General features: G+C 45.8%; 1 gene segment (V, D, J or C); it reads right to left on the reverse strand.

Annotated features, from left to right (window-relative positions):
- Positions 1–465: 465 nt before the first annotated feature.
- Positions 466–37,681, reverse strand: LOC137525403 (Ig gamma chain C region-like). The segment is given in 8 exon segments: positions 466–2,126; positions 3,061–3,399; positions 5,033–5,347; positions 23,222–23,566; positions 23,657–23,950; positions 26,116–26,172; positions 29,387–29,804; positions 37,579–37,681. Coding segments are annotated over 7 exon segments (1,647 nt in total).
- Between the last annotated feature and the right edge of the window lie 34,408 nt (positions 37,682–72,089).

Genomic DNA, 72,089 nt, shown 5'->3' on the forward strand with positions numbered 1-72,089 from the left:
ACTTTAACCACCCACCCCCATGTCTAAATTTAACCACCTCCCCCCACACTTAAACTTTTGCTGCTGTTGGGTGCCCCAATTTCCTGTTATAGTTGAATGCTCCCTGGAAGTTTTCAGCCATGCTCCTGTCCTTGACTTCACGTGGCCACACTACACATGGGCAGCACACCTCGGAGGAAAGAGCCAACTACTGCACAGGTGCAAGCTACCCTGCCACTGCACAATGCAGCCACACTTGTTCATGGGAGGGAGCACAACTGCACTCACCACTCAACAAACCCACAAATGTGAGCAGTAATGTGATCAGCACAGGGTTGGAGCACCGAGGTTATCAACACATGGGGTGTTTATCCCAAGGGGTACAGTAATTGAGCTCAGGGGGTACCTAAACTTGTCACAATCAATCAATTATAATAACTTTTGAGATGGAAAAAAAAATACATTATATAAAAATAATCCTCAAAAAAGTATTTATTTTTTAAAAGTATCAATGAGTGTTTTAATAGCATGTATACATAATTAATGTCCATATACCCATGAAAAAATCTACAGTATGCATCAAGAGGTAGCTGAGATGGTGTTCCTCACAATAGGGGGTACTTGGCATATGCAATCCTATACTATAAAACCCCTGTGTCTCTGAGTCCTGACCCTGTGTGTGTGTGTGTGTCTCTGCGTCCTGTCCCTGTTTGCTGTCTGAGAACCTCATTGCATTGTGGGAAATATCAGCTTTTTCCAACTGCCAAGCAAGCAGCATCTCTCTGTGTGCATATACTGCAGACAGCGGTGGAGGACGGGCGAGCGGGACGCATCTGTGCTCGCGTTGTTGGGGAGCCCGTAGCCTAACACCCATTTTTTAATGGGTGAGCTTTTTTACTAGTCTTTAATGAAGGGCTCTGTGCAATCCCAATTTAGAGAAACACTGGTGTAGTGGGTATCTTAGCACTGGAGTCCCAAGTTTTAATCTTAAAGAGAAACTCTGACCAGGAATTGAACTTTCTCCCAATCAGTAGCTGATACCCCCTTTTACATGAGAAATGTATTCCTTTTCACAAACAGACCACCAGGGGGTGCTGTATGACTGATATTGTGATGAAACCCCTCCCACAAGAAGCTCTGAGTACCGAGGTACTCCTGGCAATTTCCTGTCTGTGAACCTTGTTGTAAGTAGTTTCTTCACAGAGTTCCTTCCTGTCTTTGCGTCGCTTTCCTTCTGGCTCTCTGTTTTTCTCCCACATCCAAAAAACCCAAACTGATAAGTTAATTGGTATCAAATTGGCATCCCAATAAAATGTTCTAGACGATAACAGTATAGTCAAAAGAGACTTATACAAGATCTCCTAGTATTGGGTAAAGCAGGGCTCTCCAACTCCAGTCCTCCAGGGCCGAAGTCCTGACTCCTCACACATTTTGGCACAGCTCAAAATCCCTCATGGGACTGAATCAGGAAAGGTGTGGGCTCATCAAGTAGAACCCTTTTCTCCATTTCTCTGTCCATCCTAAACACTGGCCTGGATATGGCCCTCGAGGTCTCGAGTTTGACACCTGTGCTTCAAGGCTCATACACATGTGCAACTTAATGCACGACAAACCACACAACCATGATCAGCTGCTCGGCTCGTTGTTTACACGATAACTATGTACACACACACTGATGAACTAAACAACCAACTCATTTAAATACTGCATGCTCACAAAAATGTCCGCACTCAAAAACAAGTAGTTCAAAAGGACTTGTACAAACGTGGCCAACATGCATGATAGTTGGGCAGATTCGCAAGATAGTTGGGGGCAGGTTGATCAGCCGGTTGAATTGGGCAAATGGCCTGTTATCAGTTGGAAGTCTTGTTGTTTGCCAGCCGTACACACCCCCAGTTATTGCCCAACATACTATGTTTAGACGATAGTTGGGCGGAATAGTTTCACATGTGTATGAGCCTTAGACGATGACTATGATGGGATTAGACTATGGAAGATGTCACTATAATAATGCATAATGATAATAATAGTGATGTCATGTGCATCAGGAAACAGAAGAAATCCATTCTGAAGTCCATGGAGTGGAGGGAACGATTTATATGCGTCCATGTTCCCAGAATCCATCAGTCATGAGCTCTCTGAAGGCACTGAAAGGAGAAGACATAAACATACCGTACTATTAATTCATTGAATGATTTGATTTCAATAAAGCCTCACTAAACCTAAAATGTACCATTACAAAATTATCAAAGCAATCATCCTGATTAGCATAAATTAAAAGCAATAATTTTAAAAGTGAACTTTTCATATTAAAAAAAAATCATTGTGTGTTTGTCCTTATTTGCAGGTGCGTCCCTACCCATAAAGATGTAAGGCTACTAGCACTTGAGTTTTTGGCTTCCTGTGAGCCACCTACTTCATATAACCACCTACTTCCTATAAACCTACTTCTTATAAACTTACAATCTGCATCCTCATGTAGAGAACACATTTTGTCTTGTAATGAAGTTATTCTGGGAAATGTAGTCTTGCTTTTATAGTTCTTTGGCTTTTGGTGTAGTATTGGTGACACATGATTGGTCCATCCACTGGAGCCAGTATTTTGTCCACCACTTAGATACTTGGCCCTAGTGTATTCACTTATTAACCTGAATGCTACTAAATCTGTATCTCAGCCTCGGCATTTTTGATGTGGCTGCATAGCTTCCATTATCACAATTCTAAAACCAGGTCACATGACCAGGAGTGGTATGACAATAGCCTTATGCTCAAGCCAGATGACGAGTGCTCTTCACTTATAGTGGGCCTACATGTGGCCGTTATCACTGCACTTAGGTAAAAACCTTGGCAGCCTCCTTGTTCTGCTTGGTCCAGTTTACCTTAGCGACAAGTTATTCGATGGTGAAAGCGCTGGAATCGTGAGAGGAACGTGAAGGCCATATAGGACCCACAGCCGCCTCTCCCCATAGGTGAGTATCTGATTTTTAATTTTATTTTCTCTTCAGTATTGCTTTAACTTTGTGTGTCCTATAAAGTGGTGACAATTACAACAAATACTTGGAATATTAATTGGCAACTCACAGATTTCCAGAGGTTTTGTACTAATTTCTACTGGATGCTCCAAGCTAGGATGCTCCACTCTACAGATGAACTCTGATCCTTGGTCTTCAGGTATGGTCGGAATGAAATGTAAAATCGCCGTACAGCCAAACGTGTGCTTTGTGTCCTTGTGTGGTGCAATCTCAGAAAACACATTATCGGAGACTGGAACCGCAGACACCTCGCCTCGAACTTTCTTCAACCAAACCACAGATAGAACGTTAGGGAAGTAACCAGTAATACTGCATCTTAGCTTGGACTTCTGGTTATCTTCCAGTTTCAGAACGACTATATTTGCTAACCTTGGATGCCAAGGAAGGTCTGCAAGGAAAAACAATTAATCGTCATTTTTTTATGATTATGAGTTTAAGGAGAACCTGTAAGAAAAAAAAAGAGCCCTGGGGGATACTTACCTAGGGAGGGGGAAGCCTTTGGACCCTAATGAGCCTTCCTCCTTCCTCCTGTGCAGCACGGATCCAGCACTGGGACCCTCGGACAGCAGCAGACCTTTGCGATCCAATGCAGGCGCAGTACCATCTTCCCCCTTTGGCTCCAGCGGAAATAGCCGAGCCCGATTGGGTCCGCTCTACTGCGCAGGCGTCTCACGTCCGTGCAGTAGAATGGACTGAGGGGGAAGATGGCAAAGTAGGTGGTTTTGGGCACGTGAGGGTAATTTGAGGCTCTGGTGGCTCTCCCTCCAAGTTGCGAGAACTCCGAGGGGAAATAGTATTTAACAGTAACACCGCTGGGGATTTTGGCTCTCCCGGCGCCCAACTCACCAGCGACTTGTACACACCTATATGAAGATGATACTGCGCCTGGATCCCTAAGGTAAATATTGGCGCGTGATAAGTAGTATAGTTGCCCCCAGTATAAGAAGTATAGTTGCCCCCAGTGAATGTAGTATAGTTGCCTCAGTGAAGCTAGTATAGTTGCATCCAGTGAAGGTAGTATAGTTGCCCCCAGTGAAGGTAGGATAGTTGCCCCCAGTGAAGGTAGGCTAGTTGCCCCCAGTGTAGCTAGTACAGTTGCCCCCAGTGTAGCTAGTACAGTTGCCCCCAGTGTAGCTGCCTCCAGTGTAGTTAGTATAGTTGCCCCCAGTATAGCTAGTATAGTTGCTCCAGGAGTGGGTAGCAGCACTAGAAAGAGGGGTAGTGGAGACAGTGGCGGGGAAGGGGCCAAAACCCCCCTCCCTCAACTGGGTCCCCTCCTTCTCCTCTCTCCCCCTCCATATATTAATGGCAAGCAGGCGCGGAGGGCAGCAGGCAGACAATTACTCACCTGACTTCCACCGCATTCCAAGCACTGGAGCGCAACGTCGTCACAACTCTCCACCTTCAATGCTGCCCACTGCGATTCCGCTAATTAGGAAACACAATGGGCAGCATTGAAGGCGGAGAGTTGTGACGATGTGATGCTGTGCTCCAGTGCTTGGAACGCGGAAGTCCCACAGCCCGCGTGCCTGCTTGCCATTAATATATGGAGGGGGAGAGAGCAGAAGGAGGGGACCCAGGTGGAGGGTTCTGGCCCCTCTCCCCGCCACTGTCCCCGCTGCCCCTTCTTCTATCACTACTTCCCCTCCTGTTTTGCCACTGTGGGGGGGTCATGGCGACACCCCCCTCACTTTCAGTCACCCGGTGCACTACGCCCCCTGTGACCTATGGTAGGAACACCCCTGGCTCATGCACAGTATGAATGGGCCCATCTTTGGAAGCCCTCAGGGGTGCGTTAGTGCTTCCAAAGCTTGCCGAGGAGTCCGGAAGGTGGCATTCTTGTATGGGGGACAGCTGTGGAACGAGAGTTTAGAGAGATGACTGGGAAGGTCCTGCGATCTAGAGCCTTGCTTCTTCGTAGTTAAGTATCTTAGTCTTTTTTATAGGTCGCTTCAGATTTTCTTGAAGCCTTTATTCATGCAGTTTCTGAGAGAGATTTAGTACTTTTAGAACAGTCTTACCTTTTACAGAGAAGATTCTGGTTTCAGGTCCATCCATAGCTTCATGTTCCCAAGTCACATAGAATTTATACTCGGGGTCTGCAAAGTCACAGGCCAAAATTGCACATTGACTGGTGACACAGAATGTGGAATCATCTTGTTCTCTGATTGTTTCAGTGTGTTTTGTCACCCGACGTACTCCTTTTCTGGGCTCCTTCTCCCCCCAGTGCCATTTAAATTTAACGTCTTTAGGATAAAACATCTTCAGAGACAATAAAAACTGAATCATCATCTTATCCACAAGATCCATCTTTATAGTATCCATCTGAGGTTTTGCTGGGAAATGCAAATGAAAAGTAAGTCAAACAGCAATGGCATACATTATTACACACATGCTCTGATTCCCTTTAAAACCGTTTGTGAATGATCCCGATGGCCACTCCTGGTTGACACGCATGACATTCACGTTAAGGATAAGGCAACCGGAAGGGGCTGGCTGGTGCATGGGATCATTCACAAGCAAGTTTAATCAGGGAATCAAAGCATACGAGCGACATTCATAGAGGGGCTCACACTTATAACCGTTATCTGAAAGGTAAGAACACTAATGGACTACAAACAGTTTTTATGATATATGCCAAACACTATTAAAGAGACTCCGTAACAAAAATTGCATCCTGTTTTTTATCATCCTACAAGTTCCAAAAGCTATTCTAATGTGTTCTGGTTTACTGCGGCACTTTGTACTATCACAGTCTCTGTAATAAATCAATGTATCTTTCCCTTGTCAGACTTGTCAGCCTGTGTCTGGAAGGCTGCCAAGTTCTTCAGTGTTGTGGTTCTGCTATGAATTCCCCCCTCAGGGGGGAAAGAAACACACAAATGATCTCTTGAGATTCAAAAGGAAGTCTGTATACAGCCTGCTTGTGTATGGATGTATTTTCTATGTGTGGACATACTGTACATCAACCTACTTCCTGTTTTGGTGGCCATTTTGTTTGTTTATAAACAAACTTTTTAAAACTGTTTTTAACCACTTTTAATGCGGCGGGGAGCGGCGAAATTGTGACAGAGGGGAATAGGAGATGTCCCCTAACGCACTGGTATGTTTACTTTTGTGCGATTTTAACAATACAGATTCTCTTTAAGCATTTTGTGTATGGATGCAGCATTTGAAAGAGCAGTTTGTGGTAATAACCTTGAGCACTTAAATAGGCACCCAGCACTTCCAATAGCAGTTATGCACCTTCTGCATGCGCAGAAGATCACAACTGAGCCTGTTACCGGGGCTGATCGCAGCTGCACGGCAGACAGCGGGAGGATGGTGTTGGACTCAGACGGGTTTATGCTGCTGGAGGAAGCCCCGGATAAGTATCAAGACTTGCATTTATTACACCTCTGGTTTCCTTTAAGGGTAAGAATGTAATTAATGTGTTGGCTATAGTAATGCTCAGATACCCCTTTTTATTATTCGAGTTTGGTCGAATTCGAATAGTAAATTATTCGAATTCAGTCGAATATTCGAGTCGAATATTTTTTACTATTCGATTCGACCTCGGACTTCGAGCTCACTATTCGAGTCGGTATTCGAGCTCATTATTCGAGCTGACTATTCGAATTGGCCTTAAATAGCTTCCAACACTTGTTTTGAGGGTGAATGATGCAAGAAACATCTTTTTTTCCAAGTAACAACAGCAAGTGATTATGTGGGGATGTTCCTTTAAAAAAAAAAGGTGGAAAGAGAAGTTGTGTCCAAAATTCTGTTCAGTAGTGTATATACTTCTTCTTCTTCTTCTTCTTCTTCTTCTTCTTCTTCTTTATCTTCTATATCTTCTTCTTCTATATCTTCTTCTATATCTTCTTCTTCTTCTATATTGTCTTCTTCTTCTTCTTCTTCTTCCTTATCTTCTTCTTCTTCATCTTCTTCTTCTTCATCATCTTCTTCTTCTTCATCTTCTTCATCTTCTTCATCATCTTCTTCTTCATCATCTTCTTCTTCTTCATCTTCATCTTCTTCATCATCTTCTTCTTCATCATCTTCTTCTTCATCTTCTTCATCTTCTTCATCTTCATCTTCTTCATCTTCTTTTTCATTGTAACGATTGTGGGATATCTCCGTGTTCAGCGCACAAAGATGTGCGCTGACACTGCGGAGGTCCTCCACAAGCGTGTCAAGATACTAGAACCCAGCTTTTGGTGCAAGCACCAGTAGAGGGAAAATTCCTGTCGGCAGATGGCGCTGGGGAGTGCAGAGGAACCAATCCTCTGTACCTCCACAAACGCCAGATAGGAATTTGTACGAAGCGCAGAACGCAATCGCAAGAGAGGCGATTGCGAATGAGATTGAGCAAAGGGATAGGTTGTATGTGTGTGCGCCAATCTAGTCGCCACCCTGCGACCGCGCACACACAACAGCAGATACGAAATAGGAACGCGATCGCGAGAGGTGCGATCGCCAGACGAGACACAAGGCAGAACAGAACAGAATACGAGGTTAGCAAAGGCACAGCAAATAATACAATGAGGAGATACGGAAAATAATAAACGCTAGCTAACCGCGAACACCGCACTCATTCGCAACAGTGCACGCGGTTTATGCGCGGTCTCCACGTGATAAGCACAACAGAGACAAGCACGCCTAACTAACCATAGACAGACAAACATGAAACAGAGGACGCGACGCTTGCTTAACGGTTACCTCACCGAGCCTTCAGCAAGCGGTCGCAACAGACAAGACAGACACACGAAAACAGAAACTAGGCAGAGAGGATCCACCGCTCTTCCGCCAGAGCAAGTGTGATCCGAGCAGGAACACAGATCAGAAGGATCCACAGCCGCTACCGCTAGAGGCCAGTGCGATCCAAACAAGACAGAACGATTCGCTATCAACCGCCGCTGGTGACAGCGCAATCGCGACAGACAAGACAGAACAGAAGGATCCCCGGCGCTAGCAAAAAGTAGCTAGCGCGATCCCAGGAGACAGAACAGAAGGATCCCCGGCACTAGCAAAAAGTAGCTAGCGCGATCCCAGGAGACAGAACAGAAGAGATAGCTGATAGCAACCGCTGCACCAGCTATACTCCAAGAACGGAGATCAGAACCATTTCCTGTCCACCACCATAGGGACAGGACAATGGCAAACAAGCAAGACAAGACAGAACAGGCAATACAGATGATACAACCTGACTGAGCTAGAAGGGGAGCCTAAAGCAACCCCCAGGAATTAACTATACTAAGATAGCAGTGGCTGACACTCCAGGTGAGTCCAGCAGGAACAAACCTCTATGAGCAGCGAAGCATTGTGGGACACACATAGTACTTATAGTACACGCCTCCAATGAATGTGGCCAGGCAATTTGCATGACAACGTATGCAAATTCCTCAGCAAGCACAAGCTGCAAAACTGACAGAAGGACTTCTTTCCAGAGTCCTGCAGCATGCAGACCTGAATAATGATCAAAAGGCTGCCTGCCTGCGCAGGCAGCTGAGCGGATCGTTACAGTACCCCCCCCTCTAGGGACGAATTCCAGACGTCTTTTAAAACTGGCGTTACCAAAAAACTCTAACTGAAGACTCATGAAGGTCGGGGCAGCCCGACAAGGTCCAATTCCAGAGTCAGTCCACCCGAAACCGACCTCATCGGAAACAGAAGCCACCGAAACATGCCCATCAGTACTACCAGTCTTAGCGTAACACCCATCAGGACTGTGGATACCAGAGAAAAAGCCATCGACACCCTCCAGACAATACCCACCACCTTCCAACGAGCGTCCGAAAATACCAAACCTGCCACAATACCTGTTCGAAGTGTCCCTTACAACACAAAAGCCACCGTTGATCTTATCCAGGGGACCAAGCAAAATCTCTCCCGGAATCTCCCAGAACCTTTTGAAGCTCCACAGAGATCCCAAGAGGGCAGAACAATCACCAGGCTCACATGGAGAATTACCAAGAACCCCCATGGAACCAATGACAATTCCGGATTCAGAATTACGAGGACACCCATCAAGATCAAGACTTTCAGGGACCACTTCTGGGCATGCAAGCAGGCAGGCTAAATCAGAGCATGTCTCCACCGAGGAAGCATCTGAGTACGCTGGTAACCGAGGCACACTTGGGCTTTCTGGGTCACAGAGCACACTGGGGTACACCAGCACAGGAGAAACCTCAGTACATGTCGGGGAACTGCCAACCTCAGAGTCCGGCACGACAAGACCAAAACCAGTACCGGACAGAGAATCATCATGAGTGGAGGTCACAGGCACTGTACTTTCACAAGAAGACTCGGATACAAATTCAGAAATTTCTGTGACAATAATATCATCATTGACTACATATGAGTGAAGCTCCATCAGAGCTGAAAAGGTAGCCAGCAAGGCAGCAATGCCTACGGAAGAGGGTAACACCTCAGAAGGACTTGGGGGGCAGGAGACATCTCCTACAAGTTCTGCACCCTTTGGGAGGAACTCTGAGACCTCCAGAACATCAAACAAGACCTCAGGAACATCATTTTTCAAGTTTTCTCGGAAGGATTCTGAATTATCCATGTTACAGGGCAAAACTGGAAGTTTATTTTGTGGACAGGGCAGATGTCCCAGGAATGGTTCCACCATAACCTGAGACTGGATCTCATCATCATGAGGGGAATGTACAGGTATATTTACTGGAACACACACTGACTCCCTAACTTCATTCTCACTGTACCCAGAATTCTGTGTGGCAGTCAAACTAGCTTGTAACTCCAAAACTGCAGAAAAACAGGTGAGTATAGTGGCAATACCTAGACGAGCCTCTAGGGACACTGCAGGAGACTCTAAACAAGGCCATCTTAACTCATCCAGAGTACAGGGTGCAGAATCAGCACTTTCCTCAGAACAAGAAAGGGACTCACAAATGTCAGTGTGATTGGACATCATATTGTTATTCATGGTACAGGGCAGGCTCAGAGAAACTTTCTCTGGACCCAGCAAAGATGTTTCAGAGTCAGATTCGCAAAACCGAAGCGCTGTCTCACTCTTAGATTCGGCTAACAATGTCAAATCCGAGGAGCCAGAACGCAAAACCTGCGAATCCAAGATCGCTTTAGGTTGTGAAACTGACGCTTCCATAGCGCAAATCTCCGCGATCTGCGGAGCAGACTGCAAGGCATCTAGGGTCGAAACACTGGAGCAATTGTCCCCAGGCAACGGGCCCTTACAGGTGTGAACAGGGTGAGACAGAGACTCATCTGCAGAAGAAATAGCGACATCAACAGAATAAACTTTATTAGGCATATTCATTTCACTTTTGATGCTGCATAGTTTAGGAATTTTTCCCATAGCAGGATCATAGATGGAAGATCTTAAAGATCTGTTCTTAGATGACAAGGGATCCCACATATCTTTGAGAAAACTGGCACATTCATGTTGATCACAATCTGCAGGAACATCTGAGAAACAGGCATTACATCGCATAGATTCAAACTTCACGCAATCAGGAGAGAATCTTTCAAGATTCGCACAAGAATCAACCACAGTAGTGCACCCATTCATGTCAGGTCGCACAATATCTAGACTCACATGCTTTACCCCAGAAAGGCAGGAACAATCATCCGATAACGATGTCTCTTTATTGAAGTCAATTGATTGGTGTGTGTGCAATTCATCCAAAATCGTCTGCCACACATAAGTCACCGGATTCACAAAACATTCGTCACACTCATCAGAGTCAATCAAAGCGTACACCGAATCAAGACAAGCATAAAGAATCTCTGCGCTTTTTGCGATGTAAAAATCGCAAAACGCCTTCCAATCAATCTCGAACTCCTCAATTAATGCTCCAATATCCCATGGAGCAAATGGGGGTTCAAACAACTCGGTTTCCAAGAAACCCTCATAAGGGTTGGGGTCAGGAACATGCAAAGACTTTCTCACTCCTTTAATATAGAAAATAATTCTGCCTATCAAAGGATCCACAAATGCCCTTTCTTGGGGTAATGAAACCTGAGACTGAGAAATTTCAGACTTTACAGAAACAATTTTTTTATTTGTAATTGCTATGGGCAACGGTTTTTTCAGCTGAGAAGTCTTCCTTTTTTTCCTGCTTTTAGTCCTTGCTGCTTTAGGTGGCTGCTGTTTAGACACAGGGGAATAGTTACTGCATTCATTTTCAAACTGAATGGTTTTGCATGAAGTAGGTAGAGCAGCTGACTCATTAGCAACTACACACTCATACAGGGCAGGTGGCAAGCAAGGCAACTCAAACCAGTAGGAGAATGTAAATGTAAGAAACTGATATAGATTATCATTCCAAGAATTGTCTTGCAAGATTTCATGAGCCCATACAAACAGATCATCTTTCAAAAGCACATAAGCTAATTGGAGAGCACACGTGGACGGATCAGTAATTTGAAAAGTAGGATTCAGACAAAATTTTACGCATTCAGAGAGAAAATCCTCTTTCGTCTCTGAATTTAATATTTTGAAACTCTTAAAGACACAGGAACCATACTCAGCAAAATCGTACAAATCAGAAATTCCCTCTACACTGGGGTTTTGGGTTGGGCTGCTCATAATGTAACGATTGTGGGATATCTCCGTGTTCAGCGCACAAAGATGTGCGCTGACACTGCGGAGGTCCTCCACAAGCGTGTCAAGATACTAGAACCCAGCTTTTGGTGCAAGCACCAGTAGAGGGAAAATTCCTGTCGGCAGATGGCGCTGGGGAGTGCAGAGGAACCAATCCTCTGTACCTCCACAAACGCCAGATAGGAATTTGTACGAAGCGCAGAACGCAATCGCAAGAGAGGCGATTGCGAATGAGATTGAGCAAAGGGATAGGTTGTATGTGTGTGCGCCAATCTAGTCGCCACCCTGCGACCGCGCACACACAACAGCAGATACGAAATAGGAACGCGATCGCGAGAGGTGCGATCGCCAGACGAGACACAAGGCAGAACAGAACAGAATACGAGGTTAGCAAAGGCACAGCAAATAATACAATGAGGAGATACGGAAAATAATAAACGCTAGCTAACCGCGAACACCGCACTCATTCGCAACAGTGCACGCGGTTTATGCGCGGTCTCCACGTGATAAGCACAACAGAGACAAGCACGCCTAACTAACCATAGACAGACAAACATGAAACAGAGGACGCGACGCTTGCTTAACGGTTACCTCACCGAGCCTTCAGCAAGCGGTCGCAACAGACAAGACAGACACACGAAAACAGAAACTAGGCAGAGAGGATCCACCGCTCTTCCGCCAGAGCAAGTGTGATCCGAGCAGGAACACAGATCAGAAGGATCCACAGCCGCTACCGCTAGAGGCCAGTGCGATCCAAACAAGACAGAACGATTCGCTATCAACCGCCGCTGGTGACAGCGCAATCGCGACAGACAAGACAGAACAGAAGGATCCCCGGCGCTAGCAAAAAGTAGCTAGCGCGATCCCAGGAGACAGAACAGAAGGATCCCCGGCACTAGCAAAAAGTAGCTAGCGCGATCCCAGGAGACAGAACAGAAGAGATAGCTGATAGCAACCGCTGCACCAGCTATACTCCAAGAACGGAGATCAGAACCATTTCCTGTCCACCACCATAGGGACAGGACAATGGCAAACAAGCAAGACAAGACAGAACAGGCAATACAGATGATACAACCTGACTGAGCTAGAAGGGGAGCCTAAAGCAACCCCCAGGAATTAACTATACTAAGATAGCAGTGGCTGACACTCCAGGTGAGTCCAGCAGGAACAAACCTCTATGAGCAGCGAAGCATTGTGGGACACACATAGTACTTATAGTACACGCCTCCAATGAATGTGGCCAGGCAATTTGCATGACAACGTATGCAAATTCCTCAGCAAGCACAAGCTGCAAAACTGACAGAAGGACTTCTTTCCAGAGTCCTGCAGCATGCAGACCTGAATAATGATCAAAAGGCTGCCTGCCTGCGCAGGCAGCTGAGCGGATCGTTACATTCATCTTCTTTTTCTTCATCTTCTTCTTCTTCATCTTCTTCTTCTTCATCTTCTTCTTCTTCATCATCTTCTTCTTCATCATCTTCTTCTTCATCTTCTTCATCATCTTCATCTTCTTCATCTTCTTTTTCATCTTCTTTTTCTTCATCTTCTTCTTCTATATCTTCTTTTTCTATATCTTCTTTTTCTATATCCTCTTCTTCTTATTATTTTTCTATTTCGTCTTCTTCTTTTTCTATATCTTCTTCTTCTTCTCCTTCTTCTTCTTCTTTTTCTATATCTTCTTCTTCTTCTATATCGTCTTCTTCTTCTTCACTTATTTCTCTTTTATATATATATATTTTTTAAGAAATGCAGCTATTTTTGAGCATAATAAATAGCTGGTGGCGCACGCATGTTGGAAGCGCCATTGTATGTGCTCCCTGGCAGTGGAAACACACAGACAGCAGGAGGTAAATTCAGCAGCAGCAGCAGGAGGAGGAGGATGATTGTGTGGCAGCAGGCAGTCAATGAGGCAGGCAGCGAGACATAATAGGCTGTGTGGTACCTAGCGGTGGTACCAGGCCGTAAATACACAGCATGAGGTTCCAGACAGCGGTCGTGAAGCCCACATCATGTCCAATACACAACTGGGACAACACAGTTTTCAACCCGGACACCTCTAAAAATAATATCACAAAGTATTAATAAAAAGTATATATTTTTTTTGTTTTTTTAAAGAAATGCAGCTATTTTTGAGCGTAACAAATAGCTGGTAGCGCATGGTGGAAGCGCCATTGTATGTGCTCCCTGGCAGTGGAAACACACAGACAGCAGGAGGTAAATTCAGCAGCAGGAGGAGGAGGATGAGTGTGTGGCAGCAGGCAGTCAATGAGGCAGGCAGCGTGACATAATAGCCCTGGTACCTAGCGTTGATACCAGGGCTGTAAATAAACACAACAGGAGGTCCCAGACAGCGGTCGTGCAGCCCACATCGTGTCCAATACACAACTGGGACAACACAGTTTTCAACCCGGGCACCTCAGAAAAATTAAACCTTTTTTTTTTTTCTTTAATGGTTTACTTTTTTTTTTTTTACAGCAAATTACACAGATATAGCTATTGTTTGACGTAATAGCTGGTGGCAGAGTGGCAGCAGAAGGTAAATCTGTGTACCCTGGCAGTGGGAAACACAGACAGACAGACAGCAGCAGCAGGAGGAATGGAGGAGTAATGAGAGTAGCTATTGTTGGACGTAATAGCTGGTGGCAGAGTGTCAGCAGAAGGTAAAATCTGTGTACCCTGGCAGTGGGAAACACAGACAGGCAGCAGCAGCAGCAGGAGGAATGGAGGAGTACTAGTGTGAGTGTGGCAGCAGGTAGGTAGGCAGCGTGACATAATAGCCCTGGTACCTAGCGGTGATACCAGGGCTGTAAATAAACACAACAGGAGGTCCCAGACAGCAGTCGTGCAGTTCACATCGTGTCCAATACACAACTGGGACAACACAGTTTTCAACCCGGGCACCTCAGAAAAATTAAACCTTTTTTTTTTTTTTTTAATGGTTTACTTTTTTTTTTTTTTTACAGCAAATTACACAGATATAGCTATTGTTTGACGTAATAGCTGGTGGCAGAGTGGCAGCAGAAGGTAAATCTGTGTACCCTGGCAGTGGGAAACACAGACAGACAGACAGCAGCAGCAGGAGGAATGGAGGAGTAATGAGAGTAGCTATTGTTGGACGTAATAGCTGGTGGCAGAGTGGCAGCAGAAGGTAAAATCTGTGTACCCTGGCAGTGGGAAACACAGACAGGCAGCAGCAGCAGCAGGAGGAATGGAGGAGTACTAGTGTGAGTGTGGCAGCAGGTAGGTAGGCAGCGTGACATAATAGCCCTGGTACCTAGCGGTGATACCAGGGCTGTAAATAAACACAACAGGAGGTCCCAGACAGCGGTCGTGCAGCCCGCATCGTGTCCAATACACAACTGGGACAACACAGTTTTCAACCCGGGCACCTCAGAAAAATTAAACCTTTTTTTTTTTTTAAAGGTAAATACAGGCAGCAGGGGGCAGCTATTGTTTGACGTAATAGCTGGTGGCAGAGCGGCAGCAGAAAGTTAATCTGTGTACCCTGGCAGTGGGAAACACAGACAGACAGACAGCAGAAGGGCAGTACACAGCAGCCCACTGTAGATGTAAAATGTGTGGCTGCAGGCGACGTAATAGTCAAAGTGAACCAGGCTGGCTTAGTGAGCAGGAGCCAGGAGGTGGTAAAGGGTGGTAAGGCACATTAACGATGGTTCTTCCGGCAGCCAGTTCATGTCCCCCTCTCGTCGACAACAGGGGCCAGGAACTCGCCTTCCACCCACGCCTGGTTCATCTTGAGAAACGTCAGTCTGTCCACAGACTTGTGAGACAGACGTGAGCGTTTCTCGGTGACCACGCCACCAGCTGCACTGAAGCAGCGCTCGGACAGCACGCTGGAAGGGGGGCAGGACAGCACTTCCAGGGCGTACTGCGCCAGCTCGCTCCAGATCTCCAGGTGCTTGACCCAATACTCCATGGGATCAACAGGGGCATCGCTGTCAAGCCCGCTGTAGGACCCCATGTAGTCAGCCACCATGCGGGTCAGGCGCTGGCTGTGACCGGAGGAGGATGCTGCTGCATGCACCTCCTCTCTAGTCACTGCTGCCCTAGCCTCTACAGTCCTGTAGAGCTCGTTGCTGAGAGACAGCAGGTCTGTGGGGCGCTTGCTGCTGGATGCAGGCACCTGCTGCTGCCTCTGTGCTGGCTGGACAGTGGGGGTGGAAGGCTGGGGGAAGGCTTCCTCCAAGCGCTCAACAAGGGCCTGCTGCAAGCTCCTTATTTGTTGCGCTGGGTCTCCTCCTGCAGGCGGCAGAAACTGGCTCAACTTCCCCTTGAGGCGTGGGTCAAACATCATGCTGATCCAGATGTCCTCCCTCTGCTTCATCTGGATCACCCTGGGGTCCTTGCGCAGGCACGTCAGCATGTGCGCTGCCATTGGGAAGTGGCGGGCCACGTCTGCTGGCACATCGACGGCAGTGCTGTCCTCATCCTCCTCCTCTGCCGCCTCATCCTCTCTCCACCCCCGCACCAACTCAGCTGCGCTGTGCTGATCCCCCTCATCAGCAGCAAGGTCAGGGACCTCCACCAAGTCCTCCTCCTCCTCCCCCTCAGAGGTGGACTGTGCAGCTGCTTGCCGCTCCTGCTGGTCCAAGGCTGCCGCTCCCTGTTCCAGCAAAGCATTGAGGGCCCTGTTCAGCAGACAAACCAGGGGCACCCACTCGCAGACCATAGCATGGTCCCTGCTCACCATGTTAGTGGCCTGCAGAAAGGGAGCCAGCACTAAGCACACCTGCTGCATGTGCCTCCAGTCATCATCGGGGATGATGGACGGGATGTTGCTGGACTTGTCCCTTCTCTGAGCGGCGGAAACAGTGGCCAGGGCAAGGTACTGGTTGACAGCGTGCTTCTGTTCAACCAGACGCTCCAACATCGCCAGGGTGGAGTTCCAGCGAGTCGGAACGTCAAGGATCAGCCGATGGCGTGGCAGCTCCAGCTCCTTTTGCATGTCTTCCAGGCTCGCACAGGCTGCAGCCGAGCGCCGGAAGTGACGCACAACGTTCCTTGCCGTTTCCAGCAGTTCGCCCATCCCCTGGTAGGAACTTCTGCACCACCAGGTTCAGCACGTGGGCAAGACAGGGGATGTGGGTCAGGTTTCTCCTGTCATTTGCGGCAACCAGATTGGCCCCATTGTCGGCCACCACCTCTCCGACTCTGAGGCCTCTGGGGGTCAGCCAAATCCTCTCCTGCTCCTGGAGTTTGGCCAACACATGGGTTGCCGTCAGTTTGGTCTTCCCAAGGCTGACCAACTGCAGCAGCGCTTGGCAGTGGCGGGCCTTCACGCTGCTGCTGATGCGGGGGGTTTGGCCAGGTGTGCCGGAGGATGGCAGAGGATTGGAGGAACCTGCTGCAGTTCCCCTGACCCTGCGGGGTGGCACCACTCACTGTGTTGCTGCTGCTGCTGTGCCCACTGCTGCTCTCCCATCCTCACCCCCTTCCACCAAGCTGACCCAGTGGACAGTGAAGGACAGGTAGCGGCCTGTCCCGAAGCGGCTGCTCCAGGAGTCCATGGTGACGTGGACCCTTTCACCAACCGCGTGCTCCAGCCCTCGCTCCACATTGGCCATCAGAAAGCGGTGCAGTGCAGGAATGGCCTTGCGGGCGAAAAAGTGTCTGCTGGGGAGCTGCCAGTCTGGGGCTGCACAAGCAAGCAGCGCACGCATGTCGCTCCCCTCCTGCACGAGCATGTACGGCAGGAGTTGGGAGCACATGGCCCGTGCCAGCAAGCCATTCAGCTGCCGCACGTGACGGCTGCTGGGAGGCAGAGCCCTAACCACCCCCTGGAAGGACTCGCTCAAAAGGCTCTGGCGTGGCCTTTTGCTGGCACGGGAATCAGCAGACACAGCAGAGGAGGCCACTTAGGACTGGCTGCCAGAACAGGCCTCAGTGTCGGCGGCAGGAGTTGCAGAGGGGGGAGGAGCAGTGCGTTTCCGCACTCCTGCTGGTGCTGCTGGAGGAGCAGGAGAGCGGGTGGCTGCTGTTGCTGCTGCTGCTGCTGAAGGCTGTGCAGTGATGGGTGTGGTGCCACTGCCAGCACCAGATGCCTTCAGCCTCTGGAACTCCTCATGCTGGTGGAAATGTTTCGCAGCAAGGTAGTTGATGAGCGAGCTGGTGCTGAACTTTAAGGGGTCTGCACCTCTGCTCAACTTCCGCTGACAGTGGTTGCAAGTGGCGTACTTGCTGTACACTGTGGGCATGGTGAAAAATCGCCAGATTGGTGACAAAAAAAAACCCCTACGACCTGGAGCCGCTGCTGCCTGTCTCCCTGTGGTGGTTGGGGCGGGGGCTTGGGTGCGGCTGGTGGTGGTACTGGCAGATGCTGCTGCGGCTGAGCCTGAGACACCAGCAGGCTGTGGGACCTGCCTACTGCTGCCAATGCTTGCAATGATGCACCTCCTTGCAAGGTCCACAAGCGCATCCTCCTCCTCAGAGCTGCTGATGACGACATCCCCTGGAGCTGGTGGCACCCAGTCTTTGTCTGTCACCGTGTCATCATCATCATCCCCCTCCTGAAACATGTCCTGCTGGGATGATGACCCCCCAAACTCCTCTCCTGATGCATGGATGGGCTGCTTGACTGTCCAATCCCTCCTCCCCCAAAGTGCCCATCAGCATCTCCTCCTCAAGATCGCCAACAACAGCAGACAATTGACTCATCATGCCTGGGGTCAAAAGACTGCTGAATGACAGGTCGGCGACTGACGGTGAACTGGCCTCCTCCCCAGGCCCTGCTGGGCGGCTGCTGCGAACAGGGGTGGTGGTGGTGGTGGTGAGGGTGGAGGCCTCGGATGCAGAGCTGATGGCGGGCTGCTCATCCTCCGTCATCAGTTGCACCACAGTGTCTGCATCCTTTTCCTCAATGGGACGTTTCCGACCCGGCTGGAGGAAAATAGGAGCAGGTACTACACGCTGCTGCTGCTGCTGCTGCTGTGTCTCTGCAGCGTGAGTTGCTCCTGCTGGGCGGCGCCCAAGGCATCCACGGCCAGTGGCTATAGGAGGAATGTTAGCCACTGACGCAGCTGCTGCGGAACTGTGCATGGTGGCGCGGCCTCGGCTTGCCACAATGCTGCTCCCTCTCCTCTTGATTCCCTTGCTGCCCTTCCCCTTGCCCAAACCGCGCTGGCTGCCACTTCCAGACATCTTTGATGTTTTGGGCGTAAACAAAAAAGTTTTTTTAAAAGGGCGGGTGAAAAAGTGGGGTACTTTAATGGAGTGGGTTGGTGGGTGAGGTGACACTAATCACTAAGTGATTAGATCGCTAAGTGATTACTAGTACAGTACTAATACAAAATACAATAATTCAGTAATCAGTATAAGTGTGAACAGTGAACAGTGAGTGTGTCCCCTAGTACACTAACTAGAAAATACAATAATCAGTAGTAATCAGATTAAGTAGAAGGAAATAGAGTGTGTGTGTGTACTGAGTGCACGCACACACACACGCAGGAGCTAGCCTATGAACAGTGACTGAGTGCCCCTAGTAGTAAGATGTAAGTAAGTGTACAACTAGAAATTACAATAATCAGTAGTAATCAGAAGGAAATAGAGTGTGTGTACACTACAGACAGTGAGTGCACGCACACACACACGCAGGAGCTAGCCTATGAACAGTGACTGAGTGTCCCTAGTACAGTAAGTAGTAACAGTCAGTAAGTACAACTAGAAATTACAATAATCAGTAGTAATCAGAAGGAAATAGAGTGTGTGTACACTACAGACAGTGAGTGCACGCACACACTCGCAGGAGCTAGCCTATGAACAGTGACTGAGTGTCCCTAGTACAGTAAGTAGTAACAGTAAGTACAACTAGAAATTACAATAATCAGTAGTAATCAGAAGGAAATAGTGTGTGTACTGTACAGACAGTGCACGCACACACACACGCAGGAGCTAGCCTATGAACAGTGACTGAGTGTCCCTAGTACAGTAAGTAGTAGCAGTCAGTAAGTACAACTGGAAATTACAATAATCAGTAGTAATCAGAAGGAAATAGAGTGTGTGTACTGTGCACGCACACACGCAGGAGCTATGAACAAACAGTGACAGTGAGTGTCCTAGTACAGTTACAGTATAACTACAAAATACAATCACTCAGTAGTAAAGGACAGCAGAAACACTGGTATAGATAAGATGAGAAATAAACTAACAGAGGACAGGAGGACAGCTGCCCACACAGGCAAGGCCCTGAGGCCTAAAGCTGTGTAAGCTTGCCTGCAGCAGCTGCCTGTCTCTATGTAACACACAAGCTACTAACTAAAATACAATGTCTATCTAACTAACAACAATATAGGTGTATATAGGAGGTGTATGTGAGCAACAACGCTAGGTAATTGACCACAATAGAGCTCTTGCTAAGCCAAAGCACAAAGGAGCAGATCTCTCTCTGTACAAAGTCAGACAAGGACGGAAAAACGGAACATGGCGGCCGCTATTTATAGGGTAGGGGCTGGCCAGGGTCCCCCTCTGTGATTGGCTGCCGTCAGAGGGCCTGGGAGCCCTCTGATTGACTCTAAGGACATCAATCTGGGCTATGACGCTATTCGAGCTCAGTATTCGAGCTCGAATAGCGCTGCTTGCTCGAATAGCTCGAATAGTGAATGGGCTATTCGAGTTCACTCGAATAGCCCATTCGAATAGCTGCAGCTATTCGAGCTCGGTATTCGAGCTCGAATAGCTGGAAAAAGAGCTCGAATATTCGAGCTACTCGAATATTCGAGCTCTGCTGAGCACCACTGGTTGGCTAACTATACTGGTCTGCTCCCTGTCAAATTTAGGATCACTATGCAGTCTATGGGCCTGATTCACAAAGCGGTGCTAACCCAGTTAAAAACTTTAGGCGTGATAACCATTTTATCATGCCTAAACTCAGTTTAGGCATGATAAGTTTAGGCATGATAAGTTTAGGCATGATAAGTTTAGATAAGTTTAGATCGCGGGCAAAGTCCCGCACGCAAAGCAGCGCCATTAAGGTCTATGCAAAGTGCACCAGACTTTGCTAGCGCAAAACTTTTGATCAGCTGTGCACTGTGGTGCTAGCGCAGTTGGTGCTTAAACTTATCATGCCTAAAAACGTATCACACCTAAACTTATCATGCCTAAACTTATCACACCTAAACTTATCACACCTAAACTTATCATGCCTAAACTGATCACACCTAAACTTATCACACCTAAACTTATCACACCTAAACTTATCACTCCTAAACTGGCTTTTCACCAGCGTGGTGCAATGGTTATCATGCCTAAAGTCTCTAACTGGGTTAGCACCGCTTTGTGAATCGAGCCCTATGACTCAAACATTTTGCTCACCATTGTGCTAGAGGCCACCATCTCACATCACTGACCTCAGAATCAGAATCAGAATCAGAATCAATTTATTTTCGCCAAGTAAGTTTGCACCTACAAGGAATTTGTCTTGGCAGTTGCTTAACAAACACAAACAAAAAACACTCAGAGTAGAGTTGAGCTATGGGGGTAGCTCGTAATCCAAATTATGTGTACAACTTGCTGGCCACGACAGGGTGGGGGGAACTTTATGGTCTTATAGTCAGGTGCATCTTATGGTCCAAAAACCACAGTGTATCTATAATTCTAAGGACATTTTGACCTGACCCGAGGAAGTGGGCAAGTACCCTCAAAACGTGTTGTCTAATTTTGTATTTGAATATCTTTTTCCAGTTGAACTGGTGTGAAATCTGCTAGAGACATTACCTCTCCTTTCTTTGCTTTTGACAAATTTGTAAATAGTCTTAAAAAAAGGTTTTTACATATCAGGCACCACCACACAGTGCTTATCATATAGGCCAGCCAAAAATTTGTCAGCAAAAATATTGACTAAAATACCATATAACAACGCAAGTCAAATGCAATGTCGTTGACTCTCATTAGATGTGTGGCACAGGTGGATTTGCAAAAACACAAATCGCACACACATTTTGTTTTGCGTACATCAAAAAAGGGCGTCGTGAAAAAAGGGCGCGTGGTGTAAACGATAAGCTGTATTATCGTTTATTAAAATATTGTGTAGAATTTCGTTTACAAATAGTGTTTTAAGAATTTATAAATCATTAAATAATGTGTATGAAATCGGCAATTCTTAAAACGTTAATCTTCCCTGTTTCGAAACTGAAACGTATAATTACGTTTGTTAAAAACCCTCCCTGTACCTATCCCTAACCCCTAGACCCCCTGGTGGTGCCTAAACCTAAGACCCCGCTGGTGGTGCCTAAACCTAAGACCCCCCTGGTGGTGCCTAAACCTAAGATCCCCCTGGTGGTGCATAAACCTAAGACCCCCCCCTGGTGGTGCCTAAACCTAAGACCCCCCAGTTGGTGCCTAAACCTAAGACCCCCCTGTTGGTGCCTAAACCTAAGACCCCCCAGTTGGTGCCTAAACCTAAGACCCCCCCTGGTGGTGCCTAAACCTAAGACCCCCCCTGTTGGTGCCTAAACCTAAGACCCCCCTGGTGGTGCCTAAACCTAAGACCCCCCTGGTGGTGCCTAAACTTAAGACCCCCCTGGTGGTGCCTAAACCTAAGACCCCCCCTAGTGGTGCCTAAACCTAAGACCCCCCTGGTGGTGCCTAAACCTAAGACCCCCCTGGTGGTGCCTAAACCTAAGACCCCCTATGGATAATAATGTTTTACAAACATTAATAAATAAAAAATTTAAATAAAAAAATGTAAATATTTTTTTTAGGTGGATAATAATGTTTTAGAAATGTTGTAGAAATAGTGATTTAGTATCTTTATAAACGTTATTCGTCACGGGCTCATTTTGGAAAGTTAAATCATCACAAACATAGTTATAAATCCTTAAAAATCTCCGGGCGCCGTTTGTAAAACGTTAATAATCTCCGGCGCCTTTTTTTCCCTGTTCGGCGCCCATTAAACGATATTTATAATGGGAGTGAATGGGGCGCCCTTTTTGTCCACTTGTCTCATGTGCCCAAATCTCCTGCTTCCTTTTGTTTTAAGTGAAAGTGGCCCAAGTGTATGTAAACGTATATCCAATTGAATTTTCAATTAACCAGATTGTTAAAGGGAACCTTAACTGAGAGTGATATGGATGTTTCCTGTTAAACAATACAATTTGCTCTGCAGTCCTGCTGATCTATTTGCTGCTGTAGTATCTGGATCTCACACCTGAAACAAGCATGCAGCTAATCCAGTCTGACTTCAGTCAGAGCACCTGATCTGCATGCTTGTTCAGGGGCTGTGGCTAAAAGTATTAGAGGCACAGAATCAGCAGGAGCGTAGGGCAACTGGTATTATTTTAAAAGGAAAAATCCATATCCTTCTCAATTTAGGTTCCCTTTAAAATCTAATGAAAGTTAGAGGCCTTTTCCACTGTAACCACAAATGCATGCAATTATGGTTTTTTAAAGAATGTTTACTAGCAATTATAGGAATCAGAAGGGCTAGCACAAACTTTAACAGCAATGGAATGGAGCAAGAATGCAATTGCATTTCTTACAATATTGCATCATTGGAAAGAGTGTTTCTTGATTCCTGTTTTAAAATTACATGTTTTTTGCGATTTTGATCAAATCGCTGATAGTGGGAAAGAGCCCATAGTGATTGCTTTTGAGTGCATCAGAAAATTTTGGGCAATCTTCTTAAACTCACCCAGCAAACAAAGCTTCCCCGAGCTTTTCACAATGGCTTTCTCTAAAGAAGGATGCTCCACTCTGCATACATATTCTGCCCCCTGGTGGTCTCTCAGTGTAGGTGTGATGGTCATTCTTGCCTTGCAGCTGTAGGTGTTGTCTGAACCTTTGTCTGATGAGATCTTTGGGACAGAGACCATGTCTGATTCCTCACACAGCTCCAGATGCTTCTCAGTCCTCCTCAGCCATGTCACAGTAACAGCATCTGGGAAATATCCTGAGATGGAACACTTCAGGGTGGCCAGCAGGTGGTGATATAAGCGTGGTACCTGTATGTCTTCTACAACTGGACGCCAAGGGAACTCTACAGGAGACAGGAGAACATTGCACACATGATGACACACTCTCATGATCGGGTCAGAATTTATCACATGGGTTTTCTCTGATCGCTCACCTGGATCTGTCATAAGGAGTTCTTCACCTCCACCACTGCTGGTGTACTCATGTTCCCATGTGAGAAACACTGTGGATCTGGGATGTTTTAGGAGATCCTGAGGGATGATGACCTCACTGCAGACCGTGAATAGGTTGTTATCCTCTGAGTAGACATCTTGGGATGAGAGGAGGTCAGGTGACTCCTTCTCTCCACACATCCAGGTGATATGAAGGTAACCAGGGTAAAAATGTTCCAGCACGAGAGAACATTTCAGCTCACCAGAGACACCCAGACTCCTCCTTACTGGTCTCACTGTGAAGAAAAGACATGGAAAGCGTTATTACAGCTTCACTGATGCAGATGCTTGAAAAATAAATAAATAATAATAATGGCCCACAACAACCACCTATAGTGTTTCTGATGTATGTTTATGAATATATAAACAAACATATTAAATACATCATATTTTATTTACAGTGTCCCAGCCTGGCAAAAGCTTAAACCTTTCCAGCTATCATAGACAGCAGCCAGGGCAGAGTTAATTAGCTCTTATCAAAACATCATGGGCTTTCAAGCACCCCTGCTGACTGGCCATCCCTCAGTCTTGACAGAACCCCATAAAACGGACTCCTTTCCAAACTGGAGGCCTCCAGAACCCCATACATCAAAACCAGTCTTCACACTTCTCCCTTATTCATCAAAACCAGTCTTCACACTTCTCCCTGACATAAAACTCTTGCCAGGAGTTTCAAAGGAGATCATGACTGATCCTTCTCTATGTTTTCCCACACAGCTGTTCTGTTGGTATGCCAGTCAAACCCCTAAAATTCCTATTTTTCATGTCATGGTTTTCTAGACACTGGGAATATGCTGAACCATTTTTTTTACCAAAGTTCTTAAGGCCAGTATGACACACATTCCAGGAAGTTCCCAGGTGAATTGGACATCCAGACCCTGATGAATAAAGGTTCTAAGTAGTACTTTTTCGTACGTGTGGATTCATATTGCATTACAGAATTCAAATATGCATTCTATTTACTGATAGGATTTATGTGCATAGAAAGATCAGCCTTATGGATATTCTGCCAAAGTTCTCCATGTCTGAAAGGGGGCTGGAGTTTCCCTTCTTGCTGGGAGGGCATCAGCTACCATATTAGCCTCTCCCATCAAGCCCTTTAAAGGACAACCGAGGTGACACGTGACATGATGAGATAGACGTGTGTATGTACAGTGCCAAGAACACAAATAACTAGGGTGTGTTCCTTTTATTTCTTTCTCTGCCTGAAAGAGTTAAACATCAGGTATGCAAGTGACAGTTTCTGTCCGGGTTGGGACCGTGTTGGATTGGGTTAGACTCAGGGGCGTAGGAATAGGCCCTGCAGCCCCTGCGCCCGCGGGGGGGCCCGGCCCCCCCCCTGGGGCCCGCTCGGGGCCGTTTTGTGGGTGCTGGAGGGGTGGCAGCATGAGGGGAAAGCCTTGCCCACAGTCGGCGGGGAGAGGGGTAGTTCCCCCCTCTCCCTCACCTCGGGGCTCTCCCCTCTGCGCTCCCCTCCAGCTCGTAAGTGTCTGTGGGGCTGTGGTGGGCAGCGAGCGGCGGGCAGATACATACCTGCTTCCGTGCGTTCCATCGGAGACTTCTCCCTCTAGCGGCTGACGTCACTTTCGGGCACTTCCCGCCGACTGTGGGCAAGGCTTTCCCCTCATGCTGCCACCCCCCCAGCACCCACAAAACGGCCGCGAGCGGGCCCCGGGGGGGGGGGCCCGCTCAGAAAATCTGCAGGGGGGCCCGGTGGGGCCTAGTTACGCCCCTGGTTAGACTATAGCATAACCCTCACTGATAAGTAATTACAGCCATAAAATACTTTCCTGTCAGTAAATGGCTTCTGAGAGCAGGAAAGAGATAAAAAAAAGGGTCAATAATTTATAGATTTGAGCTCTGACATACTTCAATGAAGGTGTCATTGAGCAGAGACAATGAAACAGTGAAAACTTAAAAATTAGATTTAAATATTAAATAAAATTGGGATATCTAAAAGAAAAGTCATTTTTAGGAGAAGGAGGATAGATACAATTGTTTTTCTCATCAGTTTATTTTCACCTCGGATGTCCTTTAAGAGATCTGGAATGACAGATCTCTGTTGTTCTTTGTCTATCATGTATTGTTAAATTTTACCACTAGTTGGACTCCGCCAAACACGGTATTTTGAACTTTCAGACATTCTTCATCATTCTCTCTTCTCTGTATTCCTATCCAACCAGTCCTCCATTCAACTGCTAGATGTATTTGTTTGCCAGTTTTAATGTATATTTTTGTGTATAGTTTATATAATAAAACTATTATGACAACATCATACTAATTTTATTATATAGTATCAGTATTAAATACTGATATTTTACTATCGGGATTACTGGGTGCTGAAATTTCCATGCGACTTTTTTCGATAGACGCCTTACCCCCTGTTGTTGCTCCCACTCACCTGTAGGTGTCGCTCTTTTTCCTTCCTCGACTGCATTTAGTCTTACAAAACGCTCCACTGTAAATAGAAATATATGCAAGAATATTAAGTGATAACAGAGTTCATAGATAGTATAAACAATTACTATTATAAACAAATATTATCCGAGAGACTGAAATTATCGTAGCAATCACAGTGCCCTTTTTACCCCGGTGCGGTTCAATTTTTGCCCAATTGCATATTTAAAGAGAATCTGTATTGTTAAAATCACACAAAAGTAAACATACCAGTGCGTTAGGGGACATCTCCTATTACCCTCTGTCACAATTTCGCCGCTCCCCGACGCATGAAAAGTGGTTAAAAACAGTTTTAAAAAGTTTTTTTTTTATAAACAAACAAAATGGCCACCAAAACAGGAAGTAGGTTGATGTACAGTATGTCCACACATAAAAAAATACATCCATACACAAGCAGGCTGTATACAGCCTTCCTTTTGAATCTCAAGAGATCATTTGTGTGTTTCTTTCCCCCTGCATCTCTCATGCACAGAAGTTTCAGGCTGCTCCTTTTTTCCTGCAGACAGCTTTGCCCTTGTCTGTAATTCTTCAGTATGTGAAAGCCCAGCCAGCTCAGAGGACGATTCATCCAGCTTGTAAAAGATAAGCTAGAAGAGAGAAGCTGCTCTAATCCTAAATAACACACAGACAGTGTGCAGAGAGGGGCCTGGAAGGGAGAATTCATAGCAGAACCACAACACTGAAGAACTTGGCAGCCTTCCAGACACAGGCTGACAAGTCTGACAAGAGAGAGATAAGTTGATTTATTACAGAGACTGTGATAGTACAAAGTGCTGCAGTAAGCCAGAACACATTAGAATAGCTTTTGGAACTTGTAGGATGATAAAAAACAGGATGCAATTTTTGTTACGGAGTCTCTTTAATGAATACTGCAATTTTTTCTGCATTTGTGATTGGTTATAATCAGTGGGAGCACAAGAAAATTGCATAGCAAATACATCGAAAATCACCACCGCAATACGATTGCACTTTCTAATCTCCGCAATCACACGCACCCATAATAGTGTTGGAACACACATAGTGAAAGTAAAGAAAATTGCGATCCCATCGCAACCCATTTGTGATCGCAGTTTTCAGTGTGTACCGATCCTAAAGCAGCTGACAAAGGGAAGCTTGAAGAAAAGTTTTTTACACTTTGGCCCGTATGCAATTAACTTTTTCTCCTGAGTTTTCCCCAGGTGATATTTCCAAGCGTGTAATGCTGAGAATACACGGTGCGATTCTGCCGCCCGATCGATTCCCTGCTCGATTTCGCACCAGATTCTCTTATCTTCCATTCGTTTTTCTTATCTTTTCCCATTGTTCCCTATGCAAAATCGAGCGCGGAATCGATCGGCCGGGAGATCGGACAAGTCAAAAATTATCAATCGAGCCATCTTAATGGCTCAAAACCGTACCGTGTATTCCCAGCATTAATAAACAATAACAAGCAAACAAATACTCCAAATAATTTTGATGGTACTTTTTCACCTACTTTTTGGTACTTTTGGTTCTGAAAAGTTATTTTAACCTTCCTGGCGGTAACCCCAAACGTAGTTCGGGGTAAGCCGCACAGGAGGTTTTCTCAGGCCCTGCTGGGCCGATTTGAGTAATTTTTTTTTTTGCTGAACGCAGCTAGCACTTTGCTAGCTGCATCAGCACTTTGATCGCTGCCGCCCCGCGCTCGCAACACAGCCCCCCCCCCCTAGACCCCTGCGCTGCCTGGCCTATCAGCGCCAGGCAGCGGCAAGGGGTGGATCGGGACTCCCTTAGACGTCACGACGTCCATGACGTCGGTGACGTCATCCCGCCATGGCGACGGGGGAAGCCCTCCAGGAAATCCCGTTCTTTGAACGGGATTTCCTGATCGCCTATCGCCGGAGGCGATCAGTGGGGCTGGGGGGATGCCGCTGAGCAGCGGCTATCATGTAGCGAGCCCTAGGCTCGCTACATGATTTAAAAAAATAAATAAATAAAAAAAACAGCTGCGCTGCCCCCTGGCGGTTTTTAATAGACCGCCAGGAGGGTTAAATCGAAGATGAAAAATTATCTCCTAGGAGAAAACTCAGGAGAAAAGGTCAATTGCATGTGGCCCTTTGTGTTGTATATGTTGATGAAGGAAGCTGAAGGGAACATGAAGTTAGAGGGATTATCTTTTTTTATTAAAATAGCTGTTTCCCCTGTGATGGTACTTGGGCAATTGAAAGTGGGGCAAGACCCGTCCTGTTTAAAAGGCTACTCGCTATGCGAACTGTGGCTATAAATAGCAGGTTGCCCTTTTCAACAGGATGCCGGGGGCTAAGGTTAGGTGCCCACAAGTTTGCCAATAGGGGATAGGGTTAAGGTTAGTTTCGCACTGGGGGGGGGGGAGTTGAGGTTAGGCACCCCCCGGGAAGCGGGGCTAAGGTTAGGTTGCCACTGGAGAGGGGGGGGGGGGGTGAGAGGAGAGAGAGAGAGAGAAGTTAAGTCAATATTATATGAATGAGGTAGTAGAATATGGGTACATTTGTCAGTATACTGCTAACAGCTATTTCCTGTGTTCTTTTCAACGGGGGTCTTTATCTAATATATGCAATGCTACTAACAATCCTTCAACAAATAACACTCCAAACAGGCCCGCATTTACCTCACAGGAGCCTATAGGCACAGATGTCCTGCCACCCTAGACTTTACCCTCCATACACCTACAAACACCCAGTAGACCGCACCACAAATGTGCTAGCTGTCCCAGCAGTCACGTCTCCCTTACTTCCCTTGTCCGTCATAGGTAGCTACAGGTGCCCCTTAGTTAGAGGTGCCCCCAAGTATTAGGTAGCTAGAGGAACCTCAGTATTAAGTAGCTAGAGGTGCCCCTGACTGAAGGGAGATTTCGTCAGTGAAATGCCAAGAGCAGGAAGAGTATCCTCTAATTTACACTATCATCAGGGATCTGCATAGGAAATGAGGGAGGGAGGCACTCGGGGAGGGGAGTGAGCCGCCTTTCCATCATCAGGCGCCTGTAGGCACGAGCCTACAGTGCCTTATGGTAAATCCGGCCCTGACATCAAGGGTTAAAGGATGTCTCTGTATTTCCTGCCCTTTTCTATAATTAGGATTTGTAGATGAGGAGGAGCTGAGGGTAAAAAAAGAAAATGAAAACAAAACCTTGATTGTTTTTTATGGAAACTATCACTTTTTCCCACAGTAATAATAGTTCCTATGTTCTGAATCTCAGTGGAAATCACTGATTTTCTCACCTTTTTTCAGGTCTAGAGTCAACTCTTCCGCTACCAGTTTCTCATTGATAGCCTCAAGAACGGCAAGCATCACCTCAATCCCATAGGTATCCCTGTAAAACAATCTGATGAGATCAGCTACATCGCTCTGATCTTTGTCATCTAGTCGGCCTCTTGGGATCTTCTTGTACGATGGTTGGACATCAATGTCGTGCAGCTTCCCCCGGAACTTCTTAAATCCATTCTGGTTCAAGTTCTCCAGAGCTGTCACCAAGACGTCCCTCAGAGTCACCCTCATCTCTTTCTATAGTGGGATAGGAGCCTTCATCAGCAGCGGTTTTGTCTTCCTATAGAATCCATTCACATTGGCACCATGGAACAAACCATAAGGCTTCTGTAGAAATGCTTATTGCTTGTTCCTGGGAAGGAAACACTTGTTCTGTACAGAGAGAGATCAGGATAGTCTATGGTTAGTAACTGTAGATCTACACTTGCAGGACCGAACTGTAAGAGACACTCAAACCCCATTCCACACCTTGTGAGACCGTTTCACTTGAGGAAGCCGGCCTGATTGTCGAGAAGCCCTGTATTAAAGTCTGCTGACATTTTGTTTGACCATAAATTTGGTTGTCAATGGACGGAAGTCACCTTTTTATTATGAGTCTCTCAGTTGTGTAACTACAAATCATGGGGCCCCAGAGAAAACTTTGATTGGGCCCCTTTAATATTCACAACCCTTCCCTTGACTCAGCTTGGTGACCCTAACATGGGGGTCCATCTCGCAAGGGTCATAAAACAAGTGTGGCCAACAGGATCAGGATGAAGCTTGTGGAACGGCAAGGGCAACACGTAGGTGGGCGAGGCTAATATCGCGGGAACCAAGGAACGCTCCTCAGCCAGCTTGTCTTGCCTACTTTTGGTAACTGTAACCCTTGCCGACTGCAACCACAACCTGGATCAAGGGGCTAGATATCCCTCGAGTTAAGTGGTCAGTAGCAGGAGGCCGTGTCACTACCCTGGGTGTGAGGATACCCGGGACTGTATGCTGCATGACAGTGGAAAGTACTTCTTGGTTCTCTTAGCCTGAAAGATACGTGAGTTGGCCTGTGGAAGCAGAACTGTATTGACAAGTGTACTGGCTCATCAGTAGTCCCATCTCACTGTCCCCCATTTGGAAAAAAAAACGGCTTAACATCTTGGTACCGGTAACTCTGGGTGGTGTGTGACTGAGACTGAGTGTGGCTGTTGGTGATTGCTATATATGGAGCGCTCCATACCTTGCTTTGAAGGGATTTTATTGCTGCAGTTTCGTGTTTTTTTTGTACCAGTTTTTCATAGTTGAATAAAGTCAATTTTGCACATTCCTAATCCAAGAGAGGCAGGACTATTTGCATTTGGCTTTTTATTGCGGGTGGCTATGGGCCTGGCTCCTGCAGTCCATTGCAGTTATTTGGGGAATATGCTGGTAGAGGTATACAGGTCCTTTCGTTAGTATTCAGGCCATCAGGATCTTCCCACCCATAACATGTGCTGCCACAAAAACACCCTGATTTGAAGTATCAGTGAAAGGAAAGATTAGTAGTGAAGTGGCCTCCTACACCTCTGGGCCCCTCTGCAGTTGCAGGGGCTCTCCCTCTAGTTGCACCCTCAGGAGTCTCTTACCCCTTGGTCTTAAAGGAATACTGTAGGGGGGGGGGGGGTCGGGGAAAATGAGTTGAACTTCTAATGGTCCCCTGCAGACATCCTGTGCCCGTGCAGCCACTCCCCAATGCTCCGGCCCCGCCTCCGGTTCATTTCTGGAATTTCAGACTTGAAAGTCTGAAAACCACTGCGCCTGCGTTGCCATTTCCTCGCTTCCCGGTGACGTCACCAGGAGCGTACTGCACAGGCCCAGTATGGTCTGTGCCTGCGCCGTGCGCTCCTGGTGACATCAGCGGGAGCGAGGACACGGCAATGCAGGCACAGTGGTTTTCAGACTTTCAAGTCTGAAATTCCAGAAGTGAACCGGAGGCGGGGCCGGAGCATTGGGGAGTGGCTGCACGGGAGCAGGATGTTTGTGGGGGGCCATTAGAAGCCCCGGGTAAGTTCAACTCATTTTCCCCCGACCCCCCCTACAGTGTCCCTTTAAGCCTTAGACCTACATCATGCCATATAGTGTTTGGGAAAAGATTTATTTTCAAGAGAGTGATACTTCAAAGGATCTAAGGGAGAAGATGCAGCAAGCCTGTTATACTGTTAAAGAGGCACCATGGCAACATATCATAGTATGTAATACATCATTCAGCATATGCAATGTTACATTAACTATTTCAGAATCAGAAACTCTTCCATATAACTCTATGTATACATTGCTGTATATTGGTAAGTAACCCTCCCCGCCCAGTGATGTTTAGCCTAGGCTGTTTAGTTATGCAGAATTCTTCTCCCAGTGCACTCTGGGAGACCAGGTGTTATTTCGGCTCACTTCGGGACACATAACAAACAAACATTCCGCAGTGATGCTCCTTGCCAGAATCAAAGGCAGAAAATGATCTGAAGTTCACCACGCCACTCTAGCCTGAAGCTACACGAAACTTGGCCAAGTTGGCCGATATTGCCTGAGAATGTAGTGAGTGTACAGTGGCCCTTGATGACCCCAATGCCTCTGCCAGCGATTAGCTCGTCTGATCAGCTTGGCCAGGGCTGAGAGCACTGTACTTTCCACTCATCGCTCACCTGCTGCTCTGTGCCTGCAGGCTAGTGATGTGTCTGTACAACCTTCACCCTGCAATGCCACCAGAGGGATCGAGTCCTGATCCATCCTGGGTGACCTGCCTGGTATGTAGGCACGATGCGTTACTTCTGTCACCACTAGCAGCTCAAGGACAGTTCTGCTTATCTCATTTATGTATGTTCACCTCCATGGGCAGCACGGTGGCATAGTTGTTAGTAGGGAGGATCAATGAGATGCAAATTCTTCTGAAATTATATAATTTTTTTATGCAAATGTATGCAGTTTGAAAATGGACCAATCCTCTGCACTGCCACAGATGCCAGATAGGAATTGTACGAATTTGCAACAATGCAGGGCAAGATAGCCCTGAGAAAGAGAGAGTGAGCACAGCGACAGAATGTATGTGTGTCCACCAATCTAGTCGCCACCCAGCAACGGTGAACACACAACAAGACAGAGCAAAGGAACAGACAGGACTAACTACATGCGGTCCCGACACGTTAAGCGCAATAGCGACAAAGCGCGTGCCCGGCAAGGTCGCCACACGAGAAGCGCAATAGCGACAAAGCGTACCAACCCTGACTAACCAAAGAAAAACAAAAGAAAATGCGAACGCTTGCTAAACGGTTCCCTCACTGAGACTACAGCAAGTGTTCGATCCAGACAAGACAGACAGAAGGAGTAACCAGTAGCAACCGCTGCTCTGGCTTGCACCCCTAAGACAGAGTACAGAAGGAACCACCGCAGCTACCGCTAGGGCGAATGCGATCCAGACAGACAGATGGAGCAACCAGTAGCAACCGCTGCTCTGGCTTGCACCCCTAAGACAGAGTGCAGAAGGAACCACTGCCACTACCGCTAGGGCGAATGCGATCCCAACAGACAGAACGATTTCCTGTCGACCGCCGCTGGTGACAAGACAATCGCAACAGACAAGACAGAACTTAGGCAATACAGTTAATCAACAACCTAACTATGCTAGAAGGAATGCTAGTGCACTCCCAAGGATTACTCTAAGATAATCTTAACAAACAATATGCAGAGGGCTGAGACTCAAGGTAGGTCTAGCAGGAACAAACCATCATGACCAGCAAGGGATTCTGGAAGGAAATGGTATTTCTACTGCAAGCCATCAAAGGAAGCAGCTAAGCAATTTGCATGACAAGTGGATACAAATTCCTCACCAGAGCAGCAGCTCAGCAAGTTGCAGAGTGAAGACAGGTCTCCTTTCCAGGGACCTGCAGCACTCAGACTTACAAAATGGTCAAAAAGCTGTCTGCCTGTGCAGACAGCAGAGCAGATCATTACAGTCCCCAGTTCGAATCCCACCCAGGGCACTATCTGCAAGGGGTTTGTATGTTCTCCCTGTGTCTGTGTGGGTTTCCTCCGGGCACTCCGGTTTCCTCCCACATCCCAAAAACAAACAGATACGTTAATTGGCTTCCCCCTAAAAATTGGCACTAGACTTCGATACATACACTACACAATACATACATAGACATATAACTATGGTAGGGACTAGATTGTGAGGTCCTCTGAGGGACAGTTAGTGACAAGACATTATAGTCTGTACAACGTTGCATAATATGTTGACGCTATATAAATACTAAAATAAATAACAAATAAACAAGAATAAACCCAGCACTTTGTTAAAAATATATTCAAGTTGATAAATAGCCCTTTCAGAGCACTGTTTTAATGTTAAATTGCCTAAATAGTGCCTCATTATTATCATTTATCAGATTGCTTATTTCTACTTTGACTTAAGTTAAATAATCGTACTCAATGCCAAGCCGCTGCAGCTAAAGCGAACAAAATTTTGGGATGCATTAAAAGGGAAATAAAAACTCGAGATGTTAGCATAATATTGCCCCTGTTTAACTCTCTAGTAAGGCCACATCTGGAATATGGAATTCAGTTCTGGGCAGACATTTCAGGAAAGATATTGCAGTTTTAGAGCAGGTGCAGAGACGAGCTACAAAATTGATACGTGGGATGGAAGGTCTCGCTTACCAAGAAAGGTTAGATAAACTGGGTTTATTTAGTCTAGAGAAAAGACGCCTTAGAGGAGATCTAATTAACATGTATAAATATATTAGAGGGCAATATAATAGCTTGGCGGATGAGCTTTTTGTCCCTAGGCCTTCTCAAAGGACTAGAGGACATGAGCTGCGCATGGAGGAAAAACGTTTTAGCCATTTATTTAGGAAAGGGTTCTTTACAGTAAGAGTGGTTAAGATGTGGAATGCATTGCCACAGGAAGTCGTTATGGCAAACTCTATACCTGCATTTAAAGGGGGCTTAGATGCTTTCCTTGCGTTGAAAGACATCCATGGCTACAATTACTAGGTTATGCCTAATGATGTTGATCCAGGGATTTTATCTGATTGCTATCTGGAGTCAGGAAGGAATTTTTCCCATTTGGGGCTAATTGGACCATGCCTGGTGGGGTTTTTTTCGCCTTCCTCTGGATCAACAGGGGTATGTGGGGGACGGCTGGAGTTGTACTTTGTACTGGTTGAACTCGATGGACGTATGTCTTTTTTCAGCCAAAATAACTATGTAACTATGTAACTATGTAACTTGACTAAATGGGTCTAAAGGTGCGTACACACGCACTACTATAAGGGAACGACGGGTCCGTCAGACCATCCCGCTGGGTGGGCGTTCCAGCGATAGTAGAGCATGTGTACAGTCTGTCGGCAGACTGATAACACTGTTTCTGACCGATATGCTGAGCGACAGACTGCACACACGCTCTATCTGCCGACAGACTGTACACACGTTTTATCTGCCGACAGACTGCACACACGCTCTATCTGCCGACAGACTGCACACACGCTCTATCTGCCGACAGACTGCACACACGCTCTATCTGCCGACAGACTGCACACACGCTCTATCTGCCGACAGACTGTACACACGCTCTATCTGCCGACAGACTGTACACACGTTTTATCTGCCGACAGACTGCACACACGCTCTATCTGCCGACAGACTGCACACACGCTCTATCTGCCGACAGACTGTACACACGCTATATCTGCCGACAGACTGTACACACGCTCTATCTGCCGACAGGCTGTACACACGCTCTATCTGCCGACAGGCTGTACACACGCTCTATCTGCCGACAGACTGTACACACGCTCTATCTGCCGACAGACTGTACACACGCTCTATCTGCCGACAGACTGTACACACGCTCTATCTGCCGACAGACTGTACACACGCTCTATCTGCCGACAGACTGTACACACGCTCTATCTGCCGACAGACTGTACACACGCTCTATCTGCCGACAGACTGTACACACGCTCTATCTGCCGACAGACTGTACACACGCTCTATCTGCCGACAGACTGTACACACGCTCTATCTGCCGACAGACTGTACACACGCTCTATCTGCCGACAGACTGTACACACGCTCTATCTGCCGACAGACTGTACACACGCTCTATCTGCCGACAGACTGTACACACTCTCTATCTGCCGACAGACTGTACACACGCTCTATCTGCCGACAGACTGTACACACGCTCTATCTGCCGACAGACTGTACACACGCTCTATCTGCCGACAGACTGTACACACGCTCTATCTGCCGACAGACTGTACACACTCTCTATCTGCCGACAGACTGTACACACGCTCTATCTGCCGACAGACTGTACACACGCTCTATCTGCCGACAGACTGTACACACGCTCTATCTGCCGACAGACTGTACACACGCTCTATCTGCCGACAGACTGTACACACGCTCTATCTGCCGACAGGCTGTACACACGCTCTATCTGCCGACAGGCTGTACACACGCTCTATCTGCCGACAGGCTGTACACACGCTCTATCTGCCGACAGACTGTACACACGCTCTATCTGCCGACAGGCTGTACACACGCTCTATCTGCCGACAGACTGTACACACGCTCTATCTGCCGACAGACTGTACACACGCTCTATCTGCCGACAGGCTGTACACACGCTCTATCTGCCGACAGGCTGTACACACGCTCTATCTGCCGACAGACTGTACACACGCTCTATCTGCCGACAGGCTGTACACACGCTCTATCTGCCGACAGGCTGTACACACGCTCTATCTGCCGACAGACTGTACACACGCTCTATCTGCCGACAGACTGTACACACGCTCTATCTGCCGACAGACTGTACACACGCTCTATCTGTCGACAGGCTGTACACACGCTCTATCTGCCGACAGGCTGTACACACGCTCTATCTGCCGACAGACTGTACACACGCTCTGTCTGCCGACAGGCTGTACACACGCTCTATCTGCCGACAGACTGTACACATGCTCTATCTGCCGACAGACTGTACACACGCTCTATCTGCCGACAGGCTGTACACACGCTCTATCTGCCGACAGACTGTACACACGCTCTATCTGCCGACAGACTGTACACACGCTCTATCTGCCGACAGACTGTACACACGCTCTATCTGCCGACAGGCTGAACACACGCTCTACTATCGGTGGAACGCCTGCCCAGTGGGAGGGTCTGACGGTCCTGTCGTTCCTTATAGTAGTGCATGTGAATTTACTTTTAAGGTAGCCATACATCTAGTGATGATGGGCAGATTCCACCAAGAGACAAATCTCTCTAGTCAAATCTGAGTAGAGAGAAATCTGTCAGCTGCCCATACACCGCAGGCTGAATCCCGATCAATTTCATGCTTAAATCAGGAATCGGCCTTGTGATACCGCATCTGTCGCCTCGCCGGCCTAACTGTGCAATGTGCTCCCTGGTGCCCTGTGCACTTTACTTTACTCCGCATCTGACACTTCCTCCAGGCTCCTTAGTCTGTCCATACACGCTCCTCATATGGTTGCCGGAGTTACGTGGGCACGTGTGTGACATCACACACGTGCCCGTGTTACCCCGGCAACCACATGGGATGCATATATGGATGGAGCCTGGAATCAGCGGTGGACAGGAAATGAGTAGTGCACTGAGCACCGGGGAGGGGTCACATCGAACATAAGAAGGGACAGCGTCAGGGGTTTTGTCACGTTCGTCCCGATAACGCTCGCCATTTGCTGTGCACCCAACCCATCATGTTGGCCCAAATTGGTGGCATCGTTAATCGGGCAAGCACTTGGCGGCACAAGTTTCAACCCATTCAATAATAATTATTGAATTGGATGGTTGGTCGGCCACCAAGTCGGTAGATATGGCTACCTTTAGTCATTCTATAGAATACTGAGTCAAAGTACATAATGTTCTAATCTAAAGGGAAAGAAGACAATCTGTACTTTGCCTGAAATGATCCAGTCATTCCGCAGAATGCCGAGGCAAAGTATGTAATATTCCACAAAGTAAGAAGGCATACGATACTTTGCCTGAAACAAATGAGACATGAGCTTGTTCCAGTCTTCCCCAGTCAGGCCTCTGCTGCGGAATCTGATCCCTTACACACCATGTGACACTCATCCGGCAAACATCCAGAAACAGAAAGTAACATTTGTACCTCTAAAATAGTCCTCACGTTCTTTCTCGGTTTCCTGCCCACAGACTCCGCCTCTTCATTCATAAACAACATATTTTCCCACCCATATGCTGGGAGGGTTGAGGGGGGGGGTCAGCAGCAGGCCTTGCACTGGAGGGGAATGCTCTCTGTGTAAAGAGTCCTAGAGACAAGAGGAGGCTGTAGAAAATGTTTAACTAAGAATAGTGCTTGCAGCATGCTGATAACACAGCAGAAGCAAAGTACAGCAATTAAGTTTCTGTGCAAAACAGCAAATACAGGAAGTGCTGAAGCTAAGCATACACAACACGAATGGTCCTTGATCACTAAATGGGCTTGATTCACTAAAGCGTGCAAAGTGTTAGCACGCCAGTGAAAAGCCACTTTGCACGCGCTAACATGCTTTGCACATGCTAACATGCTTTGCACACGCTAACATGCGCGTCAGAGTTTGCACACGTAAAGATTCGCGCAAAGTACCGTGAAATGCACTGACTTCACATTATAATGATAGTTAGCACGCAAAGTCAGTGCAGATCGCGCGAACGCAATGTAAAACATTGATTATTACTGTATATACTTCATTATGCAGCGCGCGTAAGACTTTGCACGCGCCGCTTTACAGTACCACACATGTTAATGTAACCACCATTCATAATTACATTAACATACTCTATTCCACTGTGCGGGCGAAGCGCCATTGATTTCAAGGCTTTGCATGTGCAAACTAGCAGGGCCGGATTTGTACTTTCCAGCACCCTAGGCCGGCTGTCACCAACCGCCCCCCCCCCCCCCCCATTCTGTCCAACTCTGACTAGTTTGAACAGGCCCCCCTCTGTTCTGCTGCTTTGCCCCGTTCAACAAAGAAGCAGTGCATGCTCTGTCCACTCCATGTAATTTTGCACTCTTGTCTGCATGCATAGCAGCCGATAGTGTTCTGGGCTTGCATACTTCAGAAATGATGCTCATGTACGCATACCCATAACACTCCCAGTACATCTGTACAGGAGTGTGAAATTACAAGGAGCCTGAGAGGACAGCGCTGCTTTTTTGACCTCTGTGCGACTTGCTGAACTCAGAGCCACAAACAGGTGACAGGGCAGCACAATGCAGAGAAGTCCATCCAAAACAGAGAACAGGTAAGTAGAAGGATCCCAAACTACACACACTGGCATAGATGTAATGTAATGCTAGGTACACATGATGCAATTTTCTTTACTGTCGGGTCGATTATTTCCATCATGTCTGATCTGATTTCCGATCAATTTTTTGATCAATTTGCTGTTCACTTCTATGAAAAATCATTCAGAAAATTGATTGGGAAGCAGATTGGACATGTTGGAAATAGTCGATCTGGCAGTAAATCTGTCAGAAAATTGCATCGTGTGTACCATAAGCTCAGGTGAACTTCACACAGTGACAATTTAGCACTTAAGACAGATCTTAAAATCAGTCAGCAGGAAGTTTTGTAACAGAATAACACTTTTTATTGGCTAACCAAAAGAAAAACAGTGAGCCTTTGGCTAATAAGCCATATTCAGACTTTGTTCCTGTATACATAGTTACATAGTTATTTTGGTTGAAAAAAGACATACCTCCATCGAGTTCAACCAGAGAACAAAGTACTTCACCAGCCTGCTCCCTCACATATCCCTGTTGATCCAGAGGATGTTAGGGCACACAGCTATATATACAGTCAGCAGGAGATGCATTGATTGTTTTGTAAATATAAATAAATGTAACACAGTTGTCATTCTGTTTTAAAACATCCTGCTTTCACTGATGGCTAACACAGTACTTTGCTGGCAAAAAAAAGCCAGGACAGAGTTAAACTGTAACACAAAGAATGTTGCTGTCATTCTCTAAAAAAACAAGCCATAAATTTAACAGATCTGAGGTCTTTAACAGCACTGACTTACTAGTAATAAACTAACATCAGTCAGGGAGGGGGAGAGCTGCTAATTCCTGCCCATGAATGCGTGCTGCATGAAAAAAACTAATCAGAACTCAAGAGTTCTGCTACTTGAGCCCATATATTTTTCTTCTCACAGCAGATTGTTTGTCCTCTCTCGTCATACAGGTGACAGCAGATGCTGACTGCCATAACACACACTTTGCACAAGTGAGAGAGATGCAGAGATCTCTGGAATTCAGGCAAACCAGAGCAAAGCAGGAGAAGTAATTTACTTTGACATGTGACCTCTTATCGCTCCAAGTCCTGCGCCCTGCTGATTTTTATCGCCCTAGGCCATGACCTCTGCGGCCTTCCCAGAAATCCGGCCCTGCAAACTAGGGTGCTCTCTGCTTCTTTCTTCTCTGCTAAATCTGCCTGTTACCAGCTCTGATAATAATCCCCGAGTGAGCATTCAGTCTAGCTTTGCCTGGAATGATAATAGCTGAGTCATTATAGCAGAGCCAAAAGGGGGCCCGCCAGCACAGGTGAGACGCTACTCTGCCAGAAACTCTGCAAAGCCCCCCCCCCCGGGGAGAAAGAGTTAAGATGGGAAGACACCTTGTGGACCCCTACAGGCTCTGGGGCAATTGCCCCCTTTGCCTGTATGGTAGCGCCGGCCCTGAGTAGTACCCAATAGTACACAGGTAGAAGATCACAGAAAATATATCAAAGTCCAGTTTAGAACTACTCGAACGGAGTTAACAAGTGAGTAAAATTCTTATGTGCTTAAATCATGCTATAAATAAAGAAATCATAGTGCTTACTTGAGAATGCTTAGCATAAGTACCATGTCATAACATTAGTAGAACCAGATAACTAGTTTTTTTAATCTATAAAGACCTAGTCCAAGAAAAGTAATGGACTATAATCAAAAAGAGTTTGTAAGGAAATATACAGTGGCTTGCAAAAGTATTCGGCCACCTTGAAGTTTTCCACATTTTGTCACATTACTGCCACAAACATGAATCAATTATATTGGCATTCCATGTGAAAGACCAACACAAAGTGGTGTACACGTGAGAAGTGGAACAAAAATCATACATGATTGCAAACATTTTTTTAAATAAATAACTGCAAAGTGGGGTGTGCGTAATTATTCAGCCCCCTTTGGTCTGAGTGCAGTCAGTTGCCCATAGACATTGCCTGATGAGTGCTGACGACTAAATAGAGTGCACCTGTGTGTAATCTAATGTCAGTACAAATACAGCTGCCCTGTGACAGCCTCAGAGGTTGTCTAAGAGAATGTTGGGAGCAACAACACCGTGAAGTCCAAAGAACACACCAGACAGATCAGGGATAAAGTTATTGAGAAATTTAAAGAAGGCTTAGGCTACAAAAAGATTTCCAAAGCCTTGAACATCCCACGGAGCACTGTTCAAGCGATCATTAAGAAATGGAAGGAGTATGGCACAACTGCAAACCTACCAAGACAAGGCCGTCCACCTAAACTCACAGGCCGAACAAGGAGAGCGCTGATCAGAAATGCAGTCAAGAGGCCCATGGTGACTCTGGACGAACTGCAGAGATCTAAAGCTCAGGTGGGGGAATCTGTCCATAGGACAACTATAAGTCATGCACTGCACAAAGTTGGCCTTTATGGAAGAGTGGCAAGAAGAAAGCCATTGTTAACAGAAAAACATAAGAAGTCCCATTTGCAGATGGCCACAAGCCATGTGGGGGACACAGCAAACATGTGGAAGAAGGTGCTCTGGTCAGATGAGACCAAAATTGAACTTTTTGGCGAAAAATGCAAAACGCTATGTGTGGCGGAAAACTAACACTGCACATCACTCTGAACACACCATCCCCACTGTCAAATATGGTGGTGGCAGCATCATGCTCGGGGGGTGCATCTCTTCAGCAGGGACAGGGAAGCTGGTCAGAGTTGATGGGAAGATGGATGGAGCCAAATACAGGGCAAACTTGGAAGAAAACCTCTTGGAGTCTGCAAAAGACTTGAGACTGGGGCGGAGGTTCACCTTCCAGCAGGACAATGACCCTAAACATAAAGCCAGGGCAACAATGGAATGGTTTAAAACAAAACATATCCATGTGTTAGAATGGCCCAGTCAAAGTCCAGATCTAAATCCAATCGAGAATCTGAGGCAAGATCTGAAAACTGCTGTTCACAAACGCTGTCCATCTAATCTCACTGAGCTGGAGCTGTTTTGCAAAGAAGAATGGGCAAGGATTTAAGTCTCTAGATGTGCAAAGCTGGTAGAGACATACCCATAAAGACTGGCAGCGGTAATTGCAGCAAAAGGTGGTTCTACAAAGTGTTGACTCAGGGGGCTGAATAATTATGCACACCCCACTTTGTAATTATTTATTTTTAAAAATGTTTGGAACCATATATGATTTTCGTTCCACTTCTCACGTGTATACCACTTTGTAAACTTTGTAAATGTGAATAATTTTGCAAGCCACTGTAGATAGCAAGAGTGAGATAAGGAAAGTAGGAAGAAGATGTAACCAGGTGTGGTAGGGAAATAGAAAGAGCAGTAATCCTGTTTTTTAGATTTTGTAGCATAATAGGGGTTAACCAATACTTTTGAGAGATATTAGCAGTCTGGGTGGTTAGATAAAGGCCTAATGTTGGTAAGAGAGAAGCAAAAGTGTCTTTTTGGTGTCCCAAATGCCATCCCAATCTCTCGTATGTGGCACTGATGGAAAATCTAATAATCAAGGAGGTTGGTAGACAGGCGATTATAGGGCCATGAGTCCCATATTTTGTGAAAGTTATGTTCTTTGTCCCTCAATGAAGCTGTACGTTGTTCCATGGACCTAGTCCAGTTAACTTTAAAGAGAATCTGTATTGTTAAAATCGCTCAAAAGTAAACATACCAGTGCGTTAGGGGACATCTCCTATTACCCTCTGTCACAATTTCGCCGCTCCTCGCCGCATTAAAAGTGGTTAAAAACAGTTTTAAAAAGTTTGTTTGTAAACAAACAAAATGGCCACCAAAACAGGAAGTAGGTTGATGTACAGTATGTCCACACATAGAAAATACATCCATACACAAGCAGGCTGTATACAGCCTTCCTTTTGAATCTCAAGAGATCATTTGTGTGTTTCTTTCCCCCATGCACTGAAGTTTCAGGCTGCTCTTTTCTTCCAGCAAACAGCTTTGCCCTTGTTTGTAATTCCTCAGTATGTGAAAGCCCAGCCAGCTCAGAGGACGATTTATCCAGCTTGTAAAAGATAAGAAAGAGAAGAGAGAAGCTGCTCTAATCCTAAATAACACACAGGCAGTCTGCATAAAGGGGCCAGGAAGGGTGAGTTCATAGCAGAACCACAACACTGAAGAACTTGGCAGCCTTCCAGACTCAGGCCGACAAGTCTGACAGGGGAAAGATACATTGATTTATTACAGAGACTGTGTTAGTAGAAAGTGCTGCAGTTAGCCAGAACACATTAGAATAGCTTTTGGAACTTGTAGGATGATAAAAAACAGGATGCAATTTTTGTTACGGAGTCTCTTTAAGGATGACCTCAGAGATGTTTGGAGGAGCTACGTTTTTCCAAGCAGAGGCAATAGCTAGCCTGGTGGCTGTTAATATATGAGTGATCAGGCGGTTCACATGTCTATTCACTTCTGGAAGTGGTTTACCTAGTACCATGCAGAGGGGATCGAGTGGTACCGTGACACCAGTAGTGGAAATATTGAGATCTTGAACCCTGTTCCATAAAGGGGATAGGGAAGGACATAGCCAAAAAATGTGCTCTAGAGTGCCCTTGTCATTACAGCCTCTCCAACATAAATCTGATGTGCCTGGGTAGCACACAGGGTGATAGATGAGAGCAGCACACAGAGGGGACAGATGAGGGCAGCACACAGGGGGACTGGTGAGGGCAGCACACAGGGGGATAGATGAGAGCAGCACACAGGGGATAGATGAGGGAAGCACACAGAGGGGCAGGTGAGAGCAGCACACAGGGGGACAGGTGAGGGCAGCACACAGGGGGACAGGTGAGGGCAGCACACAGGGGGATAGATGACAGCAGCACACAAGGGGGATAGATGAGAGCAGCACACAGAGGGGCAGATGAGGGCAGCACACAGGGGGACAGGTGAGGGCAGCACACAGAAGGACAGGTGAGAGCAGCACACAGGGGGACCGGTGAAGGCAGCACACAGAGGGGCAGGTGAGGGCAGCACACAGGGTGATAGATGAGAGCAGCACACAGAGTGGACAGGTGAGGGCAGCACACAGGGGGACAGGTGAGGGCAGCACACAGGGGGACAGGTGAGTGCAGCACACAGGGGGATAGATGAGAGAAGCACACAAGGGGGATAGATGAGAGCAGCACACAGAGGGGCAGATGAGGGCAGCACACAGGGGGACAGGTGAGGGCAGTACACAGAGGGACAGGTGAGGGTAGCACACAGGGGGACAGGTGAGGGCAGCACACAGGGGGACAGGTGAGGGCAGCACACAGGGGGACAGGTGAGGGCAGCACACAGGGTGATAGATGAGAGCAGCACACAGAGTGGACAGATGAGGGCAGCACACAGGGGGACAGGTGAGGGCAGCACACAGGGGGACTGGTGAGGGCAGCACACAGAGTGACAGGTGAGGGCAGCACACAGGGGGATAGATGAAAGCAGCACACAGGGGGATAGATGATAGCAGCACACAGAGGGGCAGATGAGGGCAGCACACTGGGGGACAGGTGAGGGCAGCACACAGAGGGACAGGTGAGGGCAGCACACAGGGAGACAGGTGAGAGCAGCACACAGAGTGACAGGTAAGGGCAGCACACATGGGGATAGATGAAAGCAGCACACAGGGGGATAGATGAGAGCAGCACACAGAGGGGCAGATGAGGGCAGCACACTGGGGGACAGGTGAGGGCAGCACACAGAGGGACAGGTGAGGGCAGCACACAGGGGGACAGGTGAGGGCAGCACACAGGGGGATAGATGAGAGCAGCACACAAGGGGGATAGATGAGAGCAGCACACAGAGGGGCAGATGAGGGCAGCACACAGGGGGACAGGTGAGGGCAGCACACAGAGGGACAGGTGAGGGCAGCACACAGGGGACAGGTGAGGGCAGCACACAGGGGGACAGGTGAGGGCAGCACACAGGGTGATAGATGAGAGCAGCACACAGAGTGGACAGATGAGGGCAGCACACAGGGGGACAGGTGAGGGCAGCACACTGGGGGACAGGTGAGGGCAGCACACAGGGGGACAGGTGAGGGCAGCACACAGAGGGATAGATGAGAGCAGCACACAAGGGGGATAGATTAGAGCAGCACACAGAGGGGCAGATGAGGGCAGCACACAGGGGGGCAGGTGAGAGCAGCACACAGGGGGACAGGTGAGGGCAACACACAGGGGGACAGGTGAGGGCAGCACACAGAGGGACAAGTGAGGGCAGCACACAGGGGGACAGGCGAGGGCAGCACACAGGGGGGGGCAGATGTGGACAGCACACAGGGGGCAGATGAGGGCAGCACACAGGGGGATAGGTGAGGTCAGCACACAGGGGGCAGATGAGGGCACACAGGGGCACAGATGAAGGCAGCACACAGGGGGACAGGTGAGGGCAGCACACAGGGGGACAGGTGAGGGCAGAACACAGAGGGACAGATGAGGGCAGCACACAGAGGGACAGGTGAAGGCAGCACACAGGGGGACAGGTGAGGGCAGCACACAGGGGGGCAGATGTGGACAGCACACAGGGGGATAGGTGAGGTCAGCACACAGGGGGCAGATGAGGGCACACAGGGGCATAGATGAGGGCAGCACACGGGGGCAGATGAGGGCAGCACACAGGGGGACAGGTGAGGGCAGAACACAGGGGGACAGATGAGGGCAGCACACAGAGGGACAGGTGAGGGCAGCACACTGGATTAAACATAACTGTTAATAATCACACCTATGATGGGTGTTTTGGGTGTGTGCACTGCACATAACTTTATGTCCTTGTTTATAGCAGTGTTGTAAAATTGGGTATATAGCTTACAAGGCACAATCAAAAGTGAAAATGATGGCTGTACTCAGAGGTCTCCTGTTTCTCTCGCTGCTCCAGACTTGTAAGTATTCATCCAATATATCTTTTAAAAAAGATTTCAGATGAAGAGGGGATTCATATTATATAACATGTGATATACTTTATTTTATATAAAATTGCTAACTCATTTTTTAGAAGGAACTGACTTCTGTGTCCCTCAGTTTCCTCAGTAAGGGTGGATAGAGCTGTATACGCTGAGCCCTAAAACAGCCTAATTAACCCCTTCCCAACGGCTCCCCCAGGGCCGCGTAATGCCAATCCGTGTCAAGTTCTGGGGGCGGAGTGGGGAATCCACGTGCATCTCCTCTGAGTGATGAAGCTTCGCTCTGAGATCAGCCTGCTAGCCCGCAGCGCTATACAGGGGACATGTTAGTGACAAAGCTGTCCCAGCGAGTGGCTCACAATGTGATCCCCTCTCATAGGCTGATGCCTGTGAGAGGTGATCACTGATTAGATCTCTTCAGAGCCAGTTCAAGTAACAATGGGGCCCTAGGGCAAAATTAGCCTGGGGGCCCCCCAACAGACACCCCCAACCAAAAAGTTTCATTAGGGGCCTTTTGTTGCAGCCAAATTTCCCTCCTGTGCCCTGGAGCTGGCTGCTGACCCTCCCCCAATCACCTTCCAACTTAACTGTGCTCCCTAGGACCTCTGCAGTGTCTGTGTCAGTGTAGTGTCTCACCTGCCAGCTGGCACAGATGAGACTCTGCAGAGTCCCTGGGGAGCAACAGTTAAGACGGGGGAGGGACACTTTGGGGGCCCCTACAGGCTCTGGGCCATTTTTTCCTATGGTAGCTCCAGCCCTGGATCTCGGAAGGAAGGAAAGGAGGGTAAAAATGAAAGAAAAATAAGCACTTTTATAAAAAATACTAATTGCAGCAGCAATTTGATGCCACCAACAGAAAGCTCTGTTGGTGGCAAGAAAAGGAGGCAAAATTCATTTGGGTGCTAACTTGTATGGCCGAGCAATAGACTGTTAAAGCTGCAGAACCACACACGCCTTGAGAAAGGGGGACCCTGCGAGGCCCCGAAACAATTGTCGGTCATTTCTGTGGATATGAAAGCTCAATAAAAGAGCGTGATTCTTTGAGAAAATTGGAGTGCTGGTATACTTGAATTCCAGAATTGTAAAAAATCGCCTGGTCACTAGGGGGTGTAAGCCTGTGGTTCTTAAGTGCTTAAGCCACAGGCTTCTGTAGCGTTTCCTCCCACCCTCTGTATCAGTTTGAGAATGGCAGATCAGGGGTTAGAAAGTTTGCCATGCAGGAGTGCAGAGCAGCAGGAGACATTTTGCACTGCTGTATAACCTGCTTCCTTGGCAATGCATAGGCATGGTTACAATGAATGTTGAGTTCTAGCTGTGATGTGCATTCGATTCTCCCGCTTGATCGTTTCGCTGCTCGATTTCCGCAGGCGGTTCTCTTATCTTCTGCTTGTTTTTCTTATCTTTTTCCATTGTCCTCTATGCGGAATCGAGCGGCGAAACGATCGGGCGGGAGATCGGACGTGCCGGAAATTATCTATCGAGCCATCTAAATGTCTCAGAATCGAGCCGTGTATTCCCCGCATAAAGCTTGTATTTTACACAAGTTTTGGATCAGGATTATTATCCTGTCTGTAACATACAAGCTCTAGTGTATTGGCTAATTTAAAAGAAAACTATAAGGTTTCAGATAGTAAGCCTTCTTTGGACTCTATTCCTGTTGACTAGCAATGTAATGATATAAAGTCAGATGGAGGTAGAGGTAATTTTCTTGCAAATATAAGTGTCACCCAGATACATTGATTACAAGGGATCTTGCAAGGTTTGTGAGGTATTTATGGCAAATAGATAACACCGTTGGTTGACTTAATGCCTGCATAGACTCAGGCTAAAATAGATTTTTTTTTTTTTTTACATTTTTACAGACCCTCTACTTTTCGGTGTATGCTGCTGGAGCTTGGAAAAACTTAACTGTATGTTGCTGAACAGGAAGGGGGGTAGGGGGACGTGCTCAGGAAGGAGGGGGGGTGCACAGTAATTTCCGGGAGGGAGGGGGGGCAGCGCCCCAGTGTGCTTCAGCGCTGCCACTGAACATTTTATCTACATGGACTGATTTCTTTGCATTGTCAACATTGGTTATTTTTACCTACCTCCTAGCTGCTGCTCCCATATTTCTACCTCATTGCTATGCTCTTGCACTTATGACTATTTCTTCCTGTGTATTGATAGTAACTGACTGTATTATTCTTGTCAGCATTGACCTATTTTGCATATGCACTTTGATGCATTGAATAGTTGAATGCATGCGCTACATTTTTTGCAATTTCCAACCACTTTTTCCCACAATAATTACTATCCTTGTAATTACACCGTTACAATTGATTTGAAACAGGACTGAAGTCTGATGAAGCCTTCACAACCGAAAGCTTGTTCTTATTTTTTTTAGTTAGCCAATAAATGGTATCATTATCATAAAAAGGAGGGGGTGCAAATATACATAATCTGTCCAATAACTTTGCAAAAGAGTTTAAATTGGTACAAAAAAGATTCACTTTATTATAATATATAAAATTCAGAATGAAAATTATATGGCAAACAGCCAATATAAACCCACCCACCCACAAAAATAAAATCCTAAAACCCATGGAGCGGAGAACCTCTAATAATGGAATGTCACACAATAATGGAATTAGCTGGCCAGCTCTGTAGGTTTATGCCAAAGGATAAGTTTGCCAAAAGTCCATCATGGCCACTGATTCAATAAGGTTAAACTCCAGCAGCTCAAGGTAGCAACCAATCCGTTCAAATAGTCCCAATTGCAGACTTATCAAAACGTGTGTTGCAAACAGAGAGTAAGTCCCAGTCGCTGACTTGTCTCCAGTGTCAGGCACATCAGCAAGGCGTTCGTAAGCAGAGGAGAGAGGCTTAGCAGGGGTTAGCGTGTCAGGAGGAAGAGCTAAGCAGCTTGAATAATAGTTAGCTTGGTCTCTATTGAGCAGAGAAATAACTTTCAAAGTTCAATTTCTGCTTAGCAGATGATTACCTGCCTCATGGGTCATTCACCCAGATCATTGTACACGCAAAGCCTCAGCGACTTGTTGACAGCCCTCCAGTTCCTCTTACTGATAATAAGTAGGGCTGCTCAAATCAGGATCCGGGAGACACCCGGATAGTTCTATCCGGATATCTCCCAGTTACCTGTGCGGAGTGGGCGGGGGGTTCAATTTTACCTGTCTGACGTCTTCTTCGTCCATCCCTCAGCACCTCCCACGATGCAGTCCAAGCGGCGGTCACGTGATTACAAACACTTCCTCCTTCCGGGTTGAAGGAGGAAGTGTTTGTAATCACGTGACGCGCGTGGAGCGCATCGTGGGAGGTGCCGAGGGACAGACGAAGAAGACGTCAGACAGGTAAGATTGACCCCCCCGCCCACACCGCATAGGTTTACTGGGAGATATCCGGATAGCTACTATCTGGGTGTCTCCCGGATCCGGATTTGAGCAGCCCTAATGATAAGGTATAAATCCGTGAAAGTCCATGCAGATGACAGTGGCTAGATTTATTGCGGCATCACAGAGCAGCAGAGCACATGAAACGCGGGACGCCAATGCGCCTCCAGCAAGAATCACTTCCGCACGCCAGCGTTCACACACGATCACGTGTGTGTGACATCAGGTCTCCCAGGGCTGCCCCCAACTGGTTTCACACTTCCTCAGGGTGTGGCTTACACACAACATGCAAGGGCATTTATGCTGTCAATTCTCAAAACCCCGCCCCATGGGCGGATTGATTTGCACAGAGGACGCCAGATAGCAGGATACCGATACATCCAATAGGAAAGATCAAGGGTGGATAGCAGTAGTCAAGTCATGTAAATAGATTACAAAAGTATTATTGGCATTATCTTAGTTTTTCTGGGCACAGTATTAAAGAGTCCAATCACAGAGTACATAGAAGTAAGGGAGAAAGGCATGTATGATTTATATTATCCCAGTGTCAGAAGTCCCTCATTCGGAGTAAACAGCCGCACACATTTGTATGCTACCTGTCAGTGTAATTCTAATCTCTGGGAGATTCTTCCCAACACCTTTCTTCACAACACCAAATAACAGCACTAAAGTTCAATAGTAAAGAAAGGGGTGGGGAAAATGGGCTGAGGAAGGAGGGAGGGGTTCACAGTGGTTTCTGGGGTGGCCAGTGCACCAGTGTGCTTCAGCGCTGCCACTGAACATTTTATCTACATGGACTGATTTTTTTTGCATTGTCAGCGTTGGTTATTTTTATCTACCTTCTAGCTGCTGCCCCACATTTTTACCTCATTGCCCAACAGGAGGGAACCATGGGAAACGCCTTCTGCTTGGCCAATCATTTCTTCTCTCAACCAGCCCCTTGCCGCAGTAGTGATGAGTTTGAATTTCTCATAGAAGTGTGAGGCTCAGCAGATCCACTGCCTTATAGCAGTTCACTTGCCCTAACCTCTTCCACAGTCTTTACCTTGTGTGGCACATCGCCGGTCAGCTGAGGGATGACATGTGCATTGTCCCAACACCCGGTTACACCCAGGCCCTGATATGCGCAAGGTATAGGATTAGAAGGCTAGAACCACATGAGACAGATAGAGGTGGGGAAATCAGGCAGTTCAGGTCAGCAAAAGTGATCAGAACTGCACAGTACAGAATCTCAAAACGTAAGCCAATCCAGTAACAATCCAGGCCAGGGGTCATACACAGTAGATCAGAATATTATGGCATCAGAGGATTAGGCAATATCAGGTCAAATACAATTCCAAAAGTCAGTCCAGGCAGCAATCCAATAACAGGGTCAAGAGGCAAAGCAAGATCATACACAGTAATTAATGTATAAAATCACACCCAGCAGAGCAGCACAATGAACAAGTAGGCTTAAATAAGAAGAGAGCATCATGAAACCAACCACAAATCCCAGCATATAATTGGCTGCTGAATAGTATTGCAATCAGTGTGCCTGCAGTACCTACTTTTGGCCACTAATGATGCCATCTAAAGCAATAATAAGAGGGAAGTGCCATATGCAGACACACGTGCACGGCTCCTGGGAACATCGCGCCGGTAGAACCTGGAGCTGGCTGTTTGGGCCGTCTCCCAGAGGATGCGGACTCAACATGGGCTCCAGCGGAAGGTAGGTTCCTTAACAGAAGTAATTTCGTTGTAAAATTTGCAATTACAATGCAGCTTCTCATTGCAAAATTTTCAACTAAATTAATTTTGCACTTAGTCAAAATTAGAATGCATAACTTCATAATGATTTGTAATTTTGTGACATATTAATCTATGCAAAAATGTGTTTTCTCATATCATTATAATATTACACTAACACTGCATACATACTCATTGTATCTATACTTAAAGAAAAACCGTGACCAAGAATTGAACTTCATCCCAGTCAGTAGCTGATACTCCCTTTTACATGAGAAATCTATTCCTTTTCTCATAGGGATCATCAGGGGGCTCTGTATGGATGATATTGTGGTGAAACCCCTCCCACAGTGTGATGTCAGGACCATGATTCTGACATCACACTGTGGGAGCCTTGTTTACAGCTGTTTCTAACTGCCAAAAAAGCAAGCAGCATCTCCTTCCAGTGACATCACCTGCCAGCAGTAAAAATGTCACCATATGATAAATGTCAGAATGTAAATCAGGGAGAGGAAAGATTTTACAATGGGCAAACACTGACTAAATCACTTATACATATAATTATTGTAAAAATTCATTACTTTTGTTCAGACAGTACGTTATTTTCACTGGAGTTGCTCTTTAAGTGATAGTATAATAGTAACAATAGCAGAAACATTTCCCATTTCACATTTTTTTGGTTTAATTTTATGAAATACATTGAGTGACATTTGGCCATTTGAATGGAGCAGCAGCACTTTGCAGTATGTATTTGACAGTTGTTGCATGGGCATACAGTCATATGTTTGTTGATGCTATTGTGGAATGGGACTCTCAGGTCACACCCCCATTCTCTACTGCAGGCACTAGCAAAGAAAAGCAACCACAGTGGTGTAGGGATCACCATAGCTGCCACTATAGAGCCTGTAGGCAAGGAGGGCCTAGTGGCAATGGCCAATGGAAATAAGTAAGTCTGCAGTGGGCCTTCTAAAGTTCATAGTTATATGAGCTGAACAAAGGGGCTACCTAATACTGGGGGCCCCTCTGGCTACCTGTACTGGGGTGCTATCTATTACTGGAGGACCCTCTAACTACCCATACTAAGGGGCTACCTGACACTTGGGGTACCTCTGATTATCTTTGGTGGGGAGCATTTCTGTCTACCTATACCGGGAGGCTACCTTATACTTGGAGGTACCTCAGTCTACCGATAGTAGGGGTTGTCTAATTCTTGGGGGCACCTCTTTCTGCCTAAAACTGGTATGTATCAGGGAGGCGCACAAAGGTGCCATATACGTTTTTGTGGGGGCTCCAATCAATTTTCTTTTATAGGACCCCATGGTTTCTAGCTCCGCCCCTGCTATCACCTCTCCAACTTTCCCAGTACAAAATTTGGCTTCACCACGTAAAGATTCCCCTTAGCTATTTCATGATCCAGAAGATGTATCTGTCCAAAGTACAGATGATCCTACGGGACCATGTCAGGACTTATCTCTCTCTATCCTATCCCATGTGCCTATTTGCAGTGTAGCCACAGTGGAAACCTACATACCTGCTTCTCCACCAGGCACCAGGTCCTCTCATCTTCACTCAGGCCATTTAATGTGCCTCAGCATCCTTCCGACTCTGGATGCATGTTCTGTGACACCTACCTTTTGTACCTTGTTTCTATGTTAGAAAGTTATGAATGGTCTTCTTTCTTCACAGGCATGGCATTGGAGCTTCATGTTTCTCCATCTCAGCGGGTATTCAGAGGCTATGATGTCCATCTGGGCTGCACCTTCTCCATGGAGGACCCCTCAGTAAAGCCCTCATACTTCAGTGTAATATGGTATTATAACAAGAGCCCAATTGTGACATATGACAACACAGGCCTCAGTGTCCAGCCCAGGATGTCCTTCAGTGGACAAGCAGCAGGAGATGGAGATGTTTCTTTGAATATATCCAACGTAGCCGTGTCTGATGATGGAACTTATACATGTTCTGTGATTTACAACATGGAGAGGAAGGAGAAGGATGTCCGCCTAAATATTATAGGTAATTATCTGGAGAGAATGTGTAAAGACAATAAAGATCTGAGCCATGTATTAAGGTGTATGGACAGTTCTCAGTTTTCTACCTTTGTATGTCTCCACACATAGTATAGATAGAGCATTTTCGAGATATACCTCCTAGCCATTGTGCTGAATGATTCTCCGCCTCCGGTGCTATAATCTGAAGACCTAGGCTGAATGCTGTGGCATAGGTTTAACCACACCAACATCATGCTTGTTCCATGTGTGTGATTTATACACAACTGAGTCCAGAAAGTTTAATGAGAAACCAGGCAGTTGCCATTGTATAAGAAAAAATAATATGGAAAAATCCATATCCTTCTCAGTTTAGGTTTCCTTTAACAGGGGTGGTCCTTGTCACACGCCCCCTAATGGTTGGGCTGCTCAATGCCTCCCAATCTATTTCAAACCACAGACTGTTCAACCTTGTGGATTGCAATTAATGCACTGAAACTGCTGGAATTGGGCAACAGGCAGGCTAGAAGGGAGCGTGCAAAACACTCTTTACTACACATTGGCCTCAATTCACTAAGCAGTTTAGACTAGTCTACAGATGGTTTTTAGTCTACTGATGGTTTGGTGTAATGTTTTAGACATGTTTTTAGACCTGGTCTAAAATTCAGTAATTACACAACTCACAAAGACAAACAAGGAGTAACCACGCCCACTTTTTCTGACATAGATTAGACCAGCTGATTTCTGTCTGTAAAGTAATTGTGCGAGGTATTTTAGATGTGAGGATGGAACATTTTGAATTAATTATGCAGGGGTTTAATTATATCCAGAGGAGAGCTCATCACAGGAGAAGGATGTCAGTCATAGCTACTCATTTGTGAATTGCATCTTTTGATCATTTCCCCTGTTTTACCCATCTAATTACCAAATGGTTTAGACCAGGTCTAAAAACAGGTCTAAAACATTTGGTAATAGTGAATTCCCCTTTGATGCAACTGACCAAACCATCAGTAGACTGAAAACCATCAGTAGATTAGTCTAAACTGCTTAGTGAATTTAGGCTAATATTCCAGATACAAGGCTGCCACCACCCCTTTCATCCGGAAAAGGGAAAACCGCTCTGACTATTCTAAATTTGTCTGGCTGACAATACAATTTCAGGCTAGCGTACCTTCAGAAAGGATAGGAGTATTTCTGCATGGCTGAAAGCAGGTTTGTAGCCAAAGAAAATGACTTTAAAGTCTTTTACTTATAAATGCAATATAAATATTAAATATACACAGAACATTATTAAAAATAACAATTATAGAGATAATGATAACCCAGATAAAATAATAAGGGAAAAACAAAAAAAAAGAGTACTTAAAGTTGAAAGAAATATGTCCTTTGTGGAAACTCTAAGCAAAGTGGGAAAAGCCCTTTATTTCAGAATAAAAGTTCAGACAAGAGGGCAGCCAGCCTAAGTCCTCATGCTCGCTGCTTGCAATATATGGTGGTAAAATGGGGGACATAGGTTCAATTCCAGCCTGTTCCTTTCGAATGATCCAACTTTTATGGCGGGACCCGGAGGCTAAACCTGGGCTGGAGTTTAGGTGTGCTTTTATCTCTGGCGGGAACCTGTAGTCCAAAAATTTGTCATTTTCATATTCAGACCCTGTGCATCGCACACAAATAATAATAATTCCATAACCCTCTAAAAATATGGATGGAATTGATCCTATACATGGGTATTGTAGGATATTCTGGTACTGAGGAGTTGAATAACGTAGCCATGGTTTACCGCAGCTCCTTAAAGGGCAACTGAAGTGAGAGAGATGTGGAGGCTGCCATATTTATTTCCTTTTAAGCAATACCAGTTGCCTGGCTACCCTGCTGATCCTCTGCCTCTAATACTTTTAGCCACAGACCCTGAACAAGCATGCAGCAGATCAGGTGTTTCTGACATTATTGTCAGATCTGACAAGATTAGCTGCATGCTTGTTTCTGGTGTCATTCAGACGCCATTGTAGCCAAATAGATTAGCAGGACAGCCAGGCAACTGGCATTGTTTAAAGGGAGATAAATATGGCAGCCACCATATCACTCTCACTTCAGTTCCCCTTTAAAAGGGGGTGCCAAAACTTTCAGGGAGACACCACAAATTAAATGATCTATCTTTTTAAAAGGCAGAAATCATACACTATATTTATTTTAAGTGTGATTAGAATGGCACCATTAAGTCTGTGGTCAGGCTGGGTTAAAGCTCACTCCTGCTCTATCACCAAATGGTCTCTTTTCAGCTTAGCAATTTCACATTTAACAGTGATCTGCCTGTGAAGGGAATACATTTGCTCTAGTTAATTAAAAACAAACGTTGGCCTCCCAGAAGAACAGCTGTAATCACATGTGTCACAGACCGCTAGGCCGGTCTGCGGGTGGGTCAGTCGATCAGCGTCAGAAATCCTCTCACACGGTCATTTGTTCATCACGAAGGGTAACCCGCGTTCGCAATTTGATGAACTGACTCGCAAAGGGAGCGTTCTGATACCAACCGAATCACTCCACACACATATACAATTCAAAGATCTACCACCAAGCGAGTTACACAGCCCGCTACTGTCATTTTACTAGGACTTCGAGAACGCTCTATTAACCCTTAGCAGTATGCAGGAACCTGGGTCAGATCTTTATATCTGGGCCGGGTTCTCGCATACGGGTTATAAAGGTGTATACTTCTATTAAACACAGGGTAGCGAGTTCAGGAGAATAGGTACGATTGTGTATGTTCAGCAACAGGTCATAACCGCTAAACGATTTTTAAACGTTTAATAACACAAATGCATTACATACAGTTATATACACCTATTAACATATAAAACACAGAGCTTAAAAATAAAAAGGAATAAAATCAGAAAATTCTTACTTAGTTAGCTGAGCAGTCCATTTGAAGAATGAAGAAAATAGTCCAGTTTAAAGGTAGGCATTCAGGTTAAAGTCTTTGTACACAACATGCGCCCGGTTCTCCTTGAGCACATGTCTAGACTTCCCTGCTCGATGGAAATTGAAGAACTGAGGCGGAGTTCCTTGCAAACACTTTTTACTGACCTCAGTTTTGGGGCGGTCACTACCTGGAAAGTAGGTGTGTTTAAGGCAGGGTTCCCTCCTGGAAGCCAGGTTGCCACCCTCAGACTTAGAGCAAGAAATGTACCAATTTATTAATAATTTGTGTGACTCGGCCCAAGATTAGTGTATCGCAAATCCGAGCCCATATTCATAAGCAGCATGCGACTCTGTATTAAATGAGGCTATACATGCCTAGTCTAACGAATTTGCTCTACGCATGCCGGATAAAGTGGTTTCTCAATTGATTCCTGATAGCTAGAGAATGATAATTCATGTGAATTATAGACCTGTTTTCTAGGTATCAGGAAATGTAATTTTGGTCTTGCTGTGCCAAACCTATTTTGAATTATTAATAAGTTAACGTTCCCTTTGTGTGAGGCTATGAGTTTTTGGAGGGAAATTTGAATCTCAACCAGTTTGAGGAGGTTTTCTTTTGGGGAAAGATGAGCTGTGTAGCCAAATGGCTTCTCCCCAGGGAAGCTAGCCACGTGTTACATTCTTTCCTGACACAGGATGTGGGGGAGGCTACTGTACTCCTGCAATGCTCTCAGAAGAAGAGCAAAGAAAGGTATTTGTTATCCTACCCAGGGTTGACAGTGACTGTGCACGACCATGCGAAAATCGATGGCGATTTTGCGCACAACTTTACGTAATATTCGTCACAACATGAACAAGGTCTATTACCTGCTAGACCCCATAGAATTGCCTGTGGGTCCCTAGACATGCAATTTGGATTGGAAACGAAGAAACACAATCAGAAAACTGAGTGATAGAGTTTCTTCCCAAATTGATTGCATTTCCTCATGGTTTGTCCATGACAATCATCCAAACTACTCCATTGAGGTGGATTTCCTTCCTCAAGCACCCAGTGCCAGGGCTGTGGAGTCAAAGTTGAGGAGTCATAGCAATTTTTGGGTACCTGGAGTCGGAGTCTGTAGTTGCATAAACTGAACTGAAGAGTTGGATTTTAATGATTTTTGTATCAACTCCACATCCCTTGTATTAGACTAGAGAGTTGGAGTCAAAGATCAATTTGGGGAACCTGGATTCGGAGTCGGTGGTTTCATAAACCGAGGAATCAGATTCAGATTATCTTTGTTCCGACTCCACAGCCCTGCCACCAGTGCTCTATACTATGCTGTATGGATGCTACGTTGTTATAACATGCAATATGCAACATAAAGAGGAGACTCTCTGAGATTTGGCTAAGCCTATGCTGATTTAGTACCTGCAGTAGGCCTGTTTTGCTACATCTGAGCCTGGGCATTTTGCCATTTCCCAACAATGATGGAACTATGAACTATATTAGAAAATTCTAAAGGAAAATGTCAATACATTTGCCTGTGAACTGAACTGCAACAGACATCTGAAAATACAGAAATTTTTTTTCCAAACACGCAAGTTCTACCAAACTTCTGGTATGTTCTGGTATTTACAAGTCAAAGTCCTAACCTTAATCCAATTGAAATGTGGTTGGCAAGACCTACAGTGAGCAATTAATGTGACGGAACCCACCAACATCCAAAAGCTGAAGCTGTTCTGTATGGTGGAATGGGCTAAAATTGACCATAGAATATTTAAGTTGCATTTATGTATAGTTTTTGCTGCATAAAGGGGGCCACAACAAGTACTGAGAGCACAATTCACTTACTTTTGCCACCGATAATGTTACTGGATCATTTTTTCCCAAATGTTTCCCAGATGTTTGGTAGAACTTGCGTGTTTGGAATTTTTTTTCCTGTATTTTCAGATGTCTGTTGCAGTTCAGTTCACAGGCAAAAGTATTGACATTTTCCTTTATTTTCCTTTTATTTTTTATGCGCAAATAAAAAAAAAATCTTGTTTAATTTGATAAACTATTTTTTTTTCATTCACATTTGAAACAAATTTAAAGAGACACTGAAGCAAAAAAAAATATATGATATAATGAATTGGTTCTGTACTATGAATAATTACTAGAAGATTAGCAGCAAAGAAAATATTCTCATATTTTTATTTTCAGGTATATAGTGTTTTTTCTAACATTGCATCATTCTATAATATGTGCAGATTACACAACACTCAGCATTCAAAATGAGTCTTTCAGAGCAGTCTGTGAAGTAATGACCTCTCCTCTAGCAGAGGAAAAGTAAACAGTTCAATTACAGTTGAGATAATAAAAGTCAGATAACAACCCTCTCCATGACTAAAGCCCCGTCTACACAGGGAGATGTTGGGGAGATGTTGTGGCGATCGGCGGCCTGTTGCGCGTCCCCGCGCGTGCCCGCCGCGTCCCCGCTCGCCGCGCGTGCGCCGCATTCGATTCCCCGCTCGTGCCCGCTCGTCCCCGCCGGCGCCGCTTATCTCCCGCACGATTCCCTGCCATTGTTCCCTCGCGGGGATCGAGCAGGGAATCGGCGGTGCGGAGATCCGTCCTGTCGGATCTTATCAATCGAGCCGCATCAGCGGCTCGATTGATAAGGAGCATCGCGGCCGCATCTACTCGTGTAGATGCGGCTAAACTTAGTCGGAGAGCTTAATGGCTTGTTTGCAAAGAGATAACAACTGGAGTTTCTCAACTCTTCCTGCACTGGAAACAATTAGACTGATGTGTCTGATCTCAATGTTTTTTTTCTTAGCTTTACTACACATACAAATCATAATATCATCATTTTTTTTTCGCTTCAGTGTCTCTTTAAAATTTAGAAGTTTTAAATTACATTTATATAAAAATACTGAAACTTTTGAAGGGTTTTCAACCTTTCAAGCATTACTGTGCATGCCAAGCATAACAAATTCCTTTTTTATAATGCATTACTTTATTATTTTTGCTTTTATTACTTTGTTACTACCATAGACTGGTGATGTTTTTAATATTGATGATATTCCTTTCCTCACAGCCTCACCATTGGTGACAGTGGATCAGGTTGCAAGCAGCGGTCAGATCACGTTGCTCTGTATGGCCACTGGATTCTTCCCCCCAGATATTGAGATGAAATGGATAAAAAATGAAGAAGTTTTCCCTCGTTCTGATTTGAGTGAAATCACACGTAATGAAGATCTAACCTACTCAGCCAACGGTTCCTTCGCATTTTCACCAAAAGAGGATGACTGGAACGGGAACTTCTCCTGCAGAGTCCGTCACTTCTCTCTACAGGAGCCTCTTCTGAAGGACTTGCAGCTTCTCCATCCAGGTATACATCCATACTCAAACATGTAACTCAAATGTTTGTGAATAAAAATAAAATAAAATTAGAACAAAAAAAAAAATACTTTGTGCCCAAAATTAGAAATGTTTTTATCATATTTGCTGTAAAGGTATAATTTTCTAAAAGCCCAATTCCATATTTTTGTTACACTATACCCTCCCTCCCTCCCTTTCAAGCGAAAATGCCATTGAAAATTATTTTGCAAATTTTCACACTAAAATAAATGGTTTTCGAACTGTTTTGAAAAATGTCCCAGTAAAAATAACGATTTTCCACGAATTTTCTCATCTGAAAGTAAAATTTGTTTCCTTTGACCATATTGCAAAAATACAAAGTATTTTTGTGAATATTGTCTCGAAAACTAGCATATTTGATATGAAAATGACTTTTGTGAAAATTTGCAAGCAACAGTGGGGTTTCAGGCAGGAAGGTCAGAATGCACTTATAATAAGATTTGTTTTCGCAGATCCACAAATTGCATTTTTGTGTGGGTTTAAAGGATACCCGAACTGACATGTGACATGATGACATAGACATGTGTATGTACAGTGCCTAGCACACAAATAACTATGTTGTGTTCCTTTTTTTCATTCTCTGCCTGAAAGAGTTAAATATCAGGTATGTAAGTGGCTGACTCAGTCCTGACTCAGACAGGAAGTGACTACAGTGTGACCCTCACTGATAAGAAATTCCAACTATAAAATACTTTCCTAGCAGAAAAAGGCTTCTGAGAGCAAGAAAGAGGTAAAAAGGGGAATTTCTTATCAGTGAGGGTCACACTGTAGTCACTTCCTGTCTGAGTCAGGACTGGGGCAGCCACTTACATACCTGATATTTAACTCTTTCAGGCAGAGAAAGAAAAAAAAGGAACACAGCATAGGTATTAGTGTGCTAGGCACTGTACATACCCATGTCTATCTCATCATGTCACTTGTCACTTCGGGTATCCTTTAAATGAGTATCGGTTGGTACCTGTTTATTCAAAGTGGACAGTTTTCAGAGCATAATATTGTAACAATTGGGCATTTAATCCATCTTTCAGTCTCTCCCGGGGAGAATAATAACGCTGGACTGGTGGCAGGTCTTGTATTTCTTGCAGTTGTGGTGATAATAGCAGCCATCATTGGAGTTTACCTCTACAGGAAGAAATCAGGTAAATGTTATTGTTATTGCATGCTATGGTATATTAGACTGACATAGATAAATTACTGCCTGTGCCAGATGGACGGCGTATGTGTTGTCGTGCTGCCGGTGAGCTGGGCGCAGGGAGAGCCGAATGATGATTCACCTTGCTGCTGTTCATATTGGCGTGGCGGCAGCGTTAAATACTATTCCCCCTCCGAGTTGTAGCAAGTAGATTTAAAAAACTAGGTGCCGACATTGAAGGTAATTCGGGGTTTCGGCGATCTCCAGACCATCGCCGAAACCCCGAATTACCTTCAATGTCGGCGCCTAGTTTTGGCTCTCCTTTTCTTTTTGTTAGCAGAAAGGATCCATATACATATTTATTATTGATAGATAGTGTTAAACAAAGTTGCAGTTCTACCCTGCATTAAAGTGAATCTGAAGCGGAAAAACGAAAATAAAAAACAGATACTCACCTAAGGAGAGGGGATGCTCTGGGCCCTACAGAGCCTTCCCGTTCTCTTGCCGGTGTCCTAGTTTCCCTGCAGGCTCTTCTGTTCCAATCTCCCAGGCTTCCGAAGACGGGTCACTCCCTACTGCGCATGTGCGAGCTCTCTCTATGGTGCACACGCGTGTGCTCAGTACAGAGCCGCCAGTCTTTGGAGGCCCAAGTGCTTCCGAAGACTGGTGGCTCTGTACTGCGCATGCGCGAGTGCACCAGAGAGGGCACTTGCACGTGTGCAGTATGGAGCAGACCGTCTTTGGAAGCCAGAGTGCTTCTGAAGACTGCCGAAGGCCACCCAACATGGAAGAGAGCAGTCCACGCTAACGGAGGAGCCTGCAGGGGAACGCAGAGACTGGGAGGAGAACAGGAAGGCTCTATAGAATCCAGAGCCTTCCCACTCCTTAGGTGAGTATCTTTTTATTTTATTTTCACTTCAGACCTTTAAAATCTGAATATTGTTTGTTTTTACTGTTGCACTACAGGAAAACTCCCCTTCGTCTTAGGCTTTTTAATAATATACAGTAATTTCCTTGGAATTTCCTTGTGTTTTTTAATGCATAGTAAATGGACAATTTCACAATTTGCATTTCACTCAGCTTTGCACATACACCATATTTGCATGATTACTTTTTGTGGTAATGTCCAAAGCAGCTTGGTAAGACTAAGGTCTGTAATGAACTCTGCTGCTCGACTCATTCATCTCTCCTCTCGCTCTTCCTCTGCTGCTCCTCTCTGTCAAGCTCTTCACTGGCTGCAAATTAACCAGAGGATCCAGTTAAAACTCTTAACCATAACCTACAAAGCTCTCCACAATCTCTCTCCCCGGTACATCTCCTCACTAGTCTCCAGATACCAACCCAACTGCAATCTCAGATCTGCACACGAGCTTCTTTTATCCTCTTCTACAATTACCTCCTCACATTCACGTATACAAGACTTCTCACGTGCCTCACCCCTCCTCTGGATTGCCCTTCCACAACACATCCGCCACTCTCCCACCTTTGAAATCTTTAAACGCTCCCCCAAAACCCACCTTTTCCGACAAGCATATTCTCTAGCTTAGGCCATGCACCCACTAAATAACCTAATTACGCACTGCCTGTACATATACTGTATACTTCCCCACCTCTTGTTTCCACCCTATTCCTTTAGATTGTAAGCTCGCAAGGGCAGGGCTCTCACCCTTTTGTGTCATGGAATGTTATTAATTTAATTGCTTGCACACTGTTAGACATTTATACATTTTAGTCATCATGTTAAATCAAATTGTAATCAGCAGTGCTGTATTTTGTATCAGTGCTCATATTTTATGTATATCATTGTCTGTATCATTATGTATCCCTTGTTTGTTTTCTTACATTGTACAGGGCCATGGAATATGTTGGCGCTTTATAAATAAATAATAATAATAATAACTGACCAAACTCCTCCCCCTACCTCATCTTTACCTACATGAGGTTGCTAGGGAGGAGCCTGACCAAGGGAGATACTAGAGGAGGCACCTGCTAGTCTCTCACTGTGAACAAAAAGGAGGTGTGGCCTGCACTGCATTGCAATAGCTCAACTGTCTCCTTATCATTCACTGTCTAGTTCCTACCACTGAGAAAGGGCTCCGCCCGAAAAATGTATCCACTAGCTCCAATACAGCTTGTTGCTGCATACAGCCTTCTAAGTGCTGTGTCCTTTTTGTCATACTGTCTAGCTGCCTACCTGTTCAGCATTTAAAAGGTACCTGAACTAAAATGGGACATGGGGCCTGATGCCCAAAAGGCTGGTAAATTTGCCACGTGCAGGCGGAGCATGGCAATTGTACCAGTAATAACACCGGAGGAGCGGTGACCATTACAATATTAATGCCACAAGTAGAAGTAACCAGCACAGGATGGTTCAAAATGTCGATTTATTCAGTTTCACAGCATAAATAACATCATTCCAAACATCCAACTGGTTGGATTGTAAATACAGCTCTTAGAAAGTATAAGTTAAGTGTGACCCACAAGGGGGCGGGTCCTGCTACTTCTTTAGAATGTGGGCACATTCTGAATTCAGACACTATGGGCCTGATTCACAAAGCGGTGCTAACAGTTAGCACCGTGGTGAAAAGCCCTTTATCACGCCTAAACTCTGTTTAGGCATGATAAGTTTAGGTGTGATAAGTTTAGGTGTGATAAGTTTTTAGGTGTGATAAGTTTAAGGACCAACTGGGCTAGCACCGCAGTGCACAGCTGATCAAAAGTTTTGCGCTAGCAAAGTCGGGTGCACTTCGCATAGAGTTTAATGGCGCTGCTTTGCGTGCGGGACTTTGCGCGCAATCTAAACTTATCTAAACTTATCATGCCTAAACTTATCATGCCTAAACTTATCATGCCTAAACTGAGTTTAGGCATGATAAAAATGGTTATCACGCCTAAAGTCTTTAACTGGGTTATCACCGCTTTGTGAATCGAGCCCAATGTGCACGCAATTGTAATTTTATGGTGATGTAATTGTATTCCTGTAGGAGACACCTGCTTGGCCAGGAGTGGAGTGGACTTCCCAGGAGACTGTTTGATCAAGAGTGCTGCTTGCTTTCTTGGAATATTCCACCATATGCCCCCTCCGACTCATCCTCACATGTGCAGGGTTAGTTGCCCCCACCTGCTCCTGGGCACAGTAGTATGAATGAGCCCATTGTCCTTAACATTGATGGGGCTTTGCAGAAGAGGTGGATTTATGCTTCTCTCCTTCGCCTGCCCTTGTGGGGGACAAGGGTTGAAAAAGTATTGTGATGTGGATACATTACTTTTTAGTTTTATAGCGTCCCCTGTGCAGAGCTGGGCTGACATCATGCCAGGCCGAAGAGGAAGCAGAGAGCTGGATGAGCAGTGTCTTCTTAGCAGCAGGGCCGGGCCGAGGCATAGGCTGGAGAGGCTCCAGCCTCAGGGCGCAGTGTAGGAGGGGGCGCACAATTCATTCAGCTGTCATTCCTAATTGTGTATGAAGCAGAAAGAAATAAGAAAAGGGGATACATGGCAGTGACTGCAAGCCAGATAACTAGATATTAAGGTGTTGGGGAGGTTGTGGGCCCTGTGGCGCCTCTTAGTCTAACAGCAATCAGTGTGTGACGGTTGGGGTGGGAGGGATGGATCGGCGCACTTTGGTGTCTCAGCCTTGGGTGCTGGAGGACCTTGTCCCGGCTCTGCTTAGCAGCACCATTGAAAGAGATCCAAATGGTTATTCCAGAGTACAATAAGCAGGGCCGGGACAAGGTCCACCACCAACAGAGGCTGAGCTGCCCAAGTGCGCCCCCCCCCCTCATGGGCCACAACTATGTCACTGACATGAATTCATGGCCAGTCCCTCGCTGTTATTGTTCCTCTTCACGGGGTGGTGTATATAGTGAGCTTTGCCATAGGACTGCATTTGGCATGCATACAGTAATCAACAGTAGTAGAGATCACTTGAAGGCTTTCTGTTGCTATGGGTTTTTAGGTAGCCAGGTATAGGTGCCCCCAGTATAGGTAGCCAGGTACAGGTATAGGTGCCCTCATTATAGGTAGCCAGGTACAGGTATAGGGGCCCCCAGTATAGGAAGCCAGGTATAAGTGCCTCCAGATTTCATTCAGACACTACATATTCTCCTACATCTTCAAAAGATACTAATAAGTCAACTGGTTTCCCCCTAAACAATCCTATAGTGAAAATATTAGTCTATAACTATGGTAGGGATTGTATTATGAGCTACTCTGGGGACAGTCAGTGACATGACTATGTACTCTGTAAAGTGCTGCAGAGGATGTCAGTGCTATATGAATACATAATAATAATATGATAGGGCATTAGACTATGACTATGGTAGCATTAGAGTGTGAGCTCCTCTGAGGACAGTCAGTGACATGACTATGTACTCTGTAAAGTGCTGCAGAAGATGTCAGTGCTATATAAATACATAATAATAATATGGTAGGACATTAGACTATGACTGTGGTAGGATTAGAGTGTGAGCTCCTCTGAGGACAGTCAGTGACATGACTATGTACTCTGTAAAGTGCTGCAGAAGATGTCAGTGCTATATAAATACATAATAATAATATGGTAGGACATTAGCCTATGACTATGGTAGGATTAGATTGTGAGCTTCTCTGAGGACAGTCAGTGACATGACTATGTACTCTGTAAAGTGCTGCAGAGGATGTCAGTGCTATATAAATACATAATAATAATATGGTAGGACACTAGCCTATGACTATGGTAGGATTAGATTGTGAGCTCCTCTGAGGACAGTCAGTGGCATGACTATCTACTCTGTAATGTGCTGCAGAAGATGTCAGTGCTATATAAATACATAATATTAATATGGTAGGACATTAGACTATAAGTATGGTAGGATTAGATTGTGAGCTTCTCTGAGGACAGTCAGTGACATGACTATGTACTCTGTACAGTGCTGCAGAAGATGTCAGTGCTATATAAATACATAATAATAATATGGTAGGGCATTAGACTATGACTATGGAAGGATTAGATTGTGAGCTACTCTGAGGACAGTCAGTGACATGACTATGTACTCTGTAATGTGCTGCAGAAGATGTCAGTGCTATATAAATACATAATAATAATATGGTAGGACATTAGACTATGACTATGGTGGGATTAGAGTGTGAGCTCCTCTGAGGACAGTCAGTGACATGACTATGTACTCTGTAATGTGCTGCAGAAGATGTCAGTGCTATATAAATACATAATAATAATATGGTAGGACATTAGATTATGACTATGGTAGGATTAGAGTGTGAGCTCCTCTGAGGACAGTCAGTGACATGACTATGTACTCTGTAATGTGCTGCAGAAGATGTCAGTGCTATATAAATACATAATAATAATATGGTAGGGCATTAGACTATGACTATGGTAGGATTAGATTGTGAGCTCCTCTGAGGACAGTCAGTGACATGACTATGTACTCTGTAAAGTGCTGCAGAAGATGTCAGTGCTATATAAATACATAATAATAATATGGTAGGACATTAGGCTATGACTATGGTAGGATTAGATTGTGAGCTCCTCTGAGGACAGTCAGTGACATGACTATGTACTCTGTAAAGTGCTGCAGAAGAGGTCAGTGCTATATAAATACATAATAATAATATGGTAGGACATTAGACTATGACTATGGTAGGATTAGAGTGTGAGCTCCTCTGAGGACAGTCAGTGACATGACTATGTACTCTGTAATGTGCTGCAGAAGATGTCAGTGCTATATAAATACATAATAATAATATGGTAGGACATTAGCCTATGACTGTGGTAGGATTAGATTGTGAGCTCCTCTGAGGACAGTCAGTGACATGACTATGTACTTTGTTAAGTGGTGCGAGTGATAGATGCGACAAAACCACTGGCACTGTTCCTCCAAGTGTATAAATGTGCCCCATGTGTGCAGCTATACATTACCTGTCCTGTGTCGTTAACCACATGGTGCCCATACATCTTCAGCTTCTTCTGAGGTGTATGGGCAGCTGACAGATCTCTCTTTAATCAGATTCGATCAGAGAGAGATTTGTCTCTTGGTGGAATCTATCCATCATTGCTAGATGTATGGCTGCCTTTACTCCAGCATGGCAGCATTAGGACCCTGTGCAGTGTCACTCCTGTAAGTCCAGGTCCTTATCAGTACTGGGAGTGGAGGGGGGGTCAGGGAGAAGTAGAGAGAAGGATTTAGCACAGTTTAGGATGCAGAAGGGGCTGCTACACACACACACACACACACACCAACCCATACACACACACACACACACACACCAACCCATACACACACACACACACACACACACACACACACACACACACACACACCAACCCATACACACCAACCCATACACACACACACACACACACACACACACACACACACACACACTGCGCACACACACACACACACACTGCGCACACACACACACACACACACACACACACACACACACACACACACACACACACACACACACACACACACACACACACACACACACACACACACACACACTGTACACACACACACACACACACACACACACACACACACACACACTGTACACACACACACACACACACTGCACACACACACACACACACACACACACACACACACACACTGCACACACACACACACACACACACACACACACACACACACACACTGCGCACACACACTGCGCACACACACACACACACACACACACACACACACACACACACACACACACACACACACACACACACACACACACACACACACACTGCACACACACACACACACACACACACACACTGCACACACACACACACACACACACACACACACACACACACACACACACACACACACACACACACACACACACACACACTGCACACACACACACTGCACACACACACACACACACACACACACACACACACACACACTGTGCGCACACACACACACACTGTGCGCACACACACACACACACACACACACACACACACACACACACACACACACACACACACACTGCACACACACACACACACACACACACACCACACACACACTTTCTTTTTGCCATTAAGGCTCATACACATGGGGTACGGCCGTCGCCGCAATCACGTGGTTCGTCCGTGTGTATGACGCGCGCGCCCCGAACCGTCGCCCGTCGGAGCTGTCGCCCGTCGGAGCTGTCGCAACATCGCCGGAACTGTCGCTAGCCCCGCATGTGTATGCGGGCTAGCGACAGCTACCCACACACAGTACACGGAGCATCCGGCGGGGGGGGAGGAACCTCGGCGACAGCTTCCGCCACATCGCTAATCCCTCTGCTGCCGTGTGTATGCAGAGGGACTTGGCGACGAGCTGTCGCCGAACTGTCTCCGAACTGTCGCGCACACGCTCCCGTGTGCAGCGACAGCTACAATTGTTCCCCCCCCCCCCCCCGTGAGTACTTAGCTTTAGAATTCCATTCTCCATCAGCCAATCACGCTTCACTGGGCTGGCTTTTATTACTCCATACTGGGAGAGCAGCTGGATGACATCCTTGACAGAAGTCAGTGAAAAAGAGTTGAAAAAACAAACAAATTGCAGACCAGCTGAGCGCCCTTACTAGTGTACTAGGGACTGTCTACCAATGTTACTGTACAAAACTATGCATACCTCCCAACTTTTTGAGATGAGAAAAAGGGACACTTAAGCCATGCCCCTGCCACACCCCTGGCCACGCCCCCACCAGCATTTTGTCACGCATACCATAAAGATTTCATAAGAAAAATATGTTGTTTTATAATTCGAACCACACTGGTCCTTTCTATTCTGGTTCATTTTCCTTCATAGTAACATTTTAAAATTAGTAATATATCAATTTAAAGGATGGGAATAAAGTTGAGTCAAACAAACACATTTTTAGTATGGAAATATATATATTTATATAGAAAGAGGGAAAAAGTCCTGAAAGAGGGACAAATGAGGGTGAAAGAGGGATAGAGGGACAGAGCTCCCAAAAAGGGACTGTCCCTCCGAAATAGGGACAGTTGGGAGCTATGACTATGTATAACTCCTTATCAGCTGCAGTCTTTACAACTACTGTGTAGATAGCTTTTTCTCTCCCTCCCTTACTTCTGTCTCTCAGGACAGGGGGAAAAAACTTTTTTTTTCTAGACTGCCTGTGGAATGAAATGCCTTTGAAAGCGCCCCATCCTGACCTGATGACCTGCCGCTCAGAGGCCGGAGCCTCTCGGGCCTCTGTGTCGTCCCGGCCCTGGTAATAAGTAATTTAAAATGAAAAAGAACAAAGAGACTGGCACTGCGGTCGTGGGGTCTTTTTTGGGGATTATATTCTGGAGGGGTTAATCTGGATCCGGGTAATCAGGGTATATACCTCTTGTGTGCTCTGGATGTTGAAGATAACACCAAACATATGCATAGAATGAAGAGATAGATTCATCCGGCACAACATCTGAAGGTTTAAGCAGTGACTGCTTTTTATTGTATCTGTGTTGCTGGTTGTACAAACAAGTCCATAAACATTGCACATGTACAGATGAAAAAACATACCCTATGGATACTTGCTGTGGGGCAATGTGGGAGCAGCGGTCCGCCTGACAGCTGTTTCGCTCAGATGAGCTTCCTCTGAGGCTCCGTGCGCGGTGGGCGATCGATATTTACAATCTTAAATAGTCCAGGCATATGCTCCGGCTTCTGCGTACGTCACGCCGCTAAAAACATCACTTCCTTTCCTCTGTAGCGTCCTATGCGCATGCGTCAATAAATCCGCCTGACGCATGCTAAACGCTTGTGCGCATGCGTACTAATGTCCGCCTATGACGCGTAACTCTGTGAGAGTAGGAAGAGGAAGTGATTATGCGTCCCACGGTGGTTTTCTGGTTCCAACCAACTGGAGGAAACTTAGAAAAACCACTAGATGGTGCTAAACTCAGCTTCAGACATCTGCTAATAGAATCAAAGTTTTTCAGCTAAAAAACACATCTTTATTTTATATAGGATAAAACATACATATTTCATCTATATGGGTTGTAGCTAAAAAAGGGGAAAGTAGTGTATATATGTAGATCAAAAACGATTGGGGGAGGGGAAAAAAGGGATTATCATGAGGGAAAAGTTGAGATGTTATTTTTAACACTCATTATTCTCTACTGCTAAATATCCAATACTTTGTGGGTCATTCTATCCCTTGTCTATACTACTCTCATATCATATTTAGAATTGGTTTAGCACCTCCAAAAATAAAACCGCTGTAATCCCACAATCCCCCACACTACAATCTACATTTACACCCCTTATTAAAACCATGCATCAAAGTAATTCCTGGAAAAGAGAGGCCAATCATTACACAAGCTAAATCTACTTATGAACTTTGGGAGATCTAAGGGTCCAGAAAGCAGGCCATTTCAATAGCATCATTAAGGCCTAAAGCTCCTGTGGCATTGGTGTTAATTATCCATCTACTCTCTCGTCTCAATAGACTTTGTTCCCTGTCTCCTCCTCTCGGTGGGATCTGGACCTGTTATAGACCTGCAAAAAACAAACAAGTTGTATCTCCTCCATGTTCTGTTCGAAAGTGTTCGATCAAACGGGTGCATCCTCTCCCGGTTTCTACTGATTTGATATGCTCTCGTATTCGTTCCCTCACTTCTCGCGTTGTCATCCCAATGTAGAACCGTTGGCAGGGACACCATACTATATAGACAACATATCTAGTTCTACATGTAATAAAATCTGTCGCTCTATTTTCTACTGGTCCTACTTTCAAAAATCTTCCTACCTTCATATGTGGGCATTGGGGGCAGTGGCCACATCTATAATTTCCTTTCAACTGACTCTGTTCTAACCATGTGGATTTTCTAGGGGTTCTAAACTCACTAGCTGTAAGCTTATTTCCTAAAGTCGGTGCCCTTTTAAAAGTTATCATCGGGGGTTTCTTATATATCTCTTTCAATAAGGGATCCCTTTCAATCAATTTCCAATGTTTCAAGATACTCCGCCGTATCTCTCTATGCATCGGAGTGTATTGGAAGGAAAAGGTTAATCTATCGCTATTAGCGTTACTCTGTTGCAGGTCTAGAACAGGTCCAGATCCCACCGAGAGGAGGAGACAGGGAACAAAGTCTATTGAGACGAGAGAGTAGATGGATAATTAACACCAATGCCACAGGAGCTTTAGGCCTTAATGATGCTATTGAAATGGCCTGCTTTCTGGACCCTTAGATCTCCCAAAGTTCATAAGTAGATTTAGCTTGTGTAATGATTGGCCTCTCTTTTCCAGGAATTACTTTGATGCATGGTTTTAATAAGGGGTGTAGATGTAGATTGTAGTGTGGGGGATTGTGGGATTACAGCAGTTTTTTTTTGGAGGTGCTAAACCAATTATAAATATGATATGAGAGTAGTATAGACAAGGGATAGAATGACCCACAAAGTATTGGATATTTAGCAGTAGAGAATAATGAGTGTTAAAAATAACATCTCAACTTTTCCCTCATGATAATCCCTTTTTTCCCCTCCCCCAATCGATTTTGATCTACATATATACACTACTTTCCCCTTTTTTAGCTACAACCCATATAGATGAAATATGTATGTTTTATCCTATATAAAATAAAGATGTGTTTTTTAGCTGAAAAACTTTGATTCTATTAGCAGATGTCTGAAGCTGAGTTTAGCACCATCTAGTGGTTTTTCTAAGTTTCCTCCAGTTGGTTGGAACCAGAAAACCACCGTGGGACGCATAATCACTTCCTCTTCCTACTCTCACAGAGTTACGTGTCATAGGCGGACAATAGTACGCATGCGCACAAGCGTTTAGCATGCGTCAGGCGGATTTATTGACGCATGCGCATAGGACGCTACAGAGGAAAGGAAGTGACGTTTTTAGCGGCGTGACGTACGCGGAAGCCGGAGCATATGCCTGGACTATTTAAGATTGTAAATATCGATCGCCCACCGCGCACGGAGCCTCAGAGGAAGCTCATCTGAGCGAAACAGCTGTCAGGCGGACCGCTGCTCCCACATTGCCCCACAGCAAGTATCCATAGGGTATGTTTTTTCATCTGTACATGTGCAATGTTTATGGACTTGTTTGTACAACCAGCAACACAGATACAATAAAAAGCAGTCACTGCTTAAACCTTCAGATGTTGTGCCGGATGAATCTATCTCTTCATTCTATGCTGGTAATAAGTAATACTTTATTAACATCCCAAATGTAAAAATTTGCATATTTATAACAATTTATAACAATAGCATCCTTTTTCCAAAAGGCTATCAGAACCTTATGGTGACTGAGATAGAAGGTCCTGTGTGGAGAGATGGAGAGAAGACCACCCTGTCCTGTAAAGCTATTGGCTGCAGTAAGGATGTCCAGGTGACCTGGGTCATAGAGGGTAGAGGCGGCACACGTGTTGAGATCGCTGAAGCTCCGCCCAGAGATGGAGAAGCTCCACCCAGAGATGAGGAGGCGGCACAACCACTAATGTCCAGGGAGTATGAGGTGACCAATGAGTGGACAAGAAATAATCATGATGTGACCACAAAGCTGACCTTCATTCCATCCATATACAGACATCTGGGGTCCACTGTGACCTGCAAGATTACTCATGGCAAAGACACAGAGGAGAGGACATATAAACCTAAGGCCATTTATGGTAAGAAGTACTTTATATTTATCACTAGCTGATTGCCCGGCGTTGCCCGGGTATGTATTTGGCTGGTGTTGGCTCCGCCCATTTTTTCTAACCCTAACACACAATTACTCAATGACCAAGTTTGTGAGCTTTGCGGTCTTTGGTATCAATAATTTGCATTGAAATTAAAAAATCTGATTGGCTGTTTGTGGCTTCACCTCCTCTCCAGCATTTGAACCCCAGTCACCCAATGATCAACTGTAGCAGGTTTGAAGCATCTGCTATTAGCAGTGTAAAAATGGCAGCAATTTAAATATTCCCCTT

This window comes from Hyperolius riggenbachi, chromosome 7, assembly GCF_040937935.1.
Source record: "Hyperolius riggenbachi isolate aHypRig1 chromosome 7, aHypRig1.pri, whole genome shotgun sequence".
NCBI classification, from domain to species: domain Eukaryota; kingdom Metazoa; phylum Chordata; class Amphibia; order Anura; family Hyperoliidae; genus Hyperolius; species Hyperolius riggenbachi.